This window comes from Lepidochelys kempii, chromosome 2 (genome assembly GCF_965140285.1).
Source record: "Lepidochelys kempii isolate rLepKem1 chromosome 2, rLepKem1.hap1, whole genome shotgun sequence".
NCBI lineage: Eukaryota > Metazoa > Chordata > Testudines > Cheloniidae > Lepidochelys > Lepidochelys kempii.
The window spans coordinates 252,417,640-252,489,728 of NC_136381.1; the positions used below are offsets into that span (position 1 = coordinate 252,417,640).

The 72,089-nt window shown below is 44.4% G+C and overlaps 1 protein-coding gene across 1 annotated transcript; it reads right to left on the bottom strand.

The window, feature by feature from the left end:
* Positions 1–4,599: 4,599 nt before the first annotated feature.
* Positions 4,600–12,240, bottom strand: EN2 (engrailed homeobox 2). The gene is given in 3 exon segments (XM_073334570.2): positions 4,600–7,289; positions 10,890–11,375; positions 11,378–12,240. Coding segments are annotated over 3 exon segments (894 nt in total). The 5' UTR covers positions 11,469–12,240; the 3' UTR covers positions 4,600–6,972.
* Positions 12,241–72,089: the final 59,849 nt, after the last annotated feature.

Consider the following 72,089-nt stretch of genomic DNA (forward strand, 5'->3'; position numbering starts at 1 on the left):
GAGCTGCCATTCTTCCCTGCTGAAAGGGGCTGTTTGCAGATTGCACGGAAGAGATGTCCAGACATTATTCCGAGATTAAGGTGTGCAAATTCCACAAAATCAAGGGTTTCAAAAGAAATTTGGCATCTGGGGTTGGGTTGGAGGGGAGGGGGCGGGGGATTGTCCATCAGCAGCAGAACAAAGTGAGAGAACAAGAGGTTACTGCAAAGCCACCACCGCCTGTGTGGAGTTTGCCAGGGGAACCAAGACGACACTGCTGGAAAGAAAACCGGCAGCTTGGCAGCTGGATCCTGTGATTACCCATCCAAACAGGGAGAGGAGGAAGATGGCACACCAACAACACCCCAGCAATTTGCTGCAGGACAATAGGGTTTAAAAGCAGAGAGAAAAGTCTTTAAGAAAAATGGATGATGGGGAAGGGGAGGGAAAGGGGGGGCACTAGAAATAAAACATTTGAGACTCTCCAGATTTTGTGAAAGATGTTGCCTCGTTTAAATTACATGTGTACAGTGAGATCAATGCACGAGCGTGGCTGATCTGAAACGGAGCTTTTATCCCCCTCCCCAACAACAGTTCGATGCAGGCTTTACTGTGGTGTTTGTAAAGCAGTTGCGGGAGGGGGGGGTTGTAGGGACTATAACATTGTTTTTCACGCGCATTGTCCTTGTTGCTAACTAAGACTCGGCTCCTCAGAAAGGAGTTGTGGGTGTGAAGTAAGATGGCATTGCTGTTTGCAGAACTGGCCTGTGTGTGTCTGTGTATAATACAGCCCACAGAGCAGTGTGAGATACAGAATCTAGGCGTGTTATAAACCTGTAATTTCAGCACTTTAAAAAAAGTCGACTTTGCAGGGGCATCATGATACCTAGGTACGGGAGGGGGGCAGGGGGTACGGACTGCAAGCGTGGATCGAAGTGAATTTTAAATATTTTAGGAGAGTGTTACACATGGGACACGCCGAGCTGACGTTATAATGCCAGGGTCGCTTTTTAATGTTCAAAAAGCTCGCTCAAAAACTTCAGAAATGTTTGAAATACCAAACCCAATGTGACTAACCCAATGAAAGATTTGTTTAGCTTCTCAGGAAAAAGTAGGAATTATCTGCCCAGATGGGCACCGGACAGAGACAATATTGATGGGGGGGGCGGACTAATATCATAAATGCAGAGAGTAAGATCGGAGTTATCCCTTGTGCACTGATTTTACTGGGGCTGCACGGATCTAGCGAGGCCACTGTCTCGTCGTTCATAGAATAATTGCGGCCGTTTGTCTCTGTAGCTGTGTGGGACGCAAGTTCATTCTACTAAACAAGTAATGCTCTGGCAAGGTCCTTGTGTTGGAGGTACCCTCCGTTTGCCACTGGTACCAAATGGGCATGACAGTGAAAAATGCCTACTTCATCCCAAAGCCCCTTTTTAATTTGCAGGGAGATCACAGGCGCAAAACAGAGCGCGAGCAAACGCTGCTTGACTCGCTCAGGGAGTGATGGTGGGATTATTACACTGGCTTGGGCTCCCCAAAAGTGTGTTTGTGTTTGTGTTTAAATCCTGGCAGCACTGGTCCCAGGAAAGATTTAAGATTATTAAACAAACAACCTATCCTTGTAAAACAACGGGGAAAGAGATCGAGTTCCCTTCGCAGAGCTGGATAAGACTTCCTTCTCTTATTGCTTGAACTGCGCTGCTTTCTGAAGATGCTGATTATTATGACAATGATCCCTAAATTCTGCTCTGACAGGAATTACGGAAACGTGTCCCAGCAGCAGCTCCTTGTCTCATAGCTGCTAAATGCAACTTTGTTTGGTTGGTTTTTAAGTCAATGTAAATTTGTTTGTAAAATTGAATGGTGCCCCTTTGTAACAAATTGTTGTTAACCTTCCCCTTCTGAGCATGTTATAAGCACAGCTGTTAGTTTGGAGATGATACCCAAACATCCCAGGGGCACTGTTGATAGCTGCCTGGGCGGGGATTAAATGTTGAGGTCGGATATTAAACCAGCGGGATACAGAATTACTTTTTTCCCCCACAAAACCGAGCTAGCTAAATAGTTTCTCCCTCATAACTCTGTTATGCATTACCCAATAAACGGCCAGGGCATTTGCATAGATAGTGCTTGGTTATGTGTTTGAACTTCATGTGCAATATACGGTGGAGTTATACTTTGCGCAGATTTTAGTGCTTATACATATTTTGCTTGTGAAAACATTTCCTTGGCAAAAAATGCGGTTATTTACTTGCATGTAATTGGATGTTTAGGGTCCAAATAGGGTGTAAATGTATTTGCGTGGTGATTCTGCGAACACTTTCTTATGTGTGACTATATACCACGTTATCTGTTTAAAACACATTAGTCGTATCTTTTAGTGAGTATACCTAACATCTGGCTAGGGCAAGAAGAAATCCATTCCAATCTGGAGTGCAAACGTTCACGCCAGTCGAAATTGTAGTCACTGGCACTAGTGCGTATGCATGTGTGCAGATGGACGCTCATTTCCAATATACGCAACATACACAGTAGAACTCTGTGTGCATGTTGCTTTCAGTGTGCATGAATACTGTGAATATGCTCCTGCCCTGTTTACCCCCCCACCCCACCCTCCACACACTATATATAAGAACAGATAGTTTGTACTCTCGCATGCATCATAAAATATGTAAAGGGACTCTCAGAATCTTGGGTGATTGCTTTCAAACGGAAGGTTGTTACCTAGATAGCGGTGTATTTGTTGATAGGTTTGGACGGTATCTATTTCTGTCAAATTAATTTCAAATTTAAAAATAACCAGGACTAAAGTAGCTCGGCTGTAAGGCCAAACACAGCAGGGAGCTGCTTGCTTTAGTTTTTAAATACTCATTTGTAAGTGGACTGAAACAACCAATATGTGAAAAATATGTAAAAGGCGGAGTAAAGCCGACATTGTAGCCAATGTATCTTGTCATTAAAGCCTTTATACAAATGGGGGGGCGGGGCGGGGTTGCAGTATAAAAATTAGGGTCTATGTCCTCTGTGAAACAGAACGGTTATTGCCTACTGCAGATATTCTGCATTATGGACTGGATACAATCCAGGCTGCATCAAGACATTGTCTGCTCCCGATCTTGCTGATTTCTTGTGGAACTTACTAGCTCTCTTAAAATGAGGGCATGAAAAGTTAGCCCTACACTTTTTTTTTTTTCTAAAACTAAATACATATCCTGTGACCGGCAGTTTCGTGAATGTATCCTCTAAAGAGATCATTGGTGGCACAATTTATCGCCTGACGTGCAAGCTGGTGTAAGACAGGTGTAAAGTGTGTCCCTTTACACAGTTAAAAGATGAGCCAAATCCTCTTCTAATGAAGCCCCATTGACTTCGTTAGTAACGCCCTGGTGTAACTGGCCCTTTGTAGAGGATATATAACAGACACATTACTCCTTTGTTAAATTGGACAAACGCAGCTATTTTCAGCTCAGATCTAAACTGCTCTTTAGTAGCAATTCTTAATTCCAGCCAACACTTATTTTCTCCCCCAAGATTGTAATTCATCTGCCTCAATGCTTAGTTTGATAAAAATCCTTTCAAAGACACATGCAAGAAGTTTTGCAGAATCTAAATCCAGAATCCTGCTTCCTAAGTGAAAGCTTTACAGTCTCTCCTTCTGTTACAAATAATTGGTTGCCCATATACAGTTCAAACCTCTACTGACTGAAGGTGGCTAAAAGAATGGCCAAGACTTGTGGAACACTGGAATAATTTCTTTCTTAGACATTGTCTAAATCAATGGAGACATTTGCCTGTGGGAGAATATTTTCCACAGTAGCCATTTCTAAAAAAAAAAAAAAAAGTTTGTGTTAAATTTCTTACAGCAGGAACAAGTTCTGATAACAAGATGCTGGACATTAAGCCCCTTTTTCCTAAATTAGCCCTATTTAAGAAAAATATAGGCTTAAGTATTTGGAGAAATTGTGCATACTGTTGCATCTAAGCAAATCACCACTTTGTTTATCAGTCTTAGTCAGCTGTCCTCAAATCGTACTACCTTTACTGCAACTTTCAAGGTTTACAGGGTTATCAATTCTTTAAAAAATTAAGACATTGAAGTATTGTCATTACTTACATTACATTACTAGAGCTGGATTCAGGTTTACCAGTTTGTATAATTTTAGGTTGGGAACATCTTTTACAAGAGTTGTTTTCCAAACATCACACAACTGGATATTTATCTTAAAGTCTGAAAATAGAAACCTGTTGACAATGTATGCGATTAAATACGTTTTCTTTTAAAATATTTTATATAACGAATGCTGATCACTTTAAAGTTGCGATCATTTTAACGATGCTGGTTGCCCTCACTTCATTTTTATGTGAATCATCAAAAGTTTCTTAATTATTCAAAGAAATTGATTAAACGTCTGTTTGCAAAATTGTCCATCTAGTAAATTGCTATTCACACCCATAGAAATGGTTTAGTCCACTTAGTACTTTTAAACTGGGCTCCAGTACAATTCTTTCATTACCCAGAAGTACAGTTGAAGGACTCTGTCTCTCTCTGTATATAAAACACCATTCCAACGTTTTAAGTCACGCGTTGTGTATTTCATAATAAAGTGTTTTTATTTAATGCAATCTTCGAGAATTTAAACACACAAAATGCAGTGAGAATGTTCACAATTTTGAGACCACAGTTGTAAATAGAAACATTCATATTTCATAAGATTATAAATATTTGATACTGCAATTGTAAAATGCACGTTTTATAAACTGAAAAAAATCTTTGCTTTCTTGCTAAAAGGCAATGTCATTTAATCCTGTCTCCTAAGCAGCTGATGATTATTCACAGAATTTAAAATTACAGCTTTTACTTTATAGTTTGCTTCTTTTTTAACGTGTATACTAATATGTACAATGAGTGTCTATTATAGCTGTGAAATAAAGAAGTTTTAAGGCAAAGCGATAAGTTCACCCTCAATCATCAAGGAGACTACAGTCCTGAATTTTTGTACAATACACACCCACGCGGGGTGCCTTGTGGCCCTGGCCAACATTTTGGACACTTTATTCCAGACGGGAGGGGGGGGTGGTAAATCTAGAACTGGGAGAACTCTTAAAAGGACCCTACAAACCTTGAAAAGATTGAGTTTATACGGTGCCACATTTTCAAATCAGAAACTAGAATTGCAAGGGGGAAAATAAACAAACCAAAACCCAAATGCCAAGAAATGTTTATTTACACTGACTGCCCCTTCGTATTTACTGTTCAGTCTAAGAGATATGCTTGATTTAAAACCTGCCCCATATTCTAGACTGACAGATATTTGTCACTGGATATTAGGCTACTAATTTTTCCAAAATCAAATACCACTGCTTGTGGTGGGCTCCTCCGTCTTTCTGACCAAAACAGGGCATGAGAGGTCCCTTCCCTTCTTACGGGTTACTCGTCCTGCATAAGAGAGGTCGGTGGTGCTGAAAAAAGTGCCCCAATTCTCTTTCCCCCAGTCCCTCTTGATTTGGTCTTTTCCTGGGCCAAAACTGCCGGTGTGGAGGCAATGGGACAGGAAGAGGCTTTCTGGATGCTTTTTTTTTATATAGTCATTGTTCAGTCTGATTTGTTTTTTCCAGTTAAGAGTCACAGTTGATGGGTTTACCAGTTTTTTACCCAATAAGTTGTATAAGTCCAATAATCCAATAGCCATGATAAGCATTTTTGCAGTCAGTATCCTGTATACACAGCAGTGATACAAGCAGGAGAGCTTAAAGGTATGTCTACTAATTTATACCACCGGAAGACCACCAATTCTCAGTCAGATTTTGACGAGAACTTGTTCCTCCCAAGACCTGCTGCAACCCTGTGTTGTCCTTGGGAAGCCGGCGCTCGGAACCCCCCAGCTTCAAATACCAGCAGCTCTGCACTGCGGCCTGGTGTCCATTTGTCCAAGGCAAACCAGAGCCTTTTGCAAAAGTCATCCCAGGCTGCTTGCTGCCCGCCAGCCTAAGGACAACGCCTTTCAGGGGGAAAGAGAAGCAGCTCCTAAGCTACAAAATGCGATGCACTAACGGGCAAAGGGATCTGTGCAGGTTTGTACAGATGAGTGTGTGGGGGGGGGGGGGTGCATAGATGAGGCTAGCTGCACGCACACACGCACGGCAAAGACCCAAAAGAAAAGTCTCCTTCCTATGGAAAAGGGTGGTTTTGTTTGTTCGCTTCCTATGCCATACACCCGGAAGTTGTGATGTTTACTTCAAAAGTTTTCCAACCAAGCTATGAGGAAGGGAAAAAAATCAACGAAGCACCAAATGAACTCCTTGATCTCCCCCGTCCCTTGCTGGCCAGCTTTCTCAGAGTCCTGTACACCCCCTAGCCTTTGATTGAGCCCCGCGGACTGAAGAAGTGAGGGCAAATGAAAGAAAGGATCCTGGACATTTTTGTTAATACAATGCTTTGGGGTTTCTTTCCCTGTTACGTTTTTTTTTTTTTAAATTAGATGGTTGTTTTCTATCCCCAAAGCCAAACGCAAAAAAATAATAATGGTAAAACTCATCGAACAAACCGGAGAACTATTTATTCGGCTCACAGTCCTGTGAAATGCAGCAATAAAAATCTTTGGACTTCAGCAAAAAATTGTTTTTAATTTTTTTTGAATTTCAAAAAACCAGTGTCCAATGTCCATTAAAACAGCGCTTAAGTCTATAAAAAATGTAACTTAAGCATTAAAAAAATCCATAAAGATACCATCTAAAATCTCCATAGAACCAAAATAAAACAAAACAAAATCAAAAATATTTTATAATCAGATATTTTGGATTTTTACACCTTACCTGTAAATTATATACACATAGAATATTGCAGAATTATATCTAATACACAATATTTTCACTATTAATGCTGGTATAATCTTTATACACTGGCCCTTATTTTTTTAATTAAATTATTGCATTGTATAAACTTTGACTGAAAACTGCCCCCCCTTCCCCGGCCTTTCCCCGGCCCCCTTTCTATTCACTGTCTGACTTGCCGTCTTTTGATGTGGTGGAGTGGTTGTACAGTCCTTGTGCCATGAGATGCACCGCCAGGGTGTTCTTGTTGCCAGTGGCTTTCTTGATTTTGGCTCGTTTGTTCTGAAACCAGATTTTGATCTGAGACTCGTTGAGGCTGAGTTCCTGAGCCAGGCTCTGCCGCCTCTGCTCCGTCAAGTATCTGTTCGTCTGAAACTCCGCTTTCAGTCTCTGCAGCTGCTCCGCAGTGAAGGCTGTCCTGGGACGCTTGTCTTCTTTGTTGGGGTTCTTCTTCTTTGGTTTACGAGACCGGGGGCCTAAGGGCCAGGGCGAAACAAAAATCATAAGAAACACACACAAACACACGCCAGAGAAGTGATGGGGCGGAGGGGGGGGGGGCTGGGAAGGGTGTCCAGGAGTGAGAGGTTGGTTGGTTGGTTGGTTGGTTTTAAAGGGCAACATCTTATGATTATTGGGCGGGGAGGGGCGGGAGGAATGATCTCAAAGAAATTTGAGGACTTGAGGTCATTAGTATGGGTGCCACTTGGCACTCTGTGCCCAGCCAGGAGCTCCGGACACTGAACGGCATGAAGGCCTTGCTCGCCTCTTTTCGCTTTGCTTTGGCTTGAGAGTTTCAAACTGAAGTCATTAGATCAACCTTTGCGAGGAGAGAGAGAGAGATTTCCCCTCCCCCCTTTCACTGAATGCCTGGGGCGGGGGGGGCAGTGGGGCAGACATGAGTCTGTTGTGTGCCTGGCGAGGAAGAGGAATTCGGGGTCTGCAGTCTGGTGACCAAAGGGGAGCTGATGCCTGGGACCCCAGAGCCTCTTGCAAAAAGGGGAAAGAAGGGAGCGGGGGCAGGAGGGAGGCAGGCACAGGCCTAAACACCTCTACAAAAGCCACTTTCCACAGCTTGGCTATTGCATCAGAGTCACATCCACCCAAGTTCATTGTTTCCTTTTTAACCACCATCTTTGGGACTTAAACTCTCCTCCGCCTGGGGCAGCCGCTCGAACGCCCCACAAAGAAGGACCCAGTCCGCATCCCTGGGGTGGAGGCTGTGGGGCTGCGGCGAGTTGTGGGAAGCCGCAGGGTAATGCTGGTGTGTATTTGCCAGCTCCATTTCTGGAAGTCCTTCCTTGGGGGAATGCTACTGTCGATGGCCTCTAATCTGTGGAGAATTGGGTATGTGAGTGGATATTTTGTCAAGGGGAGAAGCGATCCCAGCTTCAGCGATCTGTGGCTCTCTTTCTCTCTCTGCCCCCCCCCCCTTGATTCTGTGTTACACTTTGCAGGAAGGGCTCTCTGCTCGGCCCACGCGAGCTTCCTGACACCCCTCTCCCAGAGGGGACCAGGTCAGTTGAAATTTTACACATGATCCTAATTTTGGCATCCAAACGGTGTCTGTAAAAGTCAGATCCCTAAAAGAACAGGGACACGTGAGCATTACCGCACTTAGCAAACTGTAAACAGCACCTAAACCCGAGGGTTTAAAGCAATAAGAAAAAAGGCTTCTTCTGGCTGGTGACAAGTCACTCAAAGGGCAGAAGATGGGTTCTGCCACAGGCTGAAATATGACTGACAAAGCCAGCCAGGAAGTGGATCTACCCTGCACAAGAGAAAATGAGAATACACTGGGCTTGATTAGTTCCCAGCTTTAGTAGATATAATATACAGCGCAAATAGGCCACATAATGACCACAATGCTCGGGGAAGTGTCAACCATCTTCCAAATTACAATTCCCCCTCTGCAGCCTCCCATTCTATTGTATATACATCTATTTAAAAGCCCTAATTATTACCCACAAGGTATTCAAAATGAAAATAGAGCCCTGTTTGTAACGGGGATTCTTGCATCAATAGTTCCTAGGCTGCTGGTGTATTGTGATTTTCATTTTAATTTACGTATTTCTGCCTCTACGCCCATGGGGCAGGTTTGTTTTTTTCTAGTTTAGTGCCACGTTTCCATAACCAACTAGCCCAGCTCCAAAGGCTTTGGTTAAAAATAACCTTCAGCTTTAAAAAAAAAACAAAAACAACCTTTGTTCTTTCTCTTTGCTTCAAATCGACCCTCACATTGTGCTCGAAATAAAAAGAAACAAATACTGTAGAAAGAACCACCCCGCTCTCCGGTTTTGCTAAGGATTCTCGATCTCATCTCTTTTCTCTGTCTGTATCATTGTCTAGGAAACCTAAATTGTCCAGGGCTACGGTGTAATTCTGTCCCTTTCTGTAAGTGTGCCCCGCAGTCTCTCTCTCTGTATTTACCCAAAACACATCTTCAGAAAAAGTGTCTTGCAACTGCTACAATTTCTTTGGGATTTTTAAAAATACAAACGTGTAAAATTAGCTATTTTAAACCCAGGAATGGCTTCGCTACTGAAAAGTGTAACGTGTATCGAGAAGCAATAACATCTACTTATATTTTATCTCCTAAACAGAATTAAGAAACCCTCTTTCTTGCATTACATCGAGATAATACAGAAATCCAAACGTTTATTGGCATTGTAACAGGGGGAGAAGTTGGCATTTTGAGTGGCTCAAATGTCGCGTAAAGAACGATCCTAATTATTATTTTTTATTTTATTTATTCTCTTTAATATTATTCTACACACCACCAGCGAGGGTTCTCTCTCTGGCCTGTGCCATTGTGAGGATATATGTTAATTAAATATTAACAAAGGAGAGGAGTGGAGAACAATGGAGTAAATTTCAGTTCAGACTGGAATATTGGAGCTAAAGAGTTGGTTCCCATTTATTACAAACTAATTTTAAATCCAACCTACATTCCTCTCTTCAACTGTACAACAGTTTGGGGTGGACGTGGGGGAAGGGACTGGCTAATCGCTGTTGGAAAATACTTTTTTGTGAATAGATTTTTTTTTTAATTCTGGTTTACAGCCTGGAAAACTGTATTTTAAAGAGGTTTCTAATTCTTTTGAATATAGATTAAAAAAGAAGAAGGGGGGGAACCCTAGATCTACTCCTGCTTTCCCTGCATTAAAACAAGGAAATTCACCCTGTGGGTTTTAAACCTCTTCAGAACGAGAATTTCAGGAGTTTCTTCTGAAATCTCACTCCAGTAGGCACGCTTTCCCAGACCCTCTGAAATAACTTCCTCGTCCTCTGGAAATCTTTCCTATTCCCTTAAAGATCTGAACGAAAGTACACGTGTGAAAATTACAGAAAGCAAAATAGAGAAAGGAGACAGCGGTGAGATAGGGGCCTGTTTAAAACAATAAAAATATTTGGGTTTTGCAAATGTACAATGCAAGGCCTATTGGACAGGCAGCTGAATATATGAATTCCACTCCTCACCCTCCAAACAAACCCTGGGATTTTACTCGAAAGGAGATGATGGGCAGATTCCTTGGAGGATCTCCGTGGAGTTCAAAGAAGGAGCTTTAATGGCTTCTTTCCCACCTTTTCTTTTTAATACCATGCCAAAAACCAGATCCCCAACCTAGCACCGTCCCTCTCTGTTTTAAGATCTAGCTAAGCTAACTGCTGATCGCTTTGTGTGTGTGTGTGTGTGTGTAGACAGGAGGAATTATTTTCCAGTTTATCCGCTTTCATTTTGATCTGCCTATAGTAAAAACATCCCCATATCCTCATTATATTTAAATACGTTTAAAAACAAACAAACAAACAAAAAACTTGTCTCTCTACGATTTTTTTTTTAAATTTGGGTGACTGTATTTTTTTCTCGTCGCTTTTCAACCAACCAAATATTTTCTGAAGAACCATGTGGAAAGATCAGCCTAGGCTTCACTGATTCAATGGTTGGTTGATAGAGAGAGAGGGAGAGGGGCTTGGTGGAAAACAGCCTGTTAAATGGGAAGTGAAGCCAGGGGGTGAGGGGAAGGGCAGGCCGGGCTCCTGGCCAGTGCTAGGCTACGTCTGAAGAGAAGTCTTACCTGAAGAAGGCCTGTCCGAGTACCTAGTACAGTAAACCCAGGCTGGCCAGAGCATGGGCTGGTTACTGGTGTTGGAGCTGGCTTGGGAGCTATCAGAGTCCGAGCTCACAGACAGATCGCCGCCGCTGAGCCCCCGCGATTTCAAGGCTCCTTCCAGGGCCCCGGAGTCGCCTCCTTTCTTGGCTCCCCCATTGAGAGCAAGGGCTTTGGAGCCTCCTTCCCCTTCGCCCGCCGAGCCTCCCCCTCCGCCGCTGAGTTGCCCCCCAGACCCCGGCGCCGTGGAGGGACTCCGGCGGTTCTCCCTGCCGGCTAAGAGCAGCTGCTCCGGGCTACTGCCGCTGCCGCCTCCGCTGCTGCAGGTCCCCCCTTCCTTCCTCCGCCCGAACTCCGGCCTCAGGATGTTGTCTATGAAAAAGTTCGTGATCCGGTGCGGGTGCTGGTGATTCCCAGGCGCCTGCAGAACCACGGGCAGGATCATCGCCCGGCTCCTGTGGGCTCCGCATCGCTGCTGCCGCCGCTGGACTCCCGCTGCTGCTGCTCCAGTGAATCTTCCCTAGGACCGTGGTCATTCTCCTCCATGCTGTAGGACAAACCCCCAGATGCTTCTCGTTTCAAGCCCCCACCCCTCCTTGTGTGAGAGCGAGTGGGTTTGACGAAACGTGTGTTTGTTTGTTTGTTTGTTTGTTTGTTCGTTCCCTGGCTCCACTCAGTTCCAATGATGCTCAAAATCCAGAGTTGGCGAAATCAGAGCCTCGGGGGTGCTCGAACTTCACCCAAAACGTTGGTTTTAAATCCTCCTTCTTTCCCCCCTTCTTTTCCTTTCTTTCTTCCGCTTGTTAGCCTTTCAGTCCTGCAAACCAGTGCATTCCTTCCCCCAAAATGTGTTCATCATTAGGACTTTCATTAACAACCCTTTCCGCCCCCCCACCCACCCACCCACCCCCGCTCTAGCTCTCGCTCTCTCGCTCTCTCGCTCTCTCTCTCTTCTCCAGCTCCTGGGTTTTAAAAGAAAAAAGATGCCAACAGTATCCTAAAAAATCGTGAAGATCCTTCAAGGGGAAAAATAAAAAGAATAATAAAAATGTCAGTGCTGCCACATCTGCTTTGAGAGAGAGACTCTAGAAGAGGGTGTATATTTCTCCCTACACACCGCCCAGCACACGCAGGCTGAGACACACAGAGACATATGTACAAGCAAGGCAGCTCTCCCTCTCTCTCTCTCTCTTTTCCCCTCTTTGAACAAAATATTCCAGGTTACATGGCAGGAGTTAGGAAAAATCTCTCTCGGTCTCGCTATAGTTTGGGTATAAATTTAGAAGCCACTTAAACTGAACCTGAAATACTTTCACTCTGGATTTTTGTTCTTATTTTTAATAGAGCCCCTCAAGTGACGTTGCAAGCCCGGTATCCTAGACACGTGCCTTTGGCCAATGGCAGAGGAGGCATTTCCACACGTGATACAGTAGCACTCTAGTAAATGACAGCAGCAGCCCCCCCTTTCCCTCTAGCTGCCCCCTCCCCCTTCTTTTAAAGCAATAGTGTCCTCTCTACTCGAGGGTGTGTGTGTTTTTTAAAGGAGAGAGAGAAGGCAGAACTAGCTAACCCCCTAAACAACAGATAGATACATCACCGCTTGCCCTGCTGATCTCTTTCGCTTTATATCTTTGTCTGATTCATTAGAAAAGCCTCCAGTATACAATTTTTTTTATTTCCATATTGTTTACCATGGGGGGGGGGAGAAGGGGGAAATCCCACAATTCCTTGCACAAATGCATAAATAATATTAAACGAGCTGCTGTGTGATACAAAGGGATCTTTTCCTGCGGCCCCTTTATTTGCACTGGGGAGAAGAAACAGATGCAGTTAATTTTAGAACAACTCTTTCGTACGCTCCCTACTGTCTCCCTCCTTCTCTTCCCCTGATTCTGAAATACACCCTGCAGAAGAACCGGGCAAATGTGACAGGGAGACAAGGTGGCTTCTTTTTCAAATGTTCGAGGTGGTGGGGCTCGTTGCGGAGTCAGGGAAATATACAGAAGTGGGAATGATGATTGACTCATTCTGTTGAAAGCTGGACAGAAGCCTTTGATCATTTATTCCAGCTTCAGAAACAATATTAAACAGAGAGGTTTCCCATGGACAGGCAGTGCGACGCGATTCTGCCCCTCGGCCCCACCCCCCTGAAGTTTTTTTCTTCACCAAAATAATCAAAGGCTAATTTTTCGTATTGAGAAGCTGCCGCGATGTCCATTTGCTTGCCTTTGTCTCTAGAAAGAAATCCCGTGAAACCAAAAATTAGGATCAAAGTGTATCTGGGTTGAAAAGGGGGGATTATGTAATTTTGAAGGGGTCTCACGTGTGGTTTCAAAGTGGGTCTCCCGCCCCCATTCCCCTATTGGCTTTACCAACAATCTCATTCTTTTGCCGGCTAAGAATTTTCCTCCCCACCGCCCTAAACAATCCGCCCACAGACAAAACAAAAACAATCAGCTGAGATCCGCGGGATCTTTGCTTGGCTGGGCTTGAATTTGTGAAAGTCACCAAAAGGTCAGTGAAGCGCAGGAGAGTTAGTGCTGCTTTAATAACACACACACACACACACTCGCTGGGGGAGATTGGAGAGAGGCGATGCCAAAAAACGGTTGTGATCGGCGGGCACCAGAGCCAGCCAGCGCCAAAGACAAAACGAAGGCGAGGGGCCAAAGCACAAACAATCAGGAGGCAGGTCCTGCCCTTCCTGGGGTTGGAAAGATAGACGGTCCTCGGGCCTAGCCACCACACCATGCCTCCCTTCCCCTGCTCCGGAGAGGAGCGGGGAAGCCGAGAAGCTTGCACCGGCAGGAAGGCAGAGGTCTGGGAGGCCGACAGAAGTGCAGGGAGGCTGGGAGGAGAGCGAGCGCATATAAGGGAGGAAGAGCTGGGAGACCAGGAAAGTTGCCGGAGGCTGGGGAACCAATCCCCACCCCCCACCCCCACCCCCGGGGCCGGTTCCTGAGCCCCGGCTTTACCCACCAGGCTCCAACTTGCTGTTGCCTTGTTCTTTGCGGCACGGGTTTCTCAGGTGCAAGGAGAGAGAGCGAGACCTGCAATTGTCTGAGCTAAAAGGGAACAAAAAACCCCACCTCAAATTAATTAGACTTCCCAACAGGGGAGGACCCGAAGCAAGCCCACACAGAGTAGTGTATGGTACCCACGCATGGTGAGGGTGATGATGATGTTATATTGACTTAGCACTGGTAATTATGGGCTATCTTTAGTGCTCGACAGCTGGAGTCAAATGGGGAATGCCAAGATGGGCTAAAAACCAGGAGGGTGAAAGCACACGTCTGTCTGCTCAGTAACTGCACAGGGCACAATCTATTCTTGTTTGAAGGAAAGCCTTATCGTGAGAAATTCTGGAGACTCTAGGCACAAATCTGGCAGCCTACTCCTAGATTTTCATTCTCCTTTCCGTCCGCAGAACCAGAGAGACGGTCAGCCCCTCGCCTATGGCAGGTCCCCACCTATAAGATAATTCGTTTGTACATTGCTTTTGTGTCACCCAAACTCTCACACTGAAAGTATTGCGAAGGTTTTTGTTATTGTTGGTTGGGGTGGAGGGTAATTCTAATGTGTCTTTGCGGGTCTAGAGGGAAAGGATGCAGGGAATCTCTTTTGGATCGTCCAGAGGATCCAGCAAAGAGATCAGGTCTTGCTGACCTAAAGTTGTTTTTGCTCAAACAAGCAGTAGGGGTTAATTTTTTTTGAAGTGCCCCATGAAAAGCGATTAGTCTGTCTCCCAAGAAGTATTTTCTAATTACTTCGAAGCCCTGGCTTGCAACTACCCCATAATTAAACGTGTTCAAGGTGATGCACGTCAAATATTTCGCTCGCGGGCAGATCCAAATTATTGACTAGAACTTAAAATATCTTGAAATAAACATTCCCTGTCCAATGTATCAAACATGCCTCACTGTCACAGTGCGATGACACTTTAACATTTCCATTTGTTAAAATGATCTTTAGCAGAGACATTTATACAGTGAATATTTCCAAACAGACAGGGAGGCGAGGAGAATTCCTCAGATCAACTCCAAAGCAGGAGATAAACAAAGCTGTACAAAACAATAACTGAACCTGACTATTCCCTGACAATAATCCCGGCAAAGGAACAACTCTGGTTTACAGAATGGAGGGGAAAGACTCCTGGCTAAGGAATACCTGACTAAGGAAATTTGAGTTACATTATTTTCCAATAGTATTTCTGTCTAAAAGTTCAATCCCATTAAAAAGATTTTCAGCAGCAATTTTATTTTCAGCTCGCAACTGCTTTTTGTTTTACCTAAGTAAATAGACCTTTTACTTATTAACTGCTGCAGATGGCCGGGGGGTGTACTTTGAAGTAGTGTTGTGCTTTTTCAAGGTATGGAATAGAGCTGGTGACTGCTAAAGTAGATGTTCATATCCAGCGATGGACTGTGTGCTTCTTTCCCCTATATGTACCTGTCTAGTTAAAACGTGGATCAATTAAATGGCTACCATTAAAAATGTATTTTCCTCGAAAGCATCTGGAGCAAAAATAAAATAAAATAAAAACTTCGCACTTTTATAACACCCTTGTTTTTACATTTTTCACATATCGCACACAGAAAAGTTAGTTATTACATTAAAATTTGGAAACATTAGAAGGTCAAAGTTGTCCAGATCGATTGTATTCCATGCATGGTGTGGCTTGCTCTGTGATTCCATTGGAAATATTAGACCGTCATGCTGCAGTGAGGCTAAAAGCAGGGCGATTTGTATCATTACTCTGCTAACCTTGTCTCTTACAGCTCATATTGGTTGATATGGTGAAAGTTAGAAGTAATGAAAGCAATTAGATAGGCCAGGCTTTCGCTGGACTTGTCAGTCACACAGTTGGTAGAGATGCCCCGATCATTCTGAAAGCTAAATCATAACAGAAACAATGGCAAAGGCTAAAGCTGATAGATCCAAGGCCAACTCCGGCCCCGTACCTCGGCTCTGTTAGTGCCCGGCACTCAGCAGGGACTGCCCCCGAAGAACTAAAGCAAAGAAGCAAAAATGCACAGTACCCAGTGAAAAATCGAGAGGACCTACCCCACATTCAAACGCACCCCGTCCTTGCAACAAAAGGCGAGGACACTGCCTGCAAATAGTTGACATGCACCAAATTTCACAGTTTTATGAGATTTCCAAACCAATAATGCCTCTGAAAATCATTCCTTCGGCCCCCCCCCCCGCCCCATCTCTCACATCGAACAGTGTCAACTGCAGAGGAGGTGAAAGGTTTTGTATCTACTGCCAGAGGCAATTGTTTTGAAAAATAAATTCTCATATCTTTTGAGAAATGGGCAAGCGCAGAAGTGGTTAAACCCAACTAGATGAGATCCCAACTGGGCAGCACAATACCCAGAGCTAGCTAAAACGAACTGTATTGCTTGTTATTGCTTCCCAAACTTGTTATGGGGGAATCACTTATTAACGAGTGTTGCAAGACGGCCATTGGCGTCTGTTTCGCAGGATGGGAGGAAAAAGGAGCCAGACTTTCATATCCCATTCGTCCTTGCAGAAAGGCTTTTGAACGGTAAGTGGGCACTACGTTGTGTGTCCAGAGGGATGCTGATGCCAACACATCCAGTAGTTCTCCAACTGTACAGTTTTTATGGACAGGGAAGGGGAAAAATCAGCAAGGGCTTTAACATCCCTAGTGGTTAAAATAAATCTGAACTGTTGTCCAGAAAAGATCCCCACATCCCGCAAAGCTGTACACTGATAAGGTACCATGGAAGAAGAGCCTCAAACAAAGAGCATAGTTATAAGGCTGCCTTTTACCCTGCTGCTAGGCTTTTCTTGCATAACGCATCTAGCAAATAAACTTTAGAAACCTACACTTTACGAAGCTGAATAGGGAAAAACCAGGCAGCATTTCAGGCTCTGGCCATGACATTAAGGTGAGACGGGCAATCAGTTCAGGTGTCCGTTTCCTGTAATTGTTTGTGCTTCACGTTAGGAAGACTTCCCCGTCAATTGTGGCAACTGGCTGATCTAGAAAGCCTGGGTTTTACTTTCCTTCAGGATCGTGAAATTGTGATTACCTCGTTATGCTGAACATACATCCTGTTCATCCCTCTACCCTCAGCCCAACTGTGCTCTAACTGTGGGGTGGGTAAGTTCATGAGTGGCCATGGGATGGAAAGTTGCCGGGAAAGTAGCCTTATGAACATCATGGTCATTTCCATTGGCGGTAGAGACCGATGAAGGACAAATTCCCTAGAAATCCACCTACTGTGTAAGTTGCATTGTTTGAATATCATATTCCCCGTTTGTTTAAACTCTTGTCACATGTCTTGCTGATCTCTACAGAATGCCATGTACCTTTTAGCTGACAGAGGTTACTCCTACTCTACAAGAGTAAGGGAAATGCGATCATTACAACAAAGAAGTGGCTTGTTACCAACACACAGTGTATGCTGGAAAAACTAACCCTCAGTTCACTTCCACGTTATTAAGGCGATGTTAGCAACAACAACAACAAACGATTTCACAGAAGATAAACTTTGTGTCATTGGCCATGACAGGCGTTGGATGGATAGCTCTCCCTTTCAAAGGCACGAATAATGCTTTAACGCACCTAATTCGGAAGCGTTACTAATGCTAGGCAGGTCTGCGTGGACCAAGGTGGCGAGCCCACTTGTTCCAAGGCGCTTGCTGATGTTGGTAAAACTTCTCTGGAAGGACGGATCTTGGGTACTGCGGCATCTCCACCTTCCAAACAGCCGCACAACCAAGAAACGGCTAGGGCCCGATCCCGCTGTCCTTTCTGAGACAGAGCTCCCAAGGAACCGGGCGTTTGAAATGGCCAGGCACTGGGAAGCTTTCCCCGAGTAAAACATGATGACTAAAGTCCAGCTGGTTGTGTTCCCGGGTTAACTTTATAAACTACAGACGACCTAGCACCGAGTTTATCATGAGGGGGGAAATCCTCCACAATTTCACCCAGCCATGACTCCAGACATTATCGAGACCAAATCCTGAGTCAGGCAGCTTCCCCCCACATATTACCAGAAGCTAACAGGCGTTTTGCCGCAGTCAGGGATTCAGAATCGGGCCCCAAATGCCCAAGGGAGATTTATTTTTCTTTTCCATTTTCAAGGAGCGAGGCAGTTTCCCAGGAGAATGGAACTCTGGGGTTGTCCCCATCCCGCAGAACGAGCCCCCCGGCACACAAGCCATTGGCTCCCCCAGAGAGACTTGGACTGGAATTATCTTAAACAAGGGTTTGATAAATAACCGAAATAACTGAATACCTGGAGTCCGGGGGGGGGGGGAAATAACTGAACAGTTTTAAAAATCTGCACCAAAAAGTTATTCCCCAAAAGGCTTTTTCTTTATCCTCAAATCTCCATTGCGCTGCCAATATTGTTTGGTTGTTTTTGCGTAAAAGTTTCATGGTTTCATTTTCTTTCTGCGATTTAGAGGAGTTAATCCGCACAGACACAACAGCTTCTGTTGTGACGGTAAAGTTCAGCAACTCTATACCATTTGGAGTATTAGCAGAGACTAGGGAAGGGAAATGGGATCTGGTCTTAGATTTCCCACATATGTAACTAATTCCCTGAAACGCCTTTGGATTTACACCTCAACATTTACTTGGAGCGAGTAATAGTCAGTGCTCTAATTAACTGCGTAATTTCAACTCCAACTTCCCGCTAGATAATCAACTTTTATGGTCTCCCGAACGCTACTTTACAGCTGTTTAAGGATTGGGTGGGAGGTAATTTGAACTGGGATTTGTATCCAATTGATTCACATTGCTACACTGCAAATGGCTTGTTTGTTCTTTTCTGTTTTGGCTGTAGATTTTGCAAGCTAACTCCACCTCCTGCCACCCCCAAAAACGGTAAACCAAATTTTGGAAGAAATATTTACATAGGTGTTTGGGTGATGAAGTGAGCTGTAGCTCAGGAAAGCTTATGCTCAAATAAATGTGTTAGTCTCTAAGGTGCCACAAGTCCTCCTTTTAATTCAGTCCAAACTCTCAACTTACTGTCCCTAGTCATAAGAAGCTCTCTCTGTAACTTTTTCTGGAAAACAGATTAGGCAAGAGATTCTCCCAGAAAAAGCAACAAGAACAACAAAGAAATTAACAAAAATACCCCTCCAAAATAGTGATAATTGTTGCCAAATCTTTATTTCAAACAGTTGGTGTTTGACCATTTACTTTTTATTAAGTCTTTGATTAATCTAGAACACGTTGATTCAGGTTTCTTTTTATCCTATCCAGTAATAACGCTTCACATTTGAAATAACAGTTTTGCTGTGGGAGGTTAAGTCTGGTTGCCAAATTACTAAATGACATAGTAGTGAATGGGCAAGACTCTACTGGGAAACAAACAGTAAATGAGTGTATCAGCCTGCTGTGAACGCTGGGAACACAGTTTAGTTTGTTAGTGTCACTTTCTAGCAGAGGTTTCTCACCAGCCTGGTTCAGTCGGAGTATTCATTTCCAGGCTGTGTTTATGTACTTGGAGGAACTGAGCATCTCCAATTTTAAGCAGGCACCTCACATCTTTATTGCCTGAGTGATTTGAAGCAAGCAAAGTTTACCTGTATATTTAGGACATCCCCCCTTCGATGCTAAATTATTGGTCAGCAACACACTGAAAATTAGAGAATACAGTCTTCTCTCTGGTTTCATTTTTGCAACGTTTTCAGTAATAATATATGTGAGGGGCTTCACAGAGAAGATAAGACAGATAATTGAAGTCTGCAGTAAATATTCGGAATTAATCTATATGTCTGAAACGCCTTGTATTTATATTTTGTTTTATAACTGTTGCAGTATATAAAACTGTTTCTCATCAAGACTCCATAGTGTGGAAATACATTTAGGATTTTGTTTGGTTGGTTTTTGTTTTGCTTTGGCTTAACAGGAGCAATACAGCCTAGCACAATTCTCTTTCAAAATTCTATCCAAATATGAATAATTCGGCCTCCGAAAAATGCCACTTTTTATATTAACGTAGTCAGTTCCTCTCCAGAAAGTAACAATGCCAATATTTATGCTAGATCATATTTTTATATGATTTCTCCAACTCTAGCACTTGTATTATCCAGATTTTAAGAAGTTTTAAAAGCTCTTGTAGTCAGTGAGGTGAATTGGACACCTACAATGTTCATTCACACACACACACCCCGAGAGAGAGAGAGAAAGTTAAAATTGAATTTGTCTCAAAACTTTTAAAAAGTCAAATATATTTTAAAATCTCCGAAATATTTTCACTTTCAAAATATCTAGATGTTATGCTACATGTATTATTACTGTAACTTTGCAGTATGTCTGTTATTACGGAAAAGAGAAAGTTGGTGGTTTTTAAGCAATTGCCGTGCGTAATGAAAGAAACATTTTGGAGAAAAATAAATTCATTTTTTTCCTTGTAGAACTGCCAATATACGAATATGAAAATCTAAAAAGATATCTTTAGGTAGGTAGTGGGTTTTTTTTTTAAAAAAATACATTAACATTCAATGATCCATCGTTAGAGTAACAATTAAAAAATAGAATTTCCTGTTTGTTTTAAAGTTTAAAGACGGGACCATTTAATAAACTCCCGCCCCGTATCAGTTTGTAAGCTCTTATTTTTATATTAAACATGATCCAACCCAACAGACATGCTTGATATTTGTGAAGCCTGAAATATGCCCAGCCCTAGAAAGAGGATGGGATTGATTGCTCAGTCTAGTGGTTTGTAAACATTCATTATGAACGTAGACAGACCATGAGCGGTCAGTTTGCAAACTCCTGAGGTTGGAAGGTAAGCCTTGCATTTCTTTCCCGGGGAATGCCAGGCATAGGGAGTTTTGCAAAACAGGGCTTGGCATTTGACTATGTAGCGGCATCTAATGCAATATTCATGGCAAAGCGTCACAGGCGATTCCTGCTGCCGCTTCTTCTGGGTCCAGGGCTACCCTCGTGGCAGCCCAAGCACTGAAGAGGATTTGTGAATGAACAGCACTGCTCTTGCCAGCTCACAGATCAGAGAGCTGAGATCACTACACGGATCTGGTCCAATGAATCGCTGCAATATCAGCTTGATTACAATGCAGGGGTCATTCAGGACCTGCCAGTTCCGCACACAGGCCTTTGAGAAAAAAAGCCAGGCACTTCAAAGCCAGGTTGTCGGGTTTCAGTGAAAAGGTTGTGATCTCCCAGGGCGTTTCGCTTATAGATTTTTACATTAAGCAAAAAGGGAAAAAAGAAAATAGTCGGAATGTTCGCGGGCTCCGAGCTAAAAGACCTGGTTGCAGGCTACTACTCCTAGGGGGCACAGCTAGACTTGCATTTTACTTCATACATTTTGTGTGTGTGTCCGTCCCTCCTATGAAACAGGGCCATTAGGATCCAAATATAAATATCTAGTCCACAGAACGTGAGAAAGGGAGAAAGATGTTTGTGCTTGCCTAAATACTTACCCGCAAATCTAATCTGTGAAATACTGACTAGGTCAGATCCTGGTAACATATTATACACACCTTTTATATATGGTATTCAAGCCTACATAAAGGACAAACATATATGAAGTAATAGTATAACTAGAGGTGTGGCACACACAGAGATAGATTCATCCCCCCCTACACATAAATACATCTCCATTGATAGACATTTTGTTACTATTCATCTTTGTCGTCAAGGTTTCTTGGGTTCTACATCTAGATGTGTTTACAACAATGTAAGATGAGTAACAAATGTATAATAATTATGTGTGTGTTTGTCATAAATATGTGGGCACCCACATCATATAACTACATCTATCTATGTGTAGCTATAGGTAGATATGGTGATATTCTATTATTCTTTATCTTTGTCCTCTAGGTTTTCTTGGATTCCTCACCTCAGGATGTATTTGTCTTGTCTGTCTGGGGCCGCTTCACTAAGTAGCTATGTCAATTGAAAGGCTTTTTTCCCGAGCTCACCACCTTTTTTAATTAAAGCCTTTCAAACTTGCCTAATGTTTACTGTCTTATGTAAAGTATCTAAACAAACAGCTCTAGCAGAATACAAACACTGAAAAGAGACGCTTTCCCCCCCCCGTCTTACCCCTTTATTGTTTTAAAAAGCGTTTCGCCATGTCATAGTTACAGTTCCAAAAGGAAATTGCTTTTATTTGAAAAGAAGGCTTTAAAAAGCAGAGACATGAAGGGGAAAAGCTCCTTAAGGGAGGAAGGTCAGAGGGTTAGGGGGAGATTAAAGGACCCATCTTCCTACCTCACAGAGAAATCAGGGACAAGCCTCCCAAAATCTGAATCAAGGGACACAAAAACCAGCCAGTCGTTGACTTGGGGGTGGGGGTGGGTGGGAAGGAAGCGAGAGTCAAAGAAGATCTTTGACTCCTTTTAAATCCTCGGGGCGTTTGCAAAGCATGTGCAAATGTTCCTGGAAATGAGGGACACTTTCCGCTCCTGAGCTATTCCAAGGGCATCCCGAGGGAGCGACTGACACTCGCAGGCTTGGGGAAGGCACAAAGAATTCCCGGGGGACGGCGTGGGAGATTTCCGCGGGCGTCAGCGAGCTGGGAGAGAAAGCAGGGGTGGCGGGGGAGGGAATGGACTCCTAAAAACTGCTCACCCCCCAAATAACGCTACAAACTGTTTGGATACAACGACGTGAATCAGCAGGGATGAATATGCATCGAAAGGATCCAACTCCAGGCAGCTCCTGTCCCTTCACTTGAAACAGTCCCCAGCCCCCCAAACAGCCCTGTCTTTCAGGCCCCCCCTCCTCATCCCCAGCAAGAACTAGGGGAGGGGTAGTGGGGGAAACCGGTGGTACCCCCTTTCTTTCATGTGCTTAAGGACTCCAACCCCTTCTATGGGTCCAGGAGGATAGAGGAAACGCAGGCTCTGCTGGGCACCAGGGTAGCCATCCAGAGGGAGACAGGAAAACAGGAGGCTAGACAGATAGATGTACACGATGCGGTGAAGTTACACGGCATTTCCCCCTGCTCGGGATTGTAGAGCAGATGGTCTGAGCATTGCAGGCGTAGCTGGGCACTAGAGGAGAAAACAGACAATCGCACGCTCTCCCTCCCAGCCCCCCCAATCAGCAATTATTCCAGGTTGTCTAAGCAATATTTAAGATTAAGAAAAATGTGCCCTATTTAGGGCGGGGGGGGGTTGGCTCTGTTTGCTTGGTACGAAAAAGGGTTAAATTTAAGGCGTACCGGCAGCGTGGGCCTCTAGCGGTAATGGGAAGGAAAGGGGATGTGTCAAAGGACGCCTGTTTCTTCTTTCCCTCTCCCCCACGCTGCGCAATAGACCCGAGAACTGATCCCAGCCCATTTCTAGCCATTGCCCTTTTTGCAGCGCCCAAGTGGGCCAAGCGCTTCCCAATACAGCTCAGAAGTCACGAGCCCTGGCCCAGGTCGCCGGTGCACAAGGACCCTGGCCCGGCACTTACCCGCACGTTGCCCCGGGCCCGAAGGCAGCCGCAGCAGGGCGGGCTGATTTCGGACGGGAGGCAAAAGGGTGACGGGCCGCGAAGCGGCAAGGGAGGGGTGTGTGGAGGAGGCTGGGTGGGGGTGACATCAGTACGGTCAGGGGGCTCCTCAGCCCAGGCTGGCGCCCACCCTGGGTAAAGGGTTGTCTTTATAAACGCTGCAGCATGGCAATCTTGGCTGGCCAGTTGCTCGCGGGCATTGCACAGCGGAAGGTCTTCAGGGGAGATTTGAACTAGGAGAGGGTAGCGCCCTGGCAGAGCCGTTCAGGAAAGGGGGGACCCTTGCAGAGGCGTTAGCACGGCAGACCTGGTTGCCGGAGAAGTGGCCAGTTAGGCATCAGCTGGCCCAGTGGAGGGACGGGCGTGAGATCTGCAAACTTGATGCAGCGGCGGAGGCGGGGGGGGGGGAGCCAGGGGTGACGCGCTTCGCCCCTGTGTTTCGTGGGTGTCAGGAAGGCAGGAGGGAAGGAGCCTCCAGCACTTCAGGTGGGCAAACATGGTTGCTTATGCTCCTCCCCGTCCCCTTGTCCAGCCATTTGCACGGGCGCCACATTGCCTGGCGTACAGGCACGCGACCTACTTGCCCTGCCCTGTGCCGCCTCCGAGGAGCAAACGGCACGGAGGGCCACGGCCAGCGGGGACGAGCCGGCGGGAATCGCGGCTCGTTTCAGCCCACGTGGCGCTCCGGGGCGGTCACCTGCATGGGGGGCGGGGGGCGGATCTCTCCTCTCTTCCCGCCTCGGTCGGGCGGACGGGGCCAGAGCCTTTCCCCGCGCTTTGGACGGGGGCTGACCCACTGCCTCCTTGTTCCGTGGGCTCCGAGCAAGGGGGCGGGCCTGTCGCGAATGCCAGGGATTGTCTGGAGAAGTTGGAGCAATTCGGCTCTGGCTGGCTGTGGCCTGAGCCGCGCTCCAGTTCTCCTGGAGGAGACGGGAAGGAGTTACTCGGACAACACTTTTCACTGCGTTTAAGGCTTTGCCCCTTGGCTCTGCCTGGCAGTATTTTGCAGGCTCTCTGCAGCGATTCCAGCTGGGCCGGGGCGGCCTTCCTCAGGGGAGCCGTTCCCAGGCCCTGCTGGTGAACAGCTGGAGGAATGGAGAAGTGGGGCCTGTGGTCTTTCTCCCCCCCGGCTCTTATGGCTGCGGGGAGGGTTGCGATGAGCCTGCTGCCTCCATCTCATGTGCTTCTACACAGGGTTGGTCATGGGTAGCATCAGGCACCTCCAGGGCATCCATCCTACTGGTGCTGCTGCCTCCAAGTGGGGCAGGGTCTTGGGGTATCACCGCCGGCACCTGCTTTGGTCATGCCCTGGGGCAGGATCCCTCTCCTAAGGAGGATACCTCTGGGTGGCCTGGCGCATTCCCTGTACAACCGCTCTTGCCCCGTGTTGAGAGTGGAGCGGAGCCATTTGCTCCTGTCCCAGCCAGAGCTGCATCATCTAGCTTGTTAAGACACACAGGCCTTTCCAGCAATGAAAAGCAGAAACACCCTGAGACATTTTCATTTTTACTGGAGCAGCATCAGGCTCAGAAGCTGAGAGGAAGGCTCCTTTTGTGATCCAGGTACTGGGAAAGGAGGAACTCAGATCTGGCTCCAGATTCCAAGCTTTGCCACAGTCGTCCTGTGTGATCATTGGCAAGTCACTTATTCTCACTATGCTTGGGTGCCCCATCTGTAAAATGGGGATAAAAATGCTTCCTCTCTTTCAACCCCGTCTGTCTTGTTTATTTAGACTGTAAGCTTTTTGAGACTGGGACTGTCTTTTACTAGGGAGCTGTAGAGCACAGACCATAACAAGCTCCTGATCTCAGCTGGGGCCACTGGAGACTGCCATAATATAAGTAATAATAAAGAGTTGCATAGATGCAGGGAGCAGGCAACCGTGGACATCTTCTGGAATCAGGACTTCATCCATACCTGTCCTTTATTCCTTAAATTGAAGGGGGGGTCTCTCCTCTGGGGGATGTGGAGCCCAAAAATATGGCACTGAATTTTGTGCCATCCCAGACTTGACATCCCCACCCACAACTTGCACTATATAATCTTGTCCAGTGTGGTGTCAAATGCAAGTCCCTCTAAGAATAACAGCATCACCAGCTGCTGAGCGAGATTTACTGCAATGAGTCACACGTTGCTGGAATTCTGCTGCTTCTGTTTGGCACTTTCATTCCATTCCCCAAATCTAGTCCCGTTTTCTTCTCCAAAGTGCGGCAGCCACATTGTCCCTGATATTTGGAGTGTGTGTGCGTGTGTGTATGGGAGAGAGAGAGAGAGAGTGTATAAAAGAGAGATAGGGAGAGAGAGAAAGATGGGGGGGGGGAAAGAAGTGTGTGGAGGAGGATACTCCTCTCCTAAAACATGTGCATGTAAATTGTCCCAGGGAATTACTAACCTTAGACCACTGCGTTTTCAGATTTTGCCAGTGTCATTCAGTGAAAAGACTCATATAACAAATGCCAGCCGTTCCCTCCAGACATGCCATTCCAAGGCTCCTGCTGCCAAAACAACAACCCATTCTGATGGCAGTCAATAAGATCACTCTCTGTTTCCCTTGCAGGCAACGGAGAGCTACATTCGCTCCACAGAGTTGTCACCCCTGCCCATGTTTTAATCTAAGTCACAGCTTCAGCCTTACATGCCATCAAGCGTCCGTACAAGGTCTTGTCTGTGTTTAAAGGACTGTATTTTTGAACATCAATTTTTGGATGGACTCGAGTCCTAGTGCTGAATAAAATGACAGCTCATCCTCTCGGATGGATCTCCTTCCAGCGCCATGGCAGTGCACTCCACGGCACAGCCTTGTTGAATTTACAGTGCAGTGCACACTGTGGCAGATAGCTTGATCCTGATTCTCCTCACACCTTAGCATGATCCGGAATCACTCCATGACACCACTTCAAACCCAATGTGAGAGGAGAATCAGGCCCTTATTTCTAGGACAACAATATGGGATGCTTGTTGTTTTGGGACATCCCTTTTCCTTCTTTTTGTTGCGTATCCTCTCTACATTCCAATTTTGATATAAAAACCCCACAATACATACTATAGGATATTGCAGCATAGCATATTATACTACCTGTCCAAAAAAATACTGTCTATATTACACACACTCTCTGAACACATATATATGGAGATGGAGATATAGTCACAAATGCATAGGCTAATGCAAATGGGAAAGAATAAATGCAGTCCTACATGCTACTTATTTGACTATACTTCACAATCAAAATGTCTTAATAAAATTAATTTAAGAAACCAGTTATACTCAGAGGGAAATAATCATAACAGGGTATCAGTGTTTATTATTATTGTTACTGCTAGGAATATTACAATAGTGCCTAACAGCCCCAGTTGTGAACCAGGGCCCAGACCCTCCAAGGTAGTTAGGTGGGATCATTGAGGTTCTGGGCTCAGGTCCCCATTGTGCTAGGCACGGGTTGTACACAGAACAAAAGAACTGTCCCTGTCTCAAAGACCAAATAAATGGCGCAGTGGTTGCTCGCGTCTAATTCCCGTAGCTATTCTAGTTATTGTAATACTGTTTGATTGTTCACAGCCAGGGATCTTTTCCACAGAACTCCGGGCAGAATGCTAGTGATACTGTACCTCAGGTCTACACCCCCTGTACCACTCAGCACATTAGACCTAAGCTCCTGTGGCAGGGACCTTCAATGCAGCAGGAGAGCTGTCCTGAATTTGGAAGCAAATGGGGAATTCCATGGCAATGCCATCGGATTACAAAATTATTCAAAAATCTCCAGGTTTACTGAAATAATTCCCAAAATGCACCAGAAAGAGAAACTATAACTGATACAACTTGGAGGTGGTCCATGGCTAATTGACGTCAGTGGTAAGACTCTCATTCATGTCAATAGGCTTTGGATCAGCCCCACTGATAAGAACTCCATAGCAGGGGAAGATGTCTGCCTTGCCATGTGGAACGGAGCTCCAAAGGAGCTCAGGTGCCTCCTACTTCAGGTATCATCTAATCCCCCAAATTCATCAGCTCCCTTTGCTGTGACCTGCCCCTGCAATTTTAACCACTCTCATTCTTTCCTGCACAGCTCCTGAGCCCACCAGAGTGGTTCGTGATCTGTCCTTTTTTAAGAACAGCAGCACAGAACCAGGTAGAGGAAACCCACAGAGTTGTCTTTTGTGAGAAAAGTACAAAAAAAGGAGAGGGGGGAAGGAAGAAGGCAAAATGGCAGGTGAACAAGCTAGAGATGGCAATGAAATAGGCATTTCTGTGTCTACTATATAGAGTAAATAGAGCTTTATGCGACATTAAAAAAAAAAAGGTAAATGATGCAGCCATTTGTAGGTTGAGACCCCAGTGATGGTAAGGAAGAATTTTCTGTGGTGGATGAGAGCAAATCTGATGTGCTAGGACAAGGGAAGCTAGACTCAAGGATGATAGTAGAAACATGAGGTTTGAATCCTTGTGTGCTGGGACTACCAACTATAAAGTGGAAACACATAATGCCCTTTGGTGGAACACTGGTTATCAACAGATTTGCCTTCTTAAAAATCTTCACTTGCTTCCAGCTGATGATTTGTTAACTCACACAGCGCCAAGCCTGTTTCAGGATATGAAATTGTAGTTTGCACTTTTCACCTCTCTCAGAAAAGGGAAGGATGGTTCTGTGGTAAAGTCACAGGGATGAAGAGATCTGGGAGCTTGTCCCCTCCCGCTGGCACAGGGTCACCAAACTGCAAGCTGCCCTCATGATGCAGAACCGAGTGGCAATCGCTGTGTGGAAGCTGGCAACTCCAAATTGCTACCCGTCAGTTGCGAATCATTTTGGAGTTGGGGTATCCACAGGGGGGGTTGCAGTCATGCAAGAGTGCAGGGCCATTAATTGCCTCCTGCTACGAAGGACTGTGACTCTGGACAATATGCAGGAAATAATGGGTGGCTTTGCAGCAATGGGATTCCCTACCTGCGGTGCGGTGATAGATGGCACACATAGCCCATTTTGCGATGGAGTACCTCAACAGAAAGGGCTACTTTTCTATGGTATTGCAAGTGCTGGTGGATCAGCAAGGTCATTTCACCAACATCAATGCGAGGTGGGCAGGGAAGGTGCATGACACATGCATCTTCAGGAACACTGGTCTGTATAGAAAGCTGAAAGCAGGAACTTTCTTTCCAGACCAGAAGATTCCCACTGGGGATGTAGAAATTCCAGCTGTGATCCTGGGAGACCCAGCCTACCCCTTGCTCCCATGGGTCATGAAGCCTTATGCAGGAAACCTTAACAGCACCAAGGAGTGCTTCAACAACAGGCTCAGTAGGTGCAGAATGACCATTGAATGTGCTTTTGGCAGATTAAAGGGTGGCTGGTGCTGCCTTTTTGGCAGGTTAGACCTCAGTGAGGAAAATATTCCCATGGTCATAGCAGCCTGCTGTGCTCTGCTTTGCAAAACATTTGAGCAACTAAAGGAGAAAAGTTTCCACAGGGGTAGAGCATTGAGGTGGATTGGCTGGCAGCTGCTTTTGAGCAGTCAGATACTAGGACTGTTAGAGGGGGCTCAACGGGGCATTATTTGAATCAGGGAGGCTTTGAAGGAGCATTTTGACAGTGAATGGGTTGCCTAGGGAGATGGTGGAATCTCCATCCTTAGAGGTTGTTAAGGCTTGGGATGATTTAGTTGGTGCTGGTCTTGCTTTGAGCAGCAGGTTGGACTAGATGACCTCCTGAGGTCTCTTCCAACCCTAATCTTCTATGATTCTATGATAATGAGCCCAGTAATGTGTCTTTCTGTAATGCTTTGAGCCAGACATTGCTTTCTTGCATCATAATATGACCCTTGTAATGATTGCTGCATATGCATTTACTGTACTCTGCTAATGCACCGATTGCCACTGTGTATGCATTTCATGTGATTTGTAGACAAATAAAGATTAATTTTCTTTCTATAAGTACATTTTTATTAATCAGCAATACAAACTTTTCTATTTTCTAAAAGAGACATGACACTCAAGGATATTTTTTGAAATGAGGCCATCACAGCTTGGTGTACGTCAGTGATTCGCAAATTTTTGTACTGGTGATGCTTTTCACACAGCAAGCCTCTGAATGCGACCCGCCCCCCCGCTTATAAATTAAAAGCACTTTTTTATATATTTAACACCATTATAAATGCTGGAGGCAAAGTGGGGCTTGGGGTGCTGACAACTCGCGACCCCCCCACATAATAATCTCACGAACCCCTGAGGGGTCTCCACCCCCAGTTTGAGAACCCCTGGTGTACGTCCAGCTGTCATTCTGAAACATGTCCCTAGGAGTAGAGTGCATGGGGTACTGGGAAGGCTCAGGAACATGTGAGGAACGTGCATGGGGAGTTTGGGGAGAGCATTGAAGGCAATTCTCTATAGACTCCATGGGGAGGTGAGCAAACATGTATTCCGCCTGCAGTGCAATCAAGGACTTCACGTCTGTTTGGTCTCCAGAAGCTGTATTATCTGCTCCTGCCCCTGTTTCCTCTCCTGGCTATCCATTCTCAATCTTTCATTTATAGTCTCTGTCCATGCACTCTGCTTGCTATCAGCTCCATCAGACGAATGCAACACCTACCTGAACATGTCTTCCTTACTTCTCCTGGTTCATCTCCTTATCACTTGGAGCCACTCAGCCAGTGTACAGGAGACCCTCAAGGGCACATCTGGAGAAGCTAAAGAAACAGTAGAAAGTGATGCTATTGTGAGTGCACTCACAGCCTTGATTCATACAAGTTAGCTACAACCACTTTCTCACTTTCCCTTGGCTAGGGACACAGCATGGCAAGAGCCCTAACCATGGTGAGTTCGGCGGGGGAGGGGGCAATATGGGACAAAGGGGGGGGGTTCACAGGGGTGTCTAGGGCCACTATTCTGAATACTGGCACTGTTTTCCCACAGGTGGGGTGATAGCAGCTCATATCTCACTCCTGAGGATAACCGAGGATGCAAGGGGGCAGCTCCAGCATGCATGTGGCTACTGACTGGGTCCATATGCTGCTCAATGCCAGCAAAGGTAATTGCCAATTTACATGGCAAAGTTTCCTACTGCAGGGAAAGAAACAAGGCTGCCCTCCCAAGGAACCAGCAGCAGAGGATTGCAGAGTACTTCCAGGAAAGTTCCTTAGAGATGTCTATGGAGGATTCCTGGGACATCCCGGTGTGTATCCACACATGTTTCCACAGTGCCTCTTCTGCCTAGCTACACAGAGGAATGAGAAGCAGATGCAAACAGTGCTAGTGTTGGTTATTTCGGTCCCTCTCCTACCCAGGAACAACAACAACAACAAAAAGCAGAGCTCTACCTCATGTCTCCATGCAGTATCAAACCACAATGAGTACTTACCAGAGCTCCCCTGTGCTGCATCAGGTGCACTAGAGCTGGAGTGCTGGAACTGGCTACACTCCTTCAGAGTGAAAAGGAGGTTCTGGCTCACCACGACACCAGATGACCTTGTCGCCTGTCCCTTATCTTCCTCCAACTCCACTTCCTCATCCACCACTTCGTCCTCAGGGTTCACTCTTCTGGCTGCTGCCTCCAGCCACCCTGAAGTATCTATGGGGCTCTTGGAGGAGGAGGTGAGTTTGCTGCTAAAGATGGTGTGCAGCTGCTTTGGTGATGCACCAGACCGACGACTGACCTCCCTTGCCTTCTGGTATGCCTGCCACAGATCCTTGATCTTAGCATGGCACTGCTGCATGTCCTTTTCATGCACTTTCTCATCCATGCCACAAGCAATCTTCTTGTAGGAGTCAAAGTTCCTATGGCTGCATTGGAGCTGCAACCACAGAGCCTCCTCTCCCCACAGACCCAACAGATCCAGCAACTCTGGTGTATTCCATGTGGGAGCCTGTTAGCTGCAGAAAGTTGGCATGGTCAGTTGGGAAGATGCGATGTGAGCTGTCCACCCTGAGCAAACAGGAAGTGGAATTTCAAAAATGTCCAGGCCTTTAAAGGGGGAGGAGCACATGCCTGTGTACTTGTCTTCAGGGTAGCAAAGTTCAAACTTTGCAGAGCAGTCATGATAGGCATTGTGGGACACCTCCTGGAGGCCTCTTAGGGCGACATAAGCAACACAATGTCTCTACAGTGACACTGCATCACTCTAACTACCTCACAAAAAGCTCTATCCCTCTCGTCCAGGTAGTTTTATTATGTCAGTGAAACAGATGAGTTAAATCGGTGGGAGGAGCATTGCAGTGTGGACACCTTTGCACTGACTTTTGTCAACAAAACTGGGTAGTGTAGACATGGCCTAAGTATGATTCCTACATTACAATTATTCTTCTCAGGCTCTCCCCAGGATCATCAGAGTGTGATTGGCTTTGAAAGCCACCCCCACTCACTGATCTCCTGTTTACAAGAAAAACCTCAGCAGGTGTATCTATTCCAGGACAAAATGTTTTCTGAATATGCACAATGAAGCACTTGTATGCTCACAATGCTCCTGTAAAGTAGTGTTTTCCCATCTGCATTTTACAGATCAGGAAACTGAGGCACACAGTGGTGAAGTGACTTATCCTATGTCACACAGGAACTCCATGGCAAAGACAGAATTAGAACTCAGGAGTTCCTCAAATTTAGCTCCCTGCTCAAATGCCTGGACCTAGTTACTGGTTGTTGTTGCTATTATTATTATTTTATAATGTCTTTTATCCGAAGGGAAATCTCTGTAAGGCAATCAGAGGCCTGTCTTGTATATATCCTAGATTGTGCTGGAAAGAACTCACAGCTGGATCCACCCCTGCCCTACTTTATCATGCGCAATGATAAACTTGTGTGAGAAAATGATAATAATATTATCATTATACTTACAATTATATAACACCTTTTATTCAAGCTCTCAAAGCATGTTACACACATTAATCCTTACAGCCTCTCTGTAAAAGAGGTGACCAAATAATAAAAAATGATTTGAGGAATTTAGCATCTTTTTGTGTTTGGGTGAAATTCACCCTTGTGCAGAAGGCCAGCACAAGATCCCTGCAACACTTAAGTCCTACTTAAGCCCAAGGCAGCACTTAAGTCCCACTTCAGCTCATTGGGCTTAACCAGAACTTAAGTGTTGCCTAGGGCTTAACTGAGATTTAGGTATTGCATGTGCCTTGTGCTAGCCTTCTGCACAGGGGTGAATTTCACTCTGTGTGGCTAAATGCTAAAAATAATTCTCAGTCCACTGAATGTTTTTCCAGCAGTTCTTTGTGAGAATTTAATGGGTCAAAATTCACACTGTGCACTTAGCTTTGATTGGACAAATAGGTCATGCGGTATTCCCTCTGTTCCTTGACTGGATAAACTTTTTTCTTAGAATCAGGTTTCAAAATGTGAAGTTTCAGTGAACATTTTTTAATATTTGCTTAAGATGTGCTCTTCCCACAAACTTCCTATCCAGGAAATGAATGATGAGATGATCCATGGAAATGTATGAGACTATCCACTAAGCTGGGGGCAGAGGTAGATACGCTGGAGGGTAGGGATAAGGTCCAGAGTGACCTAGACAAATTAGAGGATTGGGTCAAAAGAAATCTGATGAGGTTCAACAAGGACAAGTGCAGAGTCCTGCACTTAGGCTGGAAGAATCCCATGCACTGCTACAGGCTGGGGATTGACTGGCTAAGCGGCAGTTCAGCAGAAAAGGAGCTGGGGATTACAGTGGACGAGAAGCTGGATATGAGTCAGCAGTGTGCCCTTGTTGCCAAGAAGGCTAACGGCATATTGGGCTGCATTAGTAGGAACATTGCCAGCAGATCAAGGGAAGTGATTATTCCTCTCTATTTGGCACTGGTGAGGCCACATCTGGAGTATTGCGTCCAGTTTTGGGGCCCCCACTACAGAAAGGATGAGGACAAATTGGAGAGAGTCCAGCAGAGGGCAACGAAAATTATCAGGGGGCTGGGGCACATGGCTTATGAGGAGAGGCTGAGGGAACTGGGGTTATTTAGTCTGCAAAAGAGAAGAGTGAGGGGGGATTTGATAGCAGCCATCAACTACCTGAAAGGGGGTTCCAAAGAGGATGGAGCTCAGCTGTCCTCAGTGGTGGCAGATGACAGAACAAGGAGCAATGGTCTCAAGTTGCAGTGGGGGAGGTCTAGGTTGGATATTAGGAAACACTATTTCACTAGGAGGCTGAAGCACTGGAATGGGTTACCTAAGGAGGTGGTGGAATCTCCAACCTTAGTGGTTTTTAAGGCCCAGCTTGACAAGCCCTGGCTGGGATGATTTAGCTGGTGTTGGTCCTGCCTTGAGCAGGGGGTTGGACTAGATGACCTCCTGAGGTCCCTTCCAACCTTGATATTCTATGATTCTATGAAAACAAATGCAAAACAGGCATGAACAAAGCCAAAGCAAATTCTGTTTTTCATTTGAGTGAATAGCCATAGATATTTTAGTGAGCTATTCACCCAGCTCCAGGAGTTTAGGAGATAGATATATTTATATCTGTAATCTCATTCTCATTTTGTGGGATATAACTATACAGAACTTGTCTAATGAAAGATTTATCTATGTAAAGACCCTATAGTATTTTGACATGTTCAACTATTTGAAAAGGCTGCTGGTAAGATAGCACACCCAGAAAATTGGGTAGTTATGTAGTTTTACTATAGACTATTACCATGTCAAACATAGTTTTAGGGGTTGCCAAACTTCAGAGGAAGAAGTTCAACTTTCCATGCCTGAGACCTTTAGAAGTTCAGAAAATGTGCACACATTCTGTGGGGCTTGTGTTTGGCCACTGGTTTGACATAGTGCTGTGGGTATAAGTGCCACCCTGCACAATCCATTAATTTCAGAGGGAAAAAGGAGGAGGAGCTCAGGGATTTGAGCCTTGAAAATAACTGAGCTGCCATGAAAAGATACACGTTTGGTGCCACTGTAATCAGAACTTCCAGAGAAATTCAAAAGTTTATTTCATTTCAATGAGGCAGTCCAGTTGCCAGAGGTAGGGATTTGGAATGGCTGGTGAAAATCAGTGGGCTTTACTCCAGTCCCTGAATCTAAGCACAATTATGAGAAAAAATTAAATATTGGGCTAGAAGGCTGAGCTTATACTGGATGTCTGAATGTTAGATGATAATGATTATCAATAATAAAAAGCAATAGTGTACATGGTTAAGTACACATTCACATTGGGGGCAAAGTTTCAGAGTTGAATTCCATTGGAATGCACAACATTTGCATGTGCATGTATTGTAACCACATTTGCTCACTCATCTTGGGTAAGTGCACATGAATGAAAGTGCTGTTTGCACTTGCAACTGTGATTGCACATGTGCAGATCTATGCTTGGAAAATGTAGTCCTGTCAGTCTGATATTTTACCTCACTTATGGGATGCACTGTTATTTTTGATTATGAAGCATGGTATCATAAAGTACTTTGTCTTTTGAAATTAATAGGCAGCAGGTTTAAAAAAAACAAAAGGAAGTACTTCTTCACACAATACACAGTCAACCTGTGGAACTCTTTGCCAGAGGATGTTTTGAAGGCCAAGATTATAACAGGGTTCAAAAAAAGAACTAGATAAGTTCATGGAGTACAGGTCCATCAGTGGCTATTAGCCAGGATGGGCAGGGATACAAAACTATGCTATGAAGTGTTCCTTGCCTCTGTTTGCCAGAAGTTGGGAATGGGTGACAGGGGATGGATCACTTGGTAATTACCTGTTCTGTTCTTTCCCTCTGGGGCACCTGGCACTGGCCTTTCTTATGTTCTTACCTCTCAGCTCTCTTTTTTCTCATTTTCTGAAAGATCTCGAGTTGATGGCTGAGGCAACATAAAGATTTCTGTGCTTCCACATAGAAGAGTATAATTTTTCACTGTTTTACTGGCATGCCGTCATAAATGCATTACATTGCATTAAAATGGCAGATTGCATTGATACATGATCAGATAGTCTTTGGCCTCTTTCCCTAGCTTCCGTAACAGAATGGAAGATGTGAGGAGCATAGGGCCCAATCCTGCCACTGCACTGTGTGCCGAACACCCATTGAAATCAGAGTGTACCACACGAAACAACAACAGGATCAAGTCCTCAGTGGACATAAGCCTAGACCTGCACCTTGCCATCTTCTACACATATTTTGCAAGGCAAAGAACACAAGCATAAGTGCAGTATCCTCATGTCAAACAGCAATGCCATCAGGCCTTGGTGCTCCAAGGCAGCCTGCAACAAAGGATAAATGGCGTCTGCTCTAATTATCTCCTTATTCTTATACAGCTGGCATTTTCTGCTGTAACCTGGAATGTGTGGTAACTGTCTAGACCATACACTGCCCTACAGGGCTGAATCCTGCCAGTGGTTACACCCGTGTAAATCTAGAGTAACTCCATTGGGCTAAATTCTGCCCTCAGCTAAACCTGTGCAAGTCCATTGAAATCAGTGAGGTTTCATGGTGTAGTTGAGGGCACAGTCTGGCTAATTGTCTGCTCTGGCATTAGGCTAAATTGACACAGGCCTAAATGAGAGCAGAACTGACTATATTCGTGTTATGGACGTTTTAAAAGGCATGAACAGGAAGTTATAAAATTCCTATTTGTAAGATCCGTAACAGATAGGAGTAAATGAATCATTATAAAGACAGGCGACTGGCTTAGTTCAAAGCACCCTAGTGACGTTCCTGGAAACTGCAGAGTGGGCTGAACACTCCTGTAGGGTTGGTTTGTTTTTGAGTAAGTGACAATCCAAATTATTGCCATTAAATCCTCTGCTAAAGAGCTGGCAGGTGTCGGGGATGTTGTCAAGTTTTAGAGTCAAGATGGGGTCAAATGTGGCCTTACCAAAAGCAGCCATAGAACTTTTAATCAAAGAGAAATTAGGACAAATAACTACAGGTGCTTCAAAGGGCTGTTTGTTTAACTTTAAAAATGTCAACCTTCCTCTAATCTATTTGCTGCTTTGTTTATTGGAGTGGGAGGGTGGAGGGTGCTGGGGGTGGGGTGGCTCCTTCAGCTTTGAAGACACCTCCAGTATTTTCTAAAGGCAAAATCCCTTCTCGAGGGGAAGGAGAGGATTGATTTAATTTGATCCAGGGTGTGGTGGGAGGGTGGCGGGGTGAGGGAGAGAGCCGAGTGTATCCCTACAGTTGCTGTAGGTTGTTGCTAACCCTGTGCTGAGGAGGTCACTAGGTCTCCAGGTGTTTGATCTGCCCTGATCTCCCTTCACAGGGGAAATGAAGCGACGGGGACTTTGCCTCAGCACAGCGGACGCTTTGAAAAAAATGTTTCGGGCAGATCATTTATCAGGTTTAATTGCTCTTTAATCCTCCTGATCGGCCTGGCGTGGAGAAATCCCCTCTGAATGGGGCAGCGCATTTGAAAAGGCTCAGGCGGGTGGGTTGTGGGGGGGCGGAAAGGAAGAAGAATCTTTTCCCACCCCCACCCCCCACTCTATTGAAGCCATCCCTGCCTGGCCCAGGCTCTGCATCTCTGACCAGTGTAACATCAGCTCTGTGCATGTCTCTTAATTGAATGATGCTCCTGCCTGTGTCTTTGGAGACCCCAGTTTAGTGACTTTATTGATAGATTAGAAAGCCCAGGGTCACTTATCCTGCTTCCCATCTCTCTACATAGGCAGGAGAGTGAGACATTAAAGAGACAACAAACAATCTGGGACTCAGTGGGCCACAGATTCAGTGGGTCTCTGTAACAGCACCCCTCACTTGAGGACGCTCATCCCTGTTGGGCACAAACATCCTCTTCCCCACTGCAGCTAGGTGGGAATCTGGTTATCATGTAACTAACAGTACCCATCTGTGCATACAAAGCCCAGCCCAGCTTCCAGTGACCGCTGTGGAAAGTCTCCAATGGGAGCTGGATCAGGCCTGCAGCAACCAGCATTGTGCATTTAAGTATGGGGTTTTAGACAGGCAGATTGATTGTACCCACAAATGTTGCTGGTGTAGTTAGCAAGACACAACACAACTTCAAGCTGTCACCATTTGAGAATGAAAGTCCCTTTCCCTCAGTTCTGTGCTTTAGGGTTGTCTTTTTTACTGTTGTTTTGGGGTCTGTGTCTCTGTTTTCATTTTGTAGCCTGTTTTTCGTAAGGGCTTTGTAGAAGGAAATATTATTTTCTCTCTGTCAGTCAGAGCTTTTTATTTTTACATTAGACTCGACTGCAGGAGGTTATTATGCCTGATGAGAAACAAGAAGGACCCTGTTCAGATGGAGAAGAGATGTAGCAGAAGCACAGGACTACCTGGGTATCATAGATCATGTTCCGCACTTTCAGTGGCAAAACCTCCTTTTAAAACACCGATTTACTTCTCCCTCACACAAACTTCCTCTTACCTCACTCCATCATTGTGGATTATTTTTGATCAGAAGTGGTGAATTCAGATGCTGAGATGAGAGACAACATTATAGCTGCTAAAGAATGGATCTCACACTTTAGAATATTTCCTGTACTGTTATTTTTCTTGCATCCTCACTTTCCCCACTGTTGGAACCTCAACAGACTATCAGTGACCACCTATGTCCTCCTTCCAACTGGACTTTATTATATCTCTAACTGTAATTCCGACTATGCATGTTAAAAGCATTTAATTCAGAATAGAGCAAAGTACAGTATTCATAGTCAATTACTCAGTGGAGAAACAGGGTTGGACCCTGGGGTTACCCTGATTCTCATAGAATTATAAAACTCTAATAATTGTTTAAAAAATTGGTGCAATGTAAAACTATATTGGTACATCTCATCTGTCATAGTTCCTCTCTGATACTGCATCGGCTAGGTTTTTGTCTCATTTACACTGGGTAAATCCAAAGTAATGCTCTCAGGATGGATTCTTATCTCACATGAGCTGGTGTAAAATGGGGGAGGGAGGGAAGGTACCCTAGCTATTTTCAACCATTGCAATAATGCTAGTAGGAACTTGTAGTAGGGAGTCTGCAAACTCCCAATAAAATTAATCTGAGATTTCCACTTGAGACTTCATTGGCTTTAAATCACAAACTAACCATAGACATGTTAATGACAAATGGAAGAAAAAAATTGCAACAATGATCAAAAAATGCCCCAAGGTAAAATAAACCACAAGGCACAATTTTTTCTATTTGTATCTGCCTTCAACAATGAAAACTCTCAAGTCTCGGAGAAACCCTAAAGGTGCCTAAAATATGCAACAACATAAGCAAGATTGTCTGTGACACACCCCCACACACCCCCACCCCCACACACCAGGTATCTATTGAGCCAGAAAACTCTTGAGTCTCATATGCAAATTGCAAGAGCTGGGAAGTCATAGATCTATATTACTCATCCAAAGTAGTTGGGACCCTGAAGGTCAGGTTAATGTGCTTTGTCAAAGAAAGAAACATGGTTATGATGATGTTGCTAAACAGCTTTATGTTGGATCATGTGAGTAAATGGGACATTTCCATCACAAAATCAGTCATGTTTCAGCACGCAAAATACAAAGGTTGTGGCTAAGCAATTCATTTAGGATTCAGAATATATTTTATTTCTCATTCCAAAACAAGTCAGAGGATCGTATTTATTCAAAATTATCTGTGGCTTCTTGTTCGTTGCAAATTGAAGATCTTGGGTCTGCAACTGGCTAAGCCATTAATTTAAAATGAGGCCACAGAACTGAAGCCCGTTTTTTGATATTGTGGTTGCACAGGCTTGACTATGGAGAGCACAAGAGAATGACCTGGATGTGGGGGTATAAATTATTGAGACACTGAGTTAAAACTCCTATTTCTCACATAACCTAATCCCTAATTAAGAGGCAGGGTTCCTCCCCATAATACCCAGTTTATACTAGCATCAAGCGATAAAGCAGACACTGAGAGAAAGTGCCTTTCTCTGTGAGTGGGTCCAGTCTGGGGACAGAGATTTTATGCCAATGAAACAATGCAGCTAGTCTGTGAAAATTTGTTGTTTGAAAAACAAACAAAAACACACTTTTTATTGTTAATTCTCTCAACAAAGAACAAAAAAGCAGAAACTGGAACTCTGACTTTCTTAAGAACAGTACATTAGGAACAAGTAGCTAAATGTAAATAATCCTGTCCTGATGTATGAACACAGCCACCAATCAAGCAATTTAAAATATCTTTACATTATGACATCCTTTGTGATGAATGGCTTATTACAGATTTTAATGTTGGTAAACAAACCCCTCCAGTCACATGGAACTTGGCTCACAGGATTCCTACCATGTCCCTGATCAAGTCTGTGATGAAGAGCAAGTTGTAAATGGTACATTTCAAGTTGTTCCAAGTGTTAGTGCTACTATTATTATTATTTATTACTTCTATTCTGCTGGCATCTAGGTCTTTGACAGGGGACCAGAGCCTCATTTTGCTAGGCACTGTACACAAAGATAGTCCCAGTCCCAAAATAATCTTATAATCTATACATATGGCAAGACATTGGGTGAACAAAGTAAATAAATGATGTAGGGCAGCGGTTCTCAAACTTTAGCAAACCGAGGATCCCCATTTTGATTTAAAAGATTTTGTGGACCTCCAAACTGGCTTCTAATTTTCCCCGGGAGTGCTCAACCTCTGCTCAGCCCAAGGCCCCACCCCTCTCCTCCCCTTTCCCCAAAGCTCCACCCCGTCCCACCTCTTCAAACCCCCACTCCACCCTTGTCTCCCTCTTCCCCGCCTCTTTCTGCCCCCTCCCCCGAGCATGCCCTGTCCCCGCTCCTCCCCCTCCCTCCCAGCACCTCCTGCATGCCACAGAACAGCTGTTCCATGGTATGCAGGAGGCACTGGGAGGGAGGGGGAGGAGTTGATCAGCAGGGCCAGTGGCCTCGGACATGACTCGCGGACCCCCTGGAGGGGGATCTGTGAACCCCAGTTTGAGAACTGCTGATGTAGGGGAAAGGGCAAGGTAAATAGTGAAACAAATCCGATGAGCTTAATAAATAGTAGGGTCAGCACACCCACTACTCGTCAGAGATAATAAAACAAGGCTCAGAACAAGACTGGCACATCAATAATTCATTTTAAATAGGGTATTTTTGCGTGCCTCTAAAAAAAGCTCTATATTTCAATAGCACCATCTGTCTGAAGATTTCAAAATGCTTTATAAACATTCATTAATTTAGCCTCACAACACTCCTGTGAGGAAGAGGAGTTTTATTATCACAGTTTAATAGATGACAAACCCAAGACACAAAGTGGTTAAGTGACTTACTCAAGGTCACACTGGAAGCTGGGATGAAGCCAAGAATAGAACAAAGATCTACTAGCTGCCATTCTCTATCTTAATCACAAGACCATGCCTCCTCCCCAAGCAGAGGCTTATATTTATGGAGTCTTAAATGGCAGACACAGAAGAAGCATGGCACATGCACTGAAGCACAAAGGGCTCTTAAAGAGAAACCCTAGTGTGATGTAACAGCTATTTACAGGTGTGTCCATACTATGGAGACCATACCCGGATAACTATGGCACCAGAGCTATAACGACACAACCCCACAGTGTAGATGCAGCTTACACTGGTAGAAGGGGTTATTCCATTGGTCTAGGAACACCACCTCTCCAAATGATGGTAGCGACATCAACAGAAGTAGTCTTCTGCTGACATAGCTGCATCTACCCTAGGGGTTAGGTCGGCATAGATATGTTGACCTAACTTTTAAGTGCAGACCAGGCCTTAGTCACGGCATATAATTATGAAGAAGAGTTCATCATAAAAACACCCTGGGTGAAATCCTTGCCCCATTAAAGTCAATGGCAAAGTTCCCACTGACTTCCTCAGGGTAAGGATTTCATCTCCAGTGCCTTAATAAGTATCATAACAGCTAAGGCCTTGTCTACACTTACCGGGGGTTCGATGTACAGCTGTTGATGCATCGGCAGTCAATTTAGCAGGTCTAGTGAAGACCCTCTAAATTGACTGCCGATCGCTCTCCTGTCGACTCCTGTACTCCACCTGAACAAGAAGCACAAGGGGAGTCAACGGGAGAGCGTCTCCAGTCAACATTGCATAGTGTGGAGTAAGTAAAGCTAAGTACGTCGACTTCAGCTACGTTATTCACGTAGCTGAAGTTGCGTAACTTAGATCGACCTCTCCCCCCGTAGTGTAGACAAGGCCAAAGTCTCGCACTGTCATCAATAGGTGCAGGTATAGAAAATGCAGCTCACTAAGAGCTAGATTCTGCAACCTTGCTTGTGTTGATTAGCACCTAGCTCCACTGAAATGAATACGATTACCTGTGGAATAAGGCATTTCTCAACACAAGTAAGGGTTTCAGAATCTTTCTCTGTTTGAATGTTATGGGACATCAGAGGTTTCCTGAGTCAAATGGTACAGTATGTTCTATTTTTAGGAAAAAAATTAATAGCTACCATTGTTCCATTAAGACAAAATTTACCTTCCAGTGACTTAGAAATCTCTGATTTCCCAGGCACCCAATGATGAGTTCCTTTTTCTGTGTCTTAGCCTAGTTCCCAGCAGGGAGATGCAGACTGGGGACATATAGGCAAGGGCAGCTCCACACTGAGAGAAACCAGTCACAATGATGAAGATACGGAAAAACTGATAGGTACTTCTAAAAACTGGGCCTCATTCTGCTCTGGTTTTATACCCCTGTCATTGTACTGAAATGACTCCTGATTTACGCTGCTGTAATCAGAGCAGAATCAGAACTACTGGCTTGAAAATCCTATTTTAACATATGCCAGCTAAGTTTTTACCTAATGTGTTATAGCTCATACTCACTGCACTTTTGCTTTAAGTGTTTGGTTTCTAATGGAGACTTTAGGTTTCATTTTCATATCTGGGACTAAAGGGAGAGACTTTTGACCTTGTTATAAAATTAGCCCATTTATAGGTGGTTGGGCTTTTTTGGCAGTTTCTCCATTGACTGATTAAAACGCAGAAGGGTTTTTTTTTCAAAATAAGCTTGCTTGCCAGGCAGGGTTTCCAAAGTTCTCACAGCTCTAATTATTAGGAAGAGGGCAAAGAAATGAGGAATTTAGTAAACTGGAGCAGGGTCAATTGCATTTGAAAAGCCAGACATCCAAACAATGGGCCCAATTCTGGGAGTGCTAGAGGCTTGATTGCAAAAGGCGGTCCAGACACAGAAAGCTGGCATGGTCAGACGGAATCTTTCCCTAAAGGCAACACCTTCCCCTATCTCAGATTTTTCATTTGATGATGATGGTGATTTATTCCAGTAGCACCTAGAGGCCCCAAACAAAATTGGGTTCCTTGTTATTATTTTTCTGATTATGATGATTATTATGGTGGTTGGAGGGGCCAGCTGAGCACGGGGCCCCATTGTGCTAGGCACTGTAAAAACAAATCTGCAGCAATAGGAAGATACAGTAAAATTCAGTAATACCACATAAATAACGAATCCATACAACATTATTTCTGCAGCAACTTCTGTTTTGTCTCCAAATACATGCTACCCTGCCAGCCTAACAATTCGGGGCTTGTTGCATCAGATGAAAGAGTCTAAGTTTACATCATGAATGCTGGTTAAATATTAGGAGCTCTGCTCTCCTCCCAAAAATGTACTGATGACTTTGACATGAATAGATATTCCTGTCCATGCATTGATAAACAAATGTTCCCAAGAACAATGGACTGGTGGCCTGATTTTCAGCAGTGCTGAGCGTCAATAGGAGCTGGGGGGGGGGAAGGGAATGCTCAGCACCTTTGCAAACCAGGCCATCAATGCATTAAAATAAATTTCATAATTGGCAAGCTTTCCCTTCCAAACATGATAAACTTCCTGGAGTAATCATTCAACCTGCTGTTTCACAGTCAGCAAGGAATTCTAGGCAGATACTAGCCGTAAAACCTAAATACACAAGATTTTCCTGTGTGTTTGCTTTAGTAGAAAGATGGATTGAAATTTGATTTCCTACACAACCTAATAAGAATAAATAGAAGCTAATTGAGATGTAGATGGCATCTTACGGTATTTGGCTATGACAGTGCTTTACCAGCCAATTGCTATTTGCTCAGATTTGTGGCGACTGCTAATTTGTGCATTCCTCACATTTCTCAGGAAGGAGAAATTGTCAATTGTATTTTCAATCAGAAATGAAGAAAATGGAACAGGAAAACACAGAGAGAATCACAGAAATCAGAGGTGGAAAAGAGGTATACGGTTGTTTAATCGCCCCTGGCTCAGTTCTCTGCACACACAAGTCCCAGGAAAGCAGCAGGAGGGGCTGCAGCATCACATTCTTGATGTCGAAGGAACACTCATGTGGATTAGGTCCTTGCGAAAAATGCCTGCTTTTACTCCCACCAATGGCAATGGTAAAAGTTCCATTGACTTCATTGGAAGCAGGACTAGGCCCAAAATCCATCCCTCACCTCTATGATCATTCGTGTTCCTTGGACAGTTGGACTAGTGTGATTGCAGTGTACAAGGGGGACAGGATTCCAAGGGCTCCACTCGGGGAACACACCTCCTCTCCAGTGCCCAGATCAGTAGGAGTAAGTGGGCAGGAGAATGGTCAGTTTGGGAAGGGGGAAAAGGCAGGGCCAAAGGATCCACTGCTGCACGGAGCCTCTCGTAACAGCCCTCAATGATAAGGAGGCAAATAGAGGACTATGGGTACATCGACACTGCGACTCTCTGAGCCCAGGTCAGCTGACTCAGGTTCGTGGGGCTCCCGCTACAAGGCTAAAAATAGCAGAGCGTGGGCTCTGACACCTGGTGAGGGAGAAGGGAAGGGTCTTGGAGGCCAGGCTCCAGCCTGAGCCCAGACGTCTACATGGCTCCTTTTAGTCCCATAGCGCTAGCCATGTAGTCAGTGAACCCAGGCACTGAGACTCCCTGCCATGGGACTTCCTTCGCCATGTGGATGTGAAGTCTGCTCCAGCCACTGGGCTGTGGTAGCCTCTGGGAGAGACTCTACAAACACTCCACTGCCCAGGGAAAGATTCCCCACAAGCCGAAACGTGGGATGTGTGATTTGTGACCAGGACCCACAATGAGGGACACAAAATAATTATGAAGGCAGGAAACCTGAACTGTTGTGGGATTCAGTCCTTCATATAGTTCTTTCTCTAGCCTCCATTTCCTGCTTCTTTATTTCAGCAGTGAAAGGGAGGGGACCCCAGACTTGGGTGGGATGTAGGAAACTTTGGGACTGGAATGAGGGATGCCCTTGAAGTAAGGCATGCTTACAGAGAGATGGGAGGAAGATTCCTCCCTCTCTCCCATCTCTCCTCCAGCTCCTCAAACTGGGCACTGGGCAGAGGATTTGCCCCTATGTGGAGCATGAACAGATTTTGTTCAGCATTTGAGAAACATTATAGGATTGAAACTCCATAGAGAAAGGAATTCAGGGAAAGGAATCATGTCACATGACAGTGTTCTTTGAATGCATCCGATGAAGTGAGCTGTAGCTCACGAAAGCTTATGCTCAAATAAATTTGTTAGTCTCTAAGGTGCCAAAAGTCCTCCTTTTCTTTTTGCGGATACAGACTAACACTCTGCTGCTACTCTGAAACCTTCTTTGTTATTGGTGTGTGGAAGGTGATGGAGAAGAATGGGAATTCATGTTTAATTTTATAACCTCGTAGTCTTTGATACTGATAATACTCAGTGCTACATATTGAAAAGAAGGGCTTGCATGATACCATCAGTGCTTTCACTGCTTCAGATACTAATCTGCAAAACGCTCTGCTTCCAAAATGGGGGTTGAATTACCTCATGCCTATTTAAATCCTTAACATGCCAATCTTGCATTCCCGTGTATTAGTTGTGAACTGTGATACAACCTTCTTTGCATCCTTCCCAAGTTATTTGATCCTGAATAAGTAATATACAATATGGTATGTAAACATTTGATTGGGACTTTGCCTTAATAAAAAGTTTTTAAAAAAGGATGAGTGTTTTCTCGCAGTATTGATTTAAAATGTGCAGTTCAGCGTTTGTATGCTGGAGAACACTGTTTTTAAAACAAAGTATCTAGAGGTAGGCACGTTATGTCTACAGATTATACTCTTTTAAGGGGTTGTGTAGTTAAAGCAAAGCAGTTGAAAATTGCTAAGTCATATTGTTTCTTTCTAGTTTACAGCATTAGCCATCTGAATAACCTGTATCTGATCCAAAAGGTTGGCAAATGATTCATGAACAGATGCTCAGGAAAAATTGGATCATTTACAAAGTGTTTACAATTACTTGGCCTTGGCATCCCTCCAAGTTTGCCATTCTCATAATTTTTAAAATATGTATGCATGTATTTAGTAATTTTATTTGAGGCCTTTAGGAAGGAAATTCCACTGAAGTCAGTGAGAATTTTGCTTGCAATGGGAATAGAGAATTGGGTCCGTACTGATGACTAGATTCAAAAGGAAAAATCTCGCTTGAGCAGTCTGCCTAGTGGAACACAGAAAGCAATGGCTAAAATTCAAATGCAGGCACAGTAAAAAAACAACTTAATCTATAGAAACAATGATTCGACAATGTGACAAGTGAGTTACTTTAAATTTGGATCCCACAGGTAGGTAGGAGAGAGCAAACAATATTTAGCCCCTATGCTTTCTTAGACCAACCCCTACTCCAGTCCTGAAAGGAAGAACGGTAGCTGCCACATCACCGTACTCCCACATCGTTGCAAACCGTAGAAGGAGTTGACACATCCAGAATGATCAGGTGTTCGGGCTCTGCAGGCATCCCCCAAAATACCAAATTAGAAAGATGTGGGTCTAGATTCAGAAGTGATGTAAATGGTGATACAAACTACAGGTTGGTAAGTGTGTGGCCAGTAAGTTGGTCTGAAGGAGTGTAAGAGAGCCCAGGGGAGTCTTTAACATTCTTGAGGAAACAGGGAGACTCAGATTTCAGTGGAGTGCCTCTGTTTAAGAATTACATCGACAATATGATGGGTGAAACAGGATTCAGTATCTTATTTAGAGCAGTGGTTCTCAACCAGGGGTACATTTACTCCTGAGGGTACACAGAGGTCTTCCAGTGGGTACATCAACTCATCTAAATATTTGCCTAGTTTTACAACAGGCTACAGAAAAAACACTAGCAAAGTCAGTACAACTAAAATTTCATACAGACAATGATTTGTTTATACTGCTCTATATATTATACACTGAAATGTAAGTACAATATTTATATTCCAATTGATTTATTTTATAATTGTATGGTAAAAATGAGAAAGTCAGCATTTTTTTCAGTAATAGTGTGATGTGACACTTTCGTATTTTTATGTCCGATTTTGTAAGCAAGTCGTTTTAAAGTGAGGTGAAACTTGGGGGGTATGCAAGACAAATCAGACTCCTGAAAGGGGTACAGTAATCTGGAAAGTTCGAGAGCCACTGATTTAGAGAACCTCGAAACTCGTGTCTCCATCTCTCGCTAGCCTGCCTCCACTTCCTCTGCACTTCCTGTTAGGTACATGTGCTATCCGCAAGATGGCACTGTGCCACAGAGTCTGCCAGGGTGTAACCTTCACAGCCAGGGGAAGAAGGAATAAGGGAGTGTAGATTAAAGTATGAGTGACCTATATTGATTTACAACCCCTGCTACATGCTTTTCCTCATATTCCCCTCTGTTCCAGCCCCTCAGCGAATGAGTTTACTCCAACTTCAAATCCCCTGGACTTTCACCTCCTTACTGACAGAGTTTATACCACTTATGTATCTTAAAAATTCTACAACAACAAACATTTTGGAGTAAAACATTTTCAGTTTATAAAAGAGCAAGGAAATGAATGGAATGAAATCTGTTAGTGGGAAAGATAATTTTTCCCCTGAACTATGTAAAAATAAAAGTTCATGCAATGTGCTGCAGAGGCAAGCACTGCTTCGATAAGTTTTTTGGTAGGTCAGAAAATTAGAGCATTCAGCAGCAGCTCTGCAGAGCCATGTGATGTGAACCAGAATGTTAGTGAAAGTTTATATTTTTAAAGAGAGGTTTGCTTTCTCAGGTATGTAAATACCCTTTCTTGTTTTGCTCTATCTCTAATTTTCAGAAGAAGCATCCTTTTGGGGTGAGCCAGGAGTGAGGAAGGTGTCACCACTTAATAAATAATGATATTTAAACACATTTCATAGATCTCAAACTGCATTGCAAACATGGGCAAGTATTACTATCCTCATTTCACAGATGGGAATACCAAGGCCAAAAAAAACTAATATCCTAGTCTGGACTCAGGTCAGAATATGGAACTGAAACCACTTTAGTAACACTGATAGATGATCTTCTGCTGTCAATGGATAGAGAGTGGACATCCATTCTTATCCTCCTCGGCCTCTTGCAGCATTCAACACAGTTAATCACAATTGTCTCATCTGAGAAAGGTAACAGGGGGTCAAGGGTAATGCACTAAAAAGGTCTGAGTCTTTCCTGGAGTAATACACCCAAAGAGCAGTGGTGGGAAACTGCACCTCCCCTACTAGATCCCTCACTTGTCATAAGGATCAATTCTCTCTCCCTTCCTGTTCAGCATCTACATGCAGCCATTAGGTGAAATGGTCAGATTACATGGACTCAAGTGCCTGCAATATATAGAGGACACACAGATCTACTTACCCATCATCACAGATGACCATACCCTACCTTCAAGATGGCCCAGTGCTTGGATGAGATCAGCTCAGGGATGAAGCTGAACCCATGCAAGACAGAAGTGATGCTGGTGGACAGAGGAAAGCATTTTGAAGAGTTTGCAGCTAGAGTGCAGTTTCTGCTGGTTGATGCTACACACCCACAACTGGTCAGTTAAGTCTGTAGTTTAGGAGTTCTTCTGGATTCCACACCAAATACTAAACTGTTACATAGCAGAAATCATGAGTAACAGTTTCTACCATCTCTGGCTGGCTAGCAGACCTCGTCCCATCCTGGCAAATGACGACCTAGCCTTAGTTATTCACACCTTCATCACTTTTTGGCTGGACTACAGCAATATATTATACCTGGGCATGAAGCCTTCAGTGATTGGAAAACTCCAACTGGTACAGAATATTGCAGTGTGTCTCCTCAGCAACACTAGCTACCATGAATACACCAAGTCCTACTCTGGTTTTCCACAGGCTATCAAATGAAGTTCAAGGTCTCTGTTCTTATCTTCAAGGTGCTGAGATGGGTCCAGGGCAACAAAAAGTTTGCCTAAACCTCCAGGATGAAGACTGTGGTCAATTAATTCACTCCTGTGGCACAATGGAACTTTCTATAATAAGGGTAAAGCTCATTTGCATAGGAGACAAAGCTTTCTTGGGGGTCAGTCCAAGATTGTGGAATGAACTCCCCCAGGAACTGAGGACCATCACAAATCTCACCACCTTCCACTCTAAGTGCAAGGTGCTTTTCCGTGACCTTGCTCTCCCTAACAGACATACAGCAACAGGGGTGTGGGTATATGTATATGACAGATGTTAGTCATGTTGCTTAATGCTCTCCTGGAAGGTACTCAGAGACTATGGCAATGCATTCAGTATAAGAACCTACGTAGAACAGACAAAGAGAGGTTACATGAGTTTCTCAAGGTCACACATCAAACCAGCTTCTGGCTGCTAAACATGTCTGCTTTCAAATTTTTAAAAAACTTTTATAAAATATTATTGAGATGATACTTTAATTAACATCGTACGTTGTTGTTAGGTCACTGTTTTTCTTTTTCTTTTTTTTGCTAATTGATGCTCATTTTCCCCAGTTTTGCTTTTAATTCATTACTCTCTTATTTTTAGTGCCCATTTTGGCATCTTCTGCCCATCTTCTTCCATCAAAGCATCCTAGGCTTATATGACTAGAAATCATGAATACTTAAAATATTCCTGGTTTCAGAGTAGTAGCCGTATTAGTCTGTATCTGCAAAAAGAAAAGGAGTACTTGTGGCACCTTAGAGACTAACCAATTTATTTGAGCATAAGGTTTCGTGAGCTACAGCTCACTTCATCGGATGCATGCCGTGGAAAATACAGTAGGAAGATATATATATATACATACAGAGAACATGAAAAAATGGGTGTTACCATACACATTGTAACGAGAGTGATCAGGTAAGGTGAGCTATTACCAGCAGGAGAGAAAACTACGACAGGACAGGCCCAACAAAGAAAATAATAGAACGTCACTAGCTGTCACCTTCAGCCCCCAACTAAAACCTCTCCAGCGCATCGTCAAGGATCTACAACCGATCCTGAAGGATGACCCATCACTCTCACAGATCTTGGGAGACAGGCCAGTCCTTGCTTACAGACAGCCCCCCAACCTGAAGCAAATACTCACCAGCAACCACACCCCGCACAACAGAACCACTAACCCAGGAACCTATCCTTGCAACAAAGCCCGTTGCCAACTCTGTCCACATATCTATTCAAGGGACACCATCATAGGGCCTAATCACATCAGCCACACTATCAGGGGCTCGTTCACCTGCACATCTATCAATGTGATATATGCCATCATGTGCCAGCAATGCCCCTCTGCCATTTACATTGGTCAAACTGGACAGTCTCTATGTAAAAGAATAAATGGACACAAATCAGACGTCAAGAATTATAACATTCAAAAACCAGTTGGAGAACACGTCAATTTCTCTGGTCACTCGTTTACAGACCTAAAAATGGCAATCCTTCTACAAAAAAATTTCAAAAACAGACTCCAACGAGAGACTGCTGAATTGGAATTAATCTGCAAACTAGACACCATTAAATTAGGCTTGAATAAAGGCTGGGAGTGGATGTGTCATGACACAAAGTAAAACTATTTCCCCATGTTTGTTTCCCCCCCACACTGTTCCTCACACATTCTTGTCAACTGCTGGAAATGGCCCACCTTGATTATCACTACAAAAGGTATTTTTTCCGTCCTGCTGGTAATAGCTCACCTTAAGTGATCACTCTGGTTACAGTGTGTATGATAACACCCATTGTTTCATGTTCTCTGTGTATATAAAATCCCCCCACTATAATTTCCACTGCATGCATCCGATGAAGTGGGCTGTAGCTCACGAAAGCTTAGGCGCTAATAAATGTGTTAGTCTCTAAACTATTCCTGTTAGTCTAAACGCAAAACACAAGAGCAGGTCTCTGCCGCTAAGTCACAGCTTCTGAATGGGCTTGTGTATGGTCAGGTCAGTGCTGCAGCAGCAACAGCAGAGGGAGCATAACACACTTTCTGGGGGGTGCTACAAGGACAGTGGGCTGCTTGCTTTAGTGTTTACATTTGGTAGCAACAGAGTGGTGGGCTGACAAAACAAACACAGTGAGTTTTCATGATTGACATGGCAAACCCAGAAGTGACCCTGGTCAGGTTATAGCAGGAGTCCAAGATAGCCCACACTAAGGTGGGCTTACAGCTTGCTCCCCAATAATAAAGTTGTAATTAGTAATGGGGATTGGTGGCCAGTTGTGCAGAGATAAAAGAGTAAAATCCTTTGGGGTTTAAAAATGATATAACTGGATTCTCAAACACAACAGACAGGATGATTAACCATTGCTCAAGTTCATGAGCTAATGCATATTTTTGAAGCCCTGGATGCTTGACGTATCCAACCTGTCGTCCAGTCCAGTGCCTGGTGCCATTGTAGATGGTGTCACTACAGCAAGTACCATGCCTAAATGACTAATTCTTGGAGTGTCCTTGCTAGATCAAATAATGGTGACCAGCTGAAATGGTGACATTGTTTCAGAAGGTGCTGGTTTAGGCCAGTATTTCCTGTAGTTAGGTCACATAGCAAGGCAGACCCATGTTGGTACCTCATCTACCTAGAAATAGGACAGGTATTTGTGAAATATCCAGAGATTGAGAGGTTGGTTGTATATTCAATTAACTGTCCATGTATAGTTTGTTCTTGCTACCACTGGTGAGTATATTATTAATGCATTATACATTTAGAATATGATCTCTTATTTGTATAAGTGTATAGGTATAAACACACACATACTAAATATATATACATACCACTTTGCACACAAATACATACATGGGCACACTACACAAGGTGTATGGTTATACCCTATAGGCGTTGTCAGTGTTTTATGCCTCATCAGTGGATTAAGCCTCTCAAGAACTGGAGGTAGCTGGTATAATGTATTTGAAGATTGTCACTGTACACTTAGCTAGATAGTGTGGTGTGGCTACTTGTATCAGACCACTGACAGAGTCTAGCTCTACAGCCAGTGTTCCCAGTTCAGGGAGGATCACCCCAGTGGGAGGGGTCATGTACAGCTTGCATTTACAGTCCTAAACCATCACCCCTCCCACTGCTGCTGGCATGGAGGTATGGCTGGAAGACTGTTCTAACTTACCCCAAAGGGTTAGTCCTGCACACAGCAGCCTCAGGATCAAGAGACTGCAAAGACTAGCTTTATGTCACATGATGCACACACGCCTTGCCCCTGACCTCGGGCATGTGCAAGTCAGCTGGATCACAGGGTCATAATCCTGATGCACAGGCAAAAAGAATAATTATCCAAAAGAATTATTTTAGTTTGTTTTAATTACTAACTTTAAAAAATATTTCCCCACCTTAGAAAGTTTGAGAGACGTTAGGAGCCCCAAAGCAAGGGAGAGTCCGTGTTTGGCACATCACTACTTGCAGCTTTTGGCTGTTGACATCTACACCAGGGAGTCCTCACTGCCCAGCAGTCTCTTACCAGCAGCTTTTCTGGTCATGTTTCCATGGATACAGGAATTGGCTGGGTGAAAATAAGCTACGAAAAAGTTCTTGCAAAAGGAGGCATTTTGCAGCTCAGCATTGGCCCGACCCTACAGCCACTGAAGTCACTGGTAAAACTCCTTTTGACATTAATGGAAACACAGGTAGACCAGTGGGGAGCACTTTCACAGATCTCATCCTTACTATATTTATGTTGCATCAACTGCCCACCAACTGCTGGGTGCCTGCCAGTTCCTGCTTCACTTTCCATTTAATATTTTTATGATCAAATTATGAACCCCCCACACCAGAGATTTCCAATGGAAAAGATCTTTCAACTGTTGCAAGACTAGTGGGCTGTGCTATATCGTCTATACTAAAGATAGCTACAGTACTTCACTGTCACCAGCCAATTTTACCTGTTTCGTGTCCCATGTCTTCCCGTTGCTTAGTAGTTCACATGCTTCTTTCCCTCTCTTCTTATTTTGCTGGTTAGTCAGTTGGAACTCTGTTGAAAGGAAGGGTTACAACATGGCTTGGAGAGTCAGTGTTCCTGGGTCCTGTTCCCAGCTCTGTCACTGACTAGCTAGATGGGTAAATCCCATAACGGCAGGCAAATCCATTGACCTTTCTGACCTCAGGTGATCAGTCTGTAATATGGGCATAATGCTACGTGTCTATTACACCAGGGTGCTGTAAGGTTTTATTAATGAATGTTTGTAAAGCCCTTTGAAATCCTAGGGAAATGTATTCTCTGTATAAATGCAAACAGGTAGAAAAATCTTCCCATCAGGTACGTATGGTAGAAAGTATTGTGCTTTGTGCCGCGATATCAAATGCAAGGTGTTGCTGCAGTGAGAAATGACAGTCGTCACATGGAGATCAAGGATCTAAGCCGATATGGTGGCCAGATAGCTCTCTCTCATCTGGAGCGATTATGTCACACATCAGGTGTCAGGGTATCCACTATTCCTAAGAGGTTAAACAAGCCTTACAATTACTACAGGGCACATTCTCTAGGCTGATGTGTTAGTCAAGGGAAGACAGTGAATCATTAAGTCACATTCCAAGTAAGAGACAGCTAGGAGTGGCTAAGCGAAGTTCACGTAGCCTCAGGTGAGATGTACAACAGAAAAATACACATTTGATGGAGGTTAGACTCTTTGAAACACGAAATAATCTCGATAGTATTACTAAATACTTCTGTTGCATATTACCAGGCCAGGCAGTAGGCTCTGTCATATGCTATGCATACGTAGCTTAGTTCTTGCCAAAGGTTTACACACACACACACACGGTAGGTGTTCAGGTTTATGCCTTATAACTCAAAAGACTTCTGGTAATTCCTCCATCTAATTCTACACTGAAATTATTTTTCATAGCGACAAATTTCTTATAGTGCCTGTCACTTTCTTCTTTACTCTTCTTGTTCTGGTAACACCCAGCTGCCTCCATTGTGCGAAGTACTGTTTATAGAGTTCCCTTTCTGTCACCCTTACTTATATACATTTACGTATATGTCAGACCAGATTCTGCCACCCTCACTCATGTTGAATGGTACTTGACTGTGCAAGTAACCCAACTAAAGTCACTAGGATTATGTGAGGAGCAATCTACTACTCAGTCTGAGTAAGGGTTTGACAACCTGGCACAATGTAAAAAGGGATGGCAGAATCTTGCCTCTAGTGAGAGACAGTCCCAGTGCCAAAGAGCTCATTCTAGCCCCTTCTTGTAGACTTGATTGCTTAGCATATTCTGTCATGGGTAATATCCTGAATCATTATTTCTTTTCCATATTTATTTAATTGCCCCTATTACAGCATCCCCTCTGCATTGTTCCACCTTATTGCTTTCTTGTGTATCACGACTTTCTATCTCCCTTTCATGCTTCTCTACGTCTTTTTTTCCATATCAATATTATTATTTGATGACAATAGTATAAAAACACCAGAACGTTTTATTATTTCAGTTATTTAAATCACAGCAGCAGAAATGTTTAGGGTGTGATCACCTAACATTTCCAAATAGCTAAACTTGAGCTCAGCCAACCAAACACACGGTGTCATATGTAGGATCAAGGAAGGACTAAGGTCTTGTCTATACATGCTTATGATTAATGAGCCACAACATATATGCTAAAATAACAATAAGGATCTGATTTAAATTGGTCATAGTAAGGAAATGAAGAGGAATTGCTGCAAGGAAATGAAGCCAGGGCTAGAAATCAAGAGCAATGATCAGTTCTAAACTCATACTGCTGGATGCAGGTACTGCAGCACATATGGCATGCAAAGACACACACTGTTTTCAGGCCCATGAAATCCGGAAGCACAGTGGCATGAGTTATGGAGAGAATATCAGCTCAGATCTTTAGCTTGCTCTGGGGTTTTTTATTCAGAGCCATAACATTAGTTTAGCTAACGATTTTTCATCGCATACGATTTTTTAAAAATAGAACCTTTCTTACAAGAGAAGAAAATCGCATCAGTTTGATAAGAGCCTGAGCTGATAAAAACAGCTACTCTCAGCACAGTGGGTAAGATTTTTAAAAAAAAAAACAAGAGATCTCGAAGTGCGGATGTGGTACATCCTGTCACGGAGAGCTGGGAAATGGTTAGGGCTAGATTCAATCAACTGTCCATGTATAGTTCGTTCTTGCTACCACTGGTGAGTATATTATTAATGCATTATACATTTAGAATATGATCTCTTATTTGTATACGTGTATAGGTATAAACACACACATACTCAATATATATACCAGTTCGCACGCAAATTCATACATGGGCACACTACACAAGGTGTATGGTTATACAGGGTACCCTATAGGTGTTGTCAGTGTCTTATGCCTCATCAGTGAATTAAGCCTCTCAAGAACTGGAGGTAGCTGGAAGCTGGTAGATTCCAGCACAATCCTGAGCAAGGGGTGGTATGTCAGCCTCATCAACCCAAGAGTAGCCCTGGAAGGCAGCATGACTCAGCAATATGTAATTCTTCCCCTGCTTCCTTCTTGTTTCACTGTTGCGCTACACCAGCTGCAAATTATTATGCCCTCCCATGCTGGCTCAGCCACATTGGCCCACAAGTAGGTGGGGTAGAGCTAAGGCTCTCCCCAGCTCCTGCAGAGTGGGAAGTAAGTGAGCACACAACACCCACTAACCCGTGTGTGGTCGGACTCAAAGTCCCCCTAGCCCATATAGCAACTGAAGGGCAGTTCTTAGTCCCTTCCATCCTGGACAGCTAGGCCAAGTCATAGTCCAGCATTTAGGCTACAGAATATTGCCCTGGTAGGTTGTAATTGTCTGGCGAGTGCCGAGCAGGCTCAGTGGCTAAACCTCCCTCATGTAACTCTAGTGACCTCAGTGGAGTTATACCACTGGTTAATTTGGCTTTCTGCCACTCAATCCACAGATTTCATGTGCTTACAACATTTTCAGTGGAAACTTGTCTTACTTCATGCCCCTTATTTCTGACCACATAACAATGTCCTTTTGCAAAGGGTCTCCCCTTTTCCCCTATTTTAAACCCTTCATCCTCAAGTTGATTTTGATATGGGCCTAGTCCAGGGGTGGACAAACTATGGCCCGCAAGCTGGATCTGGCCTGCCAGCTGTTCTAATGTGGCCCTCAAGTTCCCACTGGAGAGCAGGGTCTGGGGCCGCTCCATGCGGCTCCCGGAAGAAGCAACATGGCCCTCCTCTGGCTCCTATGTGTAGGAACAGCCAGGGGACTCTGCCCCAAGCGCCGACCCTGAAGCTCGCATTGGCTGGAAACTATGGCCAATGGGAGCTGCACGGGTTGTAACTGCCGACAGGGCAGCATGCAGAGCCACCTGGCCACTCCTCAGTGTAGGAGCCGGAGAAGGGACCTGCCGCTGCTTCCGGGAGCCTGCACCCCTGAGCCTCGCCCCACGCCCCAACCTCCTGATCCCCCTCCTGCCTTCCTAACCCTCAATCCCAGCCCAGAGCACCCTCCTGCACCCCAAACCTCTCATCCCCAGCCCCACCCCAGAGCCTGCACCCCCAAATGGAGCCTGCATCCCCCACCCTAGCCTAGTCAGTGATAGCTAACTGAAAGTCGATCAATACTATCAGTTTGACAGCTGTATATGAAATGAATGGGTTGGCCTCAGTTCCTGATTCTAGTGGATAGATGTCTATCCTGCAAAACCCGTAATCCCTGGATCAAGGTCTGAAGGCTTGATGTTGTGAGGGTCTGGGTGCCTTCAATTCCGTGGCCTTCTCTGGGGGCATTCAGCCATTTGCAGGGGGAAAGCAGTGTCTTTCCAGCCTCAGTAGCTAGCCTCTTTCACTTAGACCTAGTCCCTCTGGATTAAGGTTATGAGGCACTAATGTTGAAATCTTGGAACGCTTGCCTTCCTATTCCGTCGATAAACAGACAACTCCATTCTTCAGTGCTCTATATCTGATTGGTTTCAGAATCAATATCATCCTGAGGACTAAACTTGTTTTCTTTTGAAACCTACTATCAACTTACTTCTACCACTGATTTTCAATGACTGCCTTGATTTGCCATCCTATCTCTAACCCTCTTCATCCTGTGGCATTTCCCAAACAATGTGGTGTTTTAGAAGCAGAAGTGTAGAACAGTAGAAAAAAAAAGTCACTTCAAAAATGCTTTTTTTAGTTTTTAAAAAAAAACATTGAAATGTATATTTCTAACCTAGGTTTGCTCATTTTTGAGAGGCTGCTCCCAATATGGGTATTTTATCTAGGTTATAAAAGGGTTGTCCCTGATTTCATTGTGAGCAAATTAAGTGGTAGTTTTATTATTATAATTTAACATGAAAATGTCTTTAAATAGCATGTCATTTTTGTACCTTTCCCCACCATTAAGTAACTGCACGTGTCTTTTCAAGATCAATTGCCCACAGCTTTTTGTGCAAATATTCTCTTTTCAAAGGTCCCATGATGATCTGGGACCAGTTATAGAGCTATAAAAAACTTTAATGGCAGCTTAAAGAAAATGTCCAATGTAATACACAACATATTCTCATTCAGAGTTCCAGCTAATTACAAAGGGGAGTTGGACGCTCACAAGTGTTTTCAGTACCCAATTAAAAAAAATAGATTCTTTAACAAGAAAACAGAAACTGCCATTTTGACAACTGATGATGCAAAAGAGGATTACTGAAAGAGTCATATTTGCTGTTGAAAAGTACTAGAAATCAGAAAGGTGTTGTAAGGAAGGTTCTATATGGGACCAAATTCATGAGAGATGTCCCAAATGATTTCCATGGAAAGTACTCATATGAGGCAATCAGGTTTTAGTCCAATTTTTAAAACATGTTTTGGTTAGTTTACTAAACCAGCTACTATATAAACCCAATTTTGTTTTAAAAAATTAAAATTTCCTACTGCCTCCCTCACCCCACAAAAAGCCTCACCAAAACAAAACCCTACAGCAATTTTGAAACGCTTTGGCTTTCAACACTTTGTAATGGCAAAGGGACTTTTTTCAGTCCTACAGTACTTTGTTCACTGGAGACCTTTCTGGGAAATAGCTTTAGATAGCAGCCCCCATAACATATGTAGTTTTAAGAACCAAACCCACCGACACTTCTACATGTGAGCAATTTTCCTTACATACATCATTGTTTGCAGGATTGGGCCCTTGCATGCTGGATGTTTATTTAGCTATTTGGAATTCTAGCAAATGATTATCAGCAAGAGCAAGCAGAAAGTATCAGGAAAGTAATTTAAATTGAATTGGTTGCTCTTAAAAAGATAGATAATATTGCAGTAGCTATTCCATTTGTGGACAGAGCCCAGAAAGATTCAGGCAAAATCCTTTGCGTTTTCCTGAACGTTAATGAAAATGGACTGTACGGTATTGCTTGTCCACCAGGGACACTGCGTGGAGAAGTTCTCTCAGAACCTTTTTGACACCCTGACCCCAGAGATGGAGTAAAAGTGATATAAGTCCTGAGCAGACTGTCTTTGAGAGGACCTATTCAATTGATCTTCCTCTGGATATCAGTCATCCAATAAAAGTAACTGCTCAGGGCCCAGGAAATGGTAACCAGCAGATTTGAATAATCCAAGAAGTAACTGGCATGCAACAGTCAATGTCACTTGAGCCGCAGTTACTTCAATCAATAGTCATATAGCCAAGGACAAATTTTGTCCATAGTCAGTCAAAACTAGTGAATACCCACTACTTGTAGTTTCTGGTATCTCTAGGCATCTGATCAAAGTTTTCAGGAATTTGACCAACTGATTAGTTTAACAGGGTGGACCGAATTCATCCCTGGTTAACTCTGCTGACATCAGTGGTATTACAGCAGGGAAGAATTTACCTTGTTGACTCTAATATAAACCAGAGAGAGAGCAATCTGAAACCAGGAATTATTCTCAGGGAGGAAGGTGGTCTTATTAACTCGCAGCACTGGGACTTAGGAGATCTGGGTTTCACTCCTACCACTGCCACAGCCTTGTGTGTGTCCTTGGGCAAATCACTTAATATTTCCGTGCTTCATTCCCCATCTATAAAACGGGTATAATAGTACTTCCTTTCTCATACCCATGCTCTATCTTGACTCTAGGTTGTTAACTCTTTGGGGCAAGGACTATCTCTTCCTACGTGTATGTACAGCTGGCAGCAAAACGGAGCCCCAGTCTTAGCTGGGGCCGTGAGGCATTACTGGAACAATACTCATCAAGCACATCCAAAGATTAGCACTACACTGAGCAATCCAGAAATGCCTGATCAAATGTCTTTAATTTATGCTATTTTAAGAAAGACAGTTACTAATGTTATGAATCAACTCCTTTCATGCCAGCCTCACTCTATGGCACATTGCATCATAATAGCTAACTAGCAGCTCCGATCTCTACCTAAAAATAAAACTCAAAGCAAAAAGAACAACCCCCCCGCTGGCAGTCTGGCACGGAGGCTCAGCACAGTCGCTGACTAGCATGGGGTCTCTTTGTCCTTACAGGTCAAATTTATAATTGGGTTAAGGATGCCAAGTTTTTAAATCTGCAATACAGGAGCAGCATTGTGTCAGGGAGCCCTACTGCTAACCACTGAGTCAGTACTGAAGCTCAGCTGAACTGACGTTGGAATAGCAAGTCACCAAAATGCAGGCCAAATCTCCAGGCCTTACTCAGTTTTTACTCTGTCCAAACTCAGGCAATTCTGGGTCAGGTCTTCAGAATGCGGCCCTGTGTCAACAACATTAAAGATACTCTCTCCTCCTCGCATCCCTCTGTCAAATGAATTTAGAGGTAAATCTGGAGTTTTGCCATCTAAGAACCACAGGCTCTCCCCCAGTTCCGCAAGCAGTGGGGAGCTGGTGGTGTCCATGGCTCTGGCCTGGGAAAGAGCAGAAGGGGGAACGCACCTTTTGCAGTATATGCTCTCCATACCCTTGGCCAGTACAGATGTTCTGCAGGGATTATGCAGGGATCCAAGTCTGCTGTGTCAGAAGGGGTGGGGTGAGAGTGGGAGAGGGCTGTGGGTCAGATCCTTTTTACTCTCCTCCCTATAGCCTGCAGGGCAAAACTAGAACACGTCATTGCAGACTAAATTTGCCGTTACTGATACAGTTTACACCTCCTGCAGGAGCCACGTTTTAAGGGTTTTCAGACACACACATAGACTTCTATGCAGATGGCCCAAGCTTACAGGAGCTCCCTGACAACTGTGCAGATATTGGGGTATCCACAGGTTTATGGCACTAACCAGCTCCCTTCTGTAGGAAGACACAATCTTTCTCACCAGCAGAATCTGCAGACAAACTCTGTGAGTTTCTATTGACCTACATGGAATAACTTGCTTAGGAGAACCTAACGATTATAAGAAAAAACCTGGTGCCAGTAAAGTACAGAGTAATAACTTCCTATTCCAAGCATTTGTTAGCACCGCAGGCCAACAGTTGGCACTTCCTCTGGTGCACATTTCAGTACTACACTGCAGTACTTCAGTACTACGCTACAATACTACACTGCAGTACTTCAGTACTACGCTACAGTACTACACTGGAGTACTTCAGCTCTCCACATTTCAATACTACACTAAGGAAGGAAAAATCAAATGCACAGTTACAAAATGGGGAATTGCTGGCTAGCTGGTAGCACTGCTGAGCAGGATTGGGGAAGGTAGGACAAGAAGTCATGGTCTTAATTTGCAGCAAAGGAGATTTAGGTTAGGAAACTTTCTAATTTATAGTTAAATTAATCTCTGGAATAGGCTTCCAAGGGTGGTTGTCGAATCCCCGCCATTGGAGGTTTTAAAGAACCGGTTAGACAAGCACCTATCAGAGATGGTCTCTAGGTTTACTTGGTCCTGCCTCCATGAAGGGGACTGACTTGATCACCTCTCAAGGTCCCTTCCAGTCCTACATTTCTATTACTCTATGATTCTAACCACATGTAGGGGCAAGATAATAGTCAGTATTCTGAAATTCCCCCAGGGCAAGTCCAGCAGAAATGTAACTAATTGTTGGGAGCACTGGTTGAACTTGTCACTGTGGGTAGGAGAACTTAAATAATCTATTCTCAATAGCCTCTCATTTTACATCAGAAAGGAGCTCTTCCTTATTCGGCGTGGGAGATAAAAATAGAGGTTTGGTTGCTTTATTGTTTTTTAAGTGTCAAGATTTCTTTATTCCAAACCATCATCACAAACAGAGCATCTTTATTAATTTTTCTCTGGGAAGCCGGACTTTTCATCCTTCCCCTCTGATTCTGATGTGCTCTGTTCCTGATTTCCAAGGCAAGGAGTCGAGAGGTTACACACAAAACCCTAAAGGAGAGAAGCTTTGATAAAACTATCAGCTCCAACAATTGGCATTTCTGCTACGTCTCAAAAAAGTGGCAAATCTGTCATAAAGTACTTACTGGAGATCCCTGCTGAGCTCAAGGGTAAGCCTGTGTGTTTATTAAACCTGTGGTCTTGCAGGGGAAAGGTATCTGTCTGAATTGCAATAAAGTTCATTTTCAAACCGTTGGTGAAAAATCTTCTGCCCTGGTTTACTGAATTATTGAATACAAGGATAAAGCATTCAGACCCAGCTGCTCATGTCTAAGTGCTGAGTGCCTTCAGACAGTTATGGTTACTTTAGCAAACACTTGGGGCTCTGGTCTGGCATTTTCCAACATACGCTTGTCTGTCTGTTTTCTTGTGGATCTGTGGTGCAGCAAGAAGATGTGCTCACTGCAAAAATATCTTGCTAAAAAAAAAACAAACCCATCCAAAGGAGCATGTTCCCTGAGGAGTGATGCATAGGGATTAGTTCATGCCACTCCCATTAGCACTAGTGGGACCTGTATGCATAAGCCCCAGTGCATTCAGATGGGAAGATACAAAGTACTGTTGGCCACGCACTTACCTCTAACATTAGCACATTTGGGCCAGAGTTTCCATGGTGTGATTTTGCTTGCGCTTGATAAACATTCACAGTGGGGGGCTTGCATGTTCAGGTCAAATGGCCACAAAATTGTGCCTCTGTAAAATCTGCCCCTTGTCATTATAAAGAACAAGAGGAGCGTGCTCCCCCACAGCCACAGTACAATCTGACTTAAGGCACAACAGGGGATCGATTATGCTTCCCAGATCCACAGGCAGAACTAACAGCCCTCCTCTTAAAAACAATGAGGAGTCCTTGTGGCACCTAGAGACTAACAAATTTATTTGGGCATAAGCTTTCCTGGGCTAGAACCCACTTCATCAGATGCATGGAGTGGAAAATACAGGAGCAGGTATAAATACATGAAAAGAAGGGAGTTGCCTTACTAAGTGTGAGATCAGTCTAACGAGACAATTCAATTAACAGTAAGATACCAAGGGAGGAAAAATAACTTTTGTAGTGGTAATGAGAGTGGCCCATTTCAAACAGTTGACAAGAAGGTGTGAGTAACAGTAGGGGGAAATTACTATGGGGGAAATTAGGTTTAGGTTTTGTAATGACCCAACCACTCTTAAAACTACAATACCCACCTGGTGAAGTGAAGAAACAGATTGACAGAGCCAGAAAGGTACCCAGAAGTCACCTCCTACAAGACAGGCCCAACAAAGAAAGTAACAGAACACCACTAGCCATCACCTTCAGCCCCCAACTAAAACCTCTCCAGCGCATCATCAAGGATCTACAACCTATCCTGAAGGACAACCCATCACTCTCACAGATCTTAGGAGACAGGCCAGTCCTCGCTTACAGACAGCCCCCCAACCTAAAGCAAATACTCACCAGCAGCTACACACCACACAACAAAAACACCAACCCAGGAACCAAACCCTGCTACAAACCCCGGTGCCAACTATGTCCACATATGTATTCAAGGGACACCATCATAGGACCTAACCGCATCAGTCACACTATCAGGGGCTTGTTCACCTGTACATCTACCAATGTGATATATGCCATCATGTGCCAGCAATGCCCCTCTGCCATGTACACTGGCCAAACCGGACAGTCTCTATGCAAAAGTATAAATGGACACAAATCTGACATCAGGAATTATAACATTCAAAAACCAGTAGGAGAACACTTCAGTCTCCCTGGTCACTCAATAACAGACCTAAAAGTGGCAATTCTTCAACAAAAAAAGTCAAAAACAGACTCCAACGTGAATCTGCAGAACTGGAATTAATTTGCAAACTGGACATCGTCACATTAGGCCTGAATAAAGACTGGGAGTGGTTGGGTCATTACAAAACCTAAACCTAATTTCCCCCATAGTAATTTCCCCCTACTTGTTACTCACATCTTCTTATCAACTGTTTGAAATGGGCCACTCTCATTACCAGTACAAAAGTTATCTTTCCTCCCTTGGTATCTTACTGTTAATTGAATTGTCTCCTTAGACTGACCTCACACTTGGTAAAACAGCTCCCATCTTTTCATGTATTTATACCTGCTCCTGTATTTTCCACTCCATGCATCTGATGAAGTGGGTTCTAGCCCAGGAAAGCTTATGCCCAAATAAATTTGTTAGTCTCTAGGTGCCACAAGGACTCCTCATTATTTTTGCTGATACAGACTAACATGGCTAGTACTCTGAAACTGGCCCTCCGCATGTGGCTCTCTGCTTCCTGCACAGAACAGGGCCTCAGATGCCCCTGCGGTGCCTTAAGCTGTACTGTCGATGGTGCTCCACCGTAGCAGGGGGCACCTTTCAGGAGGAGTCTTGGGCTAGTGGGATTCCCTGGTAGTGCAGCTCAGAGAACTGGAGTGGAGGCACAGGGTCTTGGTGCAGATGACCGCAGCCACATGATGATCCCCAGGATCCTTGGGGATTCACAGGGTTTGGAGTCAGGGCCCATAGCCTGTCCTCCTGATGGAAGGTTGGGGGAGAATGTGAATGAGAGGGTACTCGCAGAAATGTCCTCTCCTTGTGCTCCCTCTTCCTGGTATTTCTGCCAGAAAAAGAAAGATCCTCCCAAGAGGTCAAATGCCTAGCAGCCGAGGAGTGTATGAATATGGGCAGCTGGCAGGATGAGGCTCAAGGGTGAAGTCTTGAATATAACTAGGACATGCACAGATTAAAGCAAGAGTCCCCATTTATAATCTGTTTGCCACTTCATAGGCAGCCAATGTCAAGACCACAGGGTGGGCGCAATAAGCTCAGAATTGCTACAACCAATTTGGATTCAAGTTGCTGCTGCATCCTGGACTAGCTGCAGGAGTCAGAGAAGCCCTGGCAAGAGGAAAGTTTCCCAATATCCATGCCTCCTGGGCATGTGGTGCTTTCCTGAGGGGATCACAGATGAAGGGCAGCCTGTGCAAAGGGCACAAGTGGGAGAAACACTTTCCACATTACAAGGCTCTCCAGGAAAAGAGCACGAGCAAAAATAGTGCCCCCCCCCAATTCTGAACTGCACTGGCTCTCTCTGAAGTAATTGCCTCAACAAACAAAGGCACAAGAGGGAAGAGCCTCCTGAGATCAACCGCCTCTCCCAGCCCGGCATCTTCCCCTTTCCTTGGGCTGAGGGCAAGGCGGCTCTCATGTGTCCAGCTGGCACCATCTTCCAAGCATTCCTGCAGGGCCTGAGGGGCAAAGGATACAGGATCTGATCCAAAGCCCAGAGAAGCCAACAAGACCTTTTCATTTGATTTCAAAGGGCTTTGGATCAACCTTACAGAGCTGTATAGCATCAGCATGCTGCCATTGCTCTGGCTGTTCAGAAATGATCTCACTGAGACTCCTTTGCACAACACAGGCAATCAGGGGATGAGGGCTACAGAGAAGGCCCTGAGAGAAAGGGTTTGTATTTTAAAATTGCTTCTGTCAGATCTGAGTTCACTAGCTGTGCACGGCCCTGATCTAAGCTTATTCCACCTTGTGGAAAGGGCTCATCGGGTTTTTGAATAGCCGTTTTGGGCCTAAAAAAATTGCTTTATGTGGCTGAATAGAAATGCCGATAGTTTTAATTGAATGCCATCCTCATCCCCCCTGAAACCAAATCAAGTGGGAAACAAGATCCTGTTTTTCAACCTCACTCTGGTATATTGAGAGAAGGATGCATGGAGGGGAATTCATATTAAAAAAAATGATTAGGGGACTGAAACACATGACTTATGAGGAGAAGCTGAGGGAACTGGGATTGTTTAGTCTATGGAAGAGAAGAATGAGGAGGGATTTGATAGCTGCTTTCAACTACCTGAAAGGGGGTTCCAAAGAGGATGGATCTAGACTGTTCTCAGTGGTAGCAGATGACAGAACGAGGAGTAATGGTCTCAAGCTGCAGTGGGGGAGGTTTAGGTTGGATATTAGGAAAAACTTTTTCACTAGGAGGGTGGTGAAACACTGGAATGCGTTACCTAGGGAGGTGGTGGAACCTCCTTCCTTAGATATTTTTAAGGTCAGGCTTGACAAAGCCCTGGCTGGGATGATTTAGTTGGGGATTGGTCCTGCTTTGAGCAGGGGGTTGGACTAGATGACCTCCTGAGGTCCCTTCCAACCATGATATTCTATAATTCTATGATTCTATGCATGGGACCAGATTGTGCAACCTCTATTCACCTTGGTGAGCTCTCATCCCACAAGCAGACCCATTTAAGACAAGGTGATTGCCTATACGTGGTCACTGATGTGTTAAAGGTTGCAGAATTGGGCCCTAATAGCGAAAAGGATTTTCACTGCAGTCACCACAATAAAAACATCTATGCACATAATGGGCCAGATCCAGTCGAAACTCTGTGACAGATGATGCCAGTGTAAATCCTGACAGAGGTCCATCATGGCAGAAAGCCCGTCAGAGTGCAGACCACAGCAACACAAAGCAACCACCATTCCCTTCTATTAAAGCTGACCTCCCTGCTGGAAGTTGACACTTCTCCTTCCCTCTGCTGGGGTTAATCCTCATTCTGAGGCAAGGGGAATTAGTTGATGCAGGAAAATGTCTGTTACAGGAATAACATTAGAGTAGTTACATTTCAGAGGAGAGTGTACACCGGAGTAACTGTTACCATACACCATATATAGTCATTTCCGCTCATGCAAAGTGGGAGCAAAATCCTGCTCCTCTGATCTGGCAGCATGTCACACCCATGTGGTGCAAAAACCACTGGGCAACGGAGATTCAGATCCTGGCCAGGGTCAAATTATACCACAAAGTGCAGTGATATAATTAAACGTATCTTGCTCTGTACTGAAATTACTCTGTAAGTGCGTGTCACTGCATTTAGGGCGGGGCTGTCAAAAGCATTCAGTTTTGGTGTGGCCCAGCTCCCACTGAAGCTGTGCCATGCTGAGCACCGCTTGAAAACCGCTACTCTTGGAGGGTTCTAACTTTCAGGAAGCGTCACTGTTCAAATGATTCTAAATACCTTCCGCGTGGATTCAAGTACTATCGAACCTGTGTCAGGACAATCAAAACTTCTAATTTACCCAGGAATAACCTTGGGGACAAACCTTTCCAAATAGTCCTTGAGGAAATACACGGAAAAAGCAGAGACAACTGCGCATAACGGAAAAAGGCTGGGTAGATCCCTTAGGAAGTGCAGTCCGTCCAGCCCTATTTTACTGACAGCCGGTAGAGATCGATGCCATTCCCTGCACAGTGGGAATCAGGAGATTCTACCAAGAAATCAAAGAAATCTTCATTGTAACACGATGCTTCCTCCTGAGAGAAATGTCACAAAAAACAAATCTGCAGAACTTTGCAGAAATCCAGTATTAGGCCTTCCCCCAGACTCAGGGCTGCAGATACTTTTGCACCTCTATTTGCTTTGATTGTTGAAGATGGAGGGGTCAGCACAACATGCTGAGGGCTAAATATTCCTTTTTGTTATCCTGCTCTGCCCCCTTCATGTACAGAATCCAGAGAGACAAGAGAAGAGAGACTAAAAAGGTGATGGGAAATTTTACTTTGCACTTTGTTTTAACAAAGCGTCTTTCACCTGTTTTCAAAACCTTTTAAAGCCGGGGATAAAGAAAATGGAATTTACCCTCCTCTCCTTGGGCCACACATTCTATGTGAAGTGTCATGGCCACTGGATCCATGAAGTTCTGAATCTTGTGTCCCTGACACAGCATTCGATCTGGTCAGCACAGATCTCATTCCTGCAGCATGCGGGGAATACAGAGACACCCCTAGAGTAAAGTGTCCACCGCCAATGGTTCCTTTGCACAGTCTCATTGCAGGGCAGAGTTCCTTGTGCAAATACCCTCTGCACCCTGGGTGTCCAGTCCTCCAAAGTATAGTTCAAAGCTGAAACCGTGAGAGTTTTCTCTTCATAGCTATGCAATTGTTCTCAAGATGTTTCAGTTTTTCAACTACAGTCAAAACCTCAGAGTTACAAACACCAGAGTTACAAACTGACCAGTGAACCACACACCTCTTTTGAAACTGGAAGTATTCAGTCAGGCAGCAGCACAGGGAAAAAAAAAGAGGCAAATCCAGTACAGTCCTGTGTTAAATGTCAACTACTAAAAATAAAGGGAAAACAACATTTTCCTTCTGCACAGTAAAGTTTCGGTGCTGTATTAAGTCAATATTCTGTTGTAAACTTTTGAAAGAACAACCACAATGTTTTGTTCAGAGTTACGAACATTTCAGTTACAAACAACCTCCATTCCTGAGGTGTTTGAACTCTGAGGTTCTACTGTACGCATTTTTTATTTAAACTGATGGAAATTCCAGACAAATTTGTTTAAAAACTCCTGGAGGCTGAGCAAACCTGTGCAGCTCAAATAAGAATTGAACCGAACCTTTGCTCAGCCTCAGAAACAAACCAAACCTTTTCAAAAATTATTTTTAATCTTCACAGGTAGCTCTCCAATTCCTGGTTCTGACCAGAAGCAGAAGCAAAGTCTAGAGGTCTGGCTAGATCACAAAGAGATCAGATCTGTACTTTAGGATGCTCATATACATTGACCTTTGCAGGATGCCCATCACGAATCCTAAAGCAGCACTTAGTGTCAGACATGGCCCTCCCCTCCATGGCTCCAAAGGGCTGCAGGTACACTGTAATCAATACCGTTCTACTGCAGAGGAGGGGCAGAATTTGAGAAGCCCCCACTTCCAGTTTGCTGCATGCACACAGCTCCAGTTTGCCGCATGCATGCCGCACGCGTGCAGAAGGTCTTGCGGGGAGATCCAGAAGGAGCCAGGGATGGTGGGTCTGCGGCTCTGTAGATTCACTATCCATCATCCACCAGAGCACAGAGCACAGCATGGGTCAAGTGGGAGCTAGAGCTACTGCAGGGCTGCAGTATTTGCCACAGAGCGACTCTGCTACTTCTTCATGTCAGAAGTCAGAGGATTCCATCTCCTCCCTGCCCCTCCCACAGAAGCCCTGGGCCAATCCCAGCTACTTGCTATTACAGTAACGTTTCCTGTGGTTATTTGTGCTTGTCTCCTGCCACAAGACCCATATTACCGCTCTCTGGAAACTGTATGAAGTTACTTGCTGAAGAAAACTGACAGTAGCCTGAAGGCTAAACTTTTGATCCACCAGTTTTCTGCCATCTTCACACCAGCCAGGATCTGCAGACCTGCACACCCTCATACTTGTGATGGCAGATCTCCTGGAAGGGTGGGGCCTGGACAGAACTGACACTGTAGGCAAAACAAATAAGTATAGCCGGATTTCCAGCAAACAGTGCACTGGGCGAGCTGGAGTCTGGGAAACAGCTGATGTTACATAGTCGCCAAGGCTGAAATCCAGACATCTTTACTCTCATCAAAGGCATTGAGAGGCACTGAGCAATCTCAGTTCTTACTGAAGCCAACTGGTGTTGCAGGTGCTGAGGATTTAGTCCTTTTTCAGTAGTTCTCCCTACTTTCTGTCCCCCTCCATGGCCCTGCAAATGAAACATACTTATTCTATCTTTGGTCAAATGGTGGAACCAGTCTGGCCCTTGTTGAAGTCAATGGAAGTTTGGGGATTGCTTTCAGAGGAGCAGCATCAGGCAGAATCAGACTTAGTGAGCATAAACTGCCACTCAGCTGAAAATATTCTTTATTGTACTCAACAGTTTCAGAACAAAGAACTGTCATCCACACTGCTGTAGATCGGGAGTAACTCCATTGATAAATCAGTGCCATTATTCCAGATTTACACCAGTGTAACAGAGAGCAGGTCTATACCCAAAGCATGAGTGCGAATGGAACAGTATGGACCAAAAACACCGAAGGAGATGAGTGACAGGTAGCAGTCCTCAACGAAGGGAAAAGCATGTCAGCGTTTGGCTGTTAAACAGTGGCAGGTCAAAGCCTAGGTTGCATGGCATAGTAAAAAATCTGGCATGTGACATGAGTTTTGCTTCTTTGAGGGGCGTGTTGTTTACTGCACCATGAGATGCTATGTCCTGTTTGCATAGTGTGCATTGACCAGAGAGAGGACATTGCTGGGCCATCTGTACTTTGTAATGATTAACATATTGAAGATTGCAATGTTGTGGTAGCCGTATTGGTCCCAGGATATGAGAGAGACAAGGTGGGCGAGGTAATATCTCTTATTGGAGCAACTTCTGTTGGTGAGAGAGACAAACTTTCAAGCTCCACAGAGCTCTTCTTCAGATCAGATCTGTGGAGCTCAAAAGTGTGTCCAGTAAAAGATATTACCTCACCCATCTTGTCTCTAACACAGTGAAGAGTCACTTAACACTGGTAAGTCATACTTTGGGGAACTGCGGTTTTGACTCAGCAGGATTCTTCCATTTCAGCTAAAAAATATGGGCAAAATTCTACTCCGCCTGCTACACCTAGGCAGCCTCATCAGACCAACATTAATCTCACTCACACCTGAGTGAGTAACTGAGAATAACTCCATTGACTTTGATTTATAGCAATGTCACCCACTGCAGAATCTGGCCTTTAAGTAGGTCCCATCTATGGGTAATGGCGTAGGCAAAACACTGTATTTAGTAGAAATGTGAACCTAGAAATGCAAAAGGAGAAACACAGATTTACAGAAATCAAAGGACAGGATCTGATAGATGGATATGTCAGAATATAATTGACCAGGAATAACTCCCCTCATCAGGATACCTCAGAAGTTTTGCTGCCTTTTTCATGTGCTGGAATCCACCACATTTTTGCATTTATTGTTGTTAATCATTTATATTATGGTAGCAGGGAAATACCTCCACCAGAATCCAGGCCAAGTAGTGCAAGGCACTGTATACACACAGCTGAGGAAACACTCCCGCCCCGGCAGAGTTGATCATCTAATGTAGAAGCATGGCTTTCCAAACAGGGCGGAATCAAGTGCACCATGTTTTACTGATTCTTTTGTACGTTATTGGACATCGTCGCAAAGAACTTATTGTAACAGTGCCAAATCTTGAAGTTCTTTCTCAGTCTTTGCTCATATAATCTCTTATTGACGCCAATGGGAGTTTGTCGGACTCGTAAAATTTAAGGCTGAAATTTTCAGGCGTTAGTGCCTGAAGTTATACCCTTAACTCCGTACGTAGGTACCTAAATGAGTGACCTGATTTTCAGAGATGCTGAGCACACACAGCTGTGGACTGGCCCACAGAAGAACAGCAGCTTGTTGTTCTATAGATATCAGTCTTTCCCTCAGCCTCTCCAGGGAAGCTAAACCTGATTCAGGCCTCTAGAGACACAGGGAAAAATGTGTAAGTCAAGAATTTACTCTAGGCAAGATTTAAAATGCCCTGGATTGGCTGGTGGGTTTATAACAAAAAAAAGTTGCTTTCCTTAGCTGGCATAATGCAGGGGGAAAAACCCTCTTTCCTTTTGCAGTGAATATGGTCATTAAAGTTTAGCATTCAGACTTCTCTTATTAATACTTCAGTGTTTTATACCAGAAAATGTGTGTATAATTGATAATTGACCTGCTTAAAAAGTCCTTGAAAATCAGAAAAGTCAGATTTTTTTCTGATGCACCTAAAAACAACTGGAAGGAAAGATCCACATGTGGGATTTTGCTGTAAAATGAGATGGAAGATAAGGTAAACAGAACAAGTCAGGCTCTATTTCCAGTTATTGCAGCGTAAGTCTGGAATAACTATTGAAATCACTGGAGCAGATGAATTTTACCCAATACGGTTTTAAAGTTTAGGTATAGTGTATTAGGCAACAGCTACATCAGGATCTATCAGACCATAAGGTCGGTTGTTTTGGTGTCTATAGAATATGCTAATCAGCATCACAATAGTATTTGTCATTTCTGTACCACCTTCTATCTGAGCATTTCAAAGATTGCTGCCAACATTAAGGGTCTTCTGATTTTTTAGCAGACAGAACTCCCACTGACCTCAGGGTTTGCCTGTTTAAGGACTGCAGGATTTGACAATAACTAATTAAGTCTCACAACACCCCTGAAAGTAATGTAAGTGACAGATTAAGCTCCTTCACTGAAATGCAGCTGTCCCTGGGGTGGAATGCCGCAGCTATGTAACAGCTCACTGTGACACTAGAACACAGTTTAGAATAGTAGGGAAAGAAAAATATTGTGCCTTGTGGTGGGGCAGTGCCCCACCCCCAGGCCAGATTGGGCTACAGCAGGCCAGAGCAGCTGCGCAGACAGACAGACAATCAGAGAGGGCCTAAGGGGAGCCAATCAGAGGCGAGCAAGAGGCAGCCAATCAGGGGCAGGCTAGGCCCTATATAAAGGCTGCCCAGGGGCAAGGTAGTCAGTCTCTCCCAGACCTTCAAAGAGGAAGGTCTGTCTCCTGAGTGAGGAGACCAGCACCTGGGACAGTGCAGCCTTGGGGTAGTAGAAGGGATCTCCAGCCTGGTACCTGCCAGGCTGCAGGCTCTGATAGAAGGGCCTGCAAGTTGGCCGAAGGGAAAGCAGCTCAGGGAGGAGAGGTGGACAAGGGGAGCAAAGGAGAGCAGGGAGGCTGCTGCCAGAGGGTCCCTGGGCCAGGACCCAGAGTAGAGGGTAGACCTGGGTCCCCCTTTTCTCCCTTGTATTACACCTGGCTGTTAGAGGTGGCCATAGTGGACTGCACCCAATCCCTGATAGAATGGGTTAGACTTTGTGGGCGTGGTTGGCTGCTGGGGCAAAGCGGAAAGGCTTCTGTTACCTGGCCCCGTCCCGCAGAAGTGGGTGAGTGTGGACTAGGGAGCACTGCAGGAGGGCAGTGTCCTGAAGAGGATGCTGAGAGAAGGGAGCAATGTGGGTCCAGATGCAATAGAGGGTGAGAGACAGATGGGACACCACCAGCAGAGGGTGCTCCACATGGACTGAGCTAGTTCCCGGAGGTACCAACAGGAAGTGCTGCGGTGGTGAGTCCAAACCCTGTCACATGCCTATAGAGGGAAAGTAGGCAAACAGAATGTCATTATCTGAACTGGAATTTGAACGGGACACCAGGGTTTCATCTTGATCTTTACAGAAATTGCTGCAGGAACTCTAATGGCCACATGTGGTCGAGACCTTGGTTTGAAGTCTCATCTGACTGTTAAATGCTCTGGGCCACATTAATCACTCATGTAACTCTACCAAAGCCATGGGGTTCAGGCTGGTTGGTGAGTGGGGCACGATAGAGTGGGATGTAGGAGGACAGCCATGAAAGTGACATCCAACCCCACTCAGCCCTGAAAATCTATTGTAAGTTAATGCTTACCTGGTTCCCCAGGGAAGAAGGTCTGGAGAGCCAGATCCTGAGAAAGTATATCTCCATTGAAGTTAACAGCCCTGCACTAGCGCATAACAGCTGAAGATACAGAACGTGACACATGCAGAAATCACAGCAGTACAACAGACTGCAGTA